The following is a 72,089-nucleotide window of genomic DNA, read 5'->3' as shown; positions in this document are numbered from 1 at the left end:
CATTTTATTATTATCCCTTAAAAGCCTTTTTGTTTTCTAATTAGAGATGGAAATGGGTTGGGAGATCTGGAATGAGACCCAGTGTGGAGGAGCTGGGAGGAGTAGAAAGAGAGGAAACCATAATTAGAACATATTATGTAGAAAAAAATATTTTCAAAAAAAGAAAAAGAAATTTGCTGAATGAATTAATAAATAAAATGGTTAATATTGAAAAAAAGAAAGTCAGCCAGATGGCCTTGATGAAATGAGAATTATGCAAGAATCAAGAAAGAATGGATAACACAGTAGTCCTCCAAAATTAGCTAAAAAGAGTGCTTAACCCTGCTTAAGAATGTGATGAATCAATAAGAGGTCATGGGAAGACCTTACTATTTGGAGATAAAACCATTCTCTGTCCCATCAGAATTAGGAAATAGTAAACTGATGTGAAAGATTTGGTAACGACTAGGTAAGGAATTCAGATTATATTCCATTTTATACAAAGTAAGCCCTGAAGACTACGTTTGAATCTATGTGGGCATGGCCTGATGGTTAATTCTCTTGGAGATAAGGTCATTTCAGAATTAAAGAGAAACGAAGCTACTCCTACATCTTGTTTCTAGCAGTTGATAAAGTGGCTGCGTATATGAGCAGAGTTAACTAATATTTACTTCAGCATGGATTACTCCTGAATAGTGCCAAGGATGTACTAATGAGAGATGCCTAACATAGTTCTTCATCTATTAGAAACATCATCTGATGGGTTCATTGCAAAAATCTCAGGAAGTAAGTACAGATCCATTTTCTAGAGAGTGATTCTGGTCACCAGTGGTGTAGGTGTGGCCTCTTACCCGTCACATACTCTGTAGTTTAAAAGGGGGACCTGAAAAACCAAGTATACAGAAGTCTTGGACTTTGTCATCTGCTGTTAGCTATTTCCTCCAGATTGAACCATCCCATTTTCATCTTATAGGAACGTTCATATATGAGCAAGAGTTATCGAGACCATGATTGGAAAAAGTACAGAGACAACTAGCCAAACTAGTGGAAACACATGAACTGTGAACCAATAGCTGAGGAGCCCCCATGGAACTGGACTAGGCCCTCTGGATAAGTGAGACAGTTAAGTTTAACTTGAACTGTTTAGGGGGCTCCCAGGCAGTGAGACCAGGACCTGTCTTTAGTGCATGAGCTGGCTTTTTGGAACCTAGTGACTATGCTGAGACACTTTGTTCAGCCTTGGTGCAGGGAGGAGGGGATTAGATCTGCCTCAACTGAATGTACCAGGCTCTGCTGACCCCCCAGGGGAGACCTTGTCTTAGAGGAGGTGGAAATGGGGGATGGGTTGGGGAGGAAGGCTGGGGAGTGGGAGGAAGGAGGAGAGAGGAATCCATGGTTGATATGTAAAATGAATAGAAAATGTCTTAATAAAAAGAAAATAGGAAACTCAGCAAAAGGATTTCAAAAGAACTTACAGCTTGAAAAAAAAAAAAAGATTCTGGAAACAACTAAACCTCTCAAGCGTGGGAGAGCTGAAACACACAAGACTCACAAGGCCCCCCTCTCCAAGGTTACAAAAGTAGTCAACAGTTGCTAGCAAGAGGACTCTGATGTGCAGACAGATGAAGGGGGCACCAGGGCAGCAGCCACAGTTAGTCTCATGAGTCAGAATGAGGAGGGCTCTTTGGTGATGCAGGTGTTTTTGGTTTTTTGTTTGTTTTTTTGTTTGTTTGTTTTTATTGGAACGCAATGAAGTTATAATTTTACTTTTAGATATAAATATACTTGAGTGACTCTTTCAAGTAGTATTCATCTACCACTGGTGGAAACTCACCTTATGGAAACATTTATTTCTTCTTCTAAAATCCCTGGTTGTTATTCATACAAATTCAGGTGTTTTCCAGACAAAATTCTATTTCACCGACATTGGCTGAATTTTGTAATCAAAGGCAAAGAGGCAAAGAAGTGGGGGATTTTTCTAGCAGGTCAGACAAGGACTGGGATGGACCAGTGTCCCTAACATTGCAGGAAGCATATGTGAAAATAAAAAGATGTGATCCTGAGTTTTGAATCCTATAAAGAACTCACACATAGTGAGGATCAAGAAGATATTTGAGCCCATTAGAGAGAACATCTCTGGTGGAACTGAAAGGCTGAATCTAAGTAACAATGATTTAAAGGGAGAATGGCCTAGTGAATCATTAAGTGCTGTACACGGTGCTGTATTGTATGTTTTCTGCCCTTTCTGGTTTGTTTTGCTTTTGAGACTTCTCAAAATGACTTATTTCTCTTATTTCTACTCCTCTTTTCCAGAGATGTTTGTCATAGACCTAAGAGGGAGACGGAGATGATAGAGAAATGGGGGAAGGGGAGTTTATCCATATCTCATGCCACATCTAAGGCACAGATCTGGATATAAGGACATGATAGCATTCTCTTTGACCAGAGAGAAATGAGGAGGAGGAAGAATGGTTATTATAGTCTTCTCCATTGATTTCAATCCCTCAGAGTGGCATTTACCATGCTAGAAGAATGTCTGTTTGACTTTTCACTGATGATTTGTTTATGATTGGTGATGAAGTGTGGGCAGATTAGAAAAATAAAATACAAAACAAATGGAGAACAGTACTTATCAGGAGCAGGAATAATTTTTAAGTTCAGCAAAGCATACAAAATTCTAAAGTTGTGCAATTGCTAGGTTTGCATGAACTTCCCTGCTGGTATCATGTAATTAAACGCAAGATGACTAGAAGAGAATTCTGAAGTGAGCAGGCATACATTCCACTTGGCTGACTTTCCTGCTGAGCAAATGTTTCTCTTGGCTTGAATGCAGACCTTCATTCATTTTCATCATGAATCATTTTCCTGGAAGTTACTATTGCATAAAGGGTGCTTCTCTGATTCCTGATCAACCCAGACAGCCACAATCAGTCGGTGGTAAATGAGCTTAGCATGCAAAGTTTTTATCTCCAGATATTTCCTGAAAGTTTCTCATTGTGTCTTTGATGTGATCTTTTTGTGCAGACCCACACACCGTCATCTTGGATTTGAACCTGATTAGATATTGTTTATGCTGCACATAACTGTTTTCATGACAGGCCTCCCTGTAATCTAGTAAGAAGAGCTCATTCACCATCAGTTGAAATACAGGAGTTTCCACATCTATTCTTCCCAATCATTGTCAGAAACTAGGAAGATGCCAAAGGATTCCTAGAGACAAGCAGAAAACACTATCTTGGTGTTCTAATAGAAATATTTACACAGTGAAACACTGTGTCATTTTATTATAAAAACGTAAATTGTATTAAAATAATTTATCATTTCTTGTGAATGATAGGGAACAGTAAAATGCTCAAATGTTGAATGAAGTATATTATTGCAAGCAATTGTTCCTTTCTCTATAGATATTGATGGTATTTAAAATTTTCACAACGATGAAAAATTTGATCATACATTTTTAAAAATGTTTGCGTAGAAAGTTGCAAACATTTGTTGATAATTAATCAATAAATTTGGATTCATTTTTTTTTCATAGTTAAAAGGGAAGTTTATTTTGTGGGGTAACTTACAAGTGAAGGGATAGGTCTGGGAAAGGTGTGGCACAGTCTGACGGTGTTCTCTGGAGAACTATGCTCGGTCTACCTCCAGTGTCCAGGGTTCAGGAATCAAGCAAGCCAGCACATCCAGATCTTGGGTCTTCAGTGTCCTCTCTCAGCCCTGCCTTGTAGGCATTACTGTTACCAAAGCCTCAATGGGGGTTGGAACTTCCAGGTCAAAGCTGGAATGGCTACCAAGTACACCTCATCTATATTTCCATATATTAAACAATAATATCAACATGTTTATTTTTTATTTTTTTTAATTTTTATTTTGCAATACAATTCAGTTCTACATATCAGCCACAGATTCCCTTGTTCTCCCCCCTCCCCCCCCCTCACCTTCCCCCCAGCCCGCCCCCCATTCCAATCTCCTCCAGGGCAAAGCCTTCCCCACAGACTGAGATCAACCTGGTGGACTCAGTCCAGGTAGGTCCAGTCCCCTCCTCCCAGGCCGAGCCAAGGGACCCTGCATAGGCCCCAGGTTTCAAACAGCCGACTCATGCAATGAGCACAGGACCCAGTGCCACTGCCTGCATGCCTCCCAAACAGATCAGGCCAATCAACTGTCTCACCCACTCAGAGGGCCTGATCCAGTTGGTGACCCCTCAGCCATTGGTTCATATTTCATGTGTTTCCGTTTGTTTGGCTATTTGTCTCTGTGCTTTATCCGACCTTGGTCTCAACAATTCTCGCTCATATAAACCCTCCTCATTCTCGCTAATTGGACTCCCAGAGATCCACCTGGGGCCTAGTCATGGATCTCTGCATCCAGATCCCTCAGTAGTTGGATGAGGTTTCTAGCTCGACAAATAGGGTGTTTGGCCATCCCATCACCAGAGTAGGTCAGTTCGGACTGTCTCTCGACCATTGCCAGCAGTCTGTTGTGGGGGTATCTTTGTGGATTTCTGTGGGCCTCTCTAGCACTTTGTTTCTTCCTATTCTCATGTGGTCTTCATTTACCATGGTCTCCTATTCCTTGTTCTCCCTCTCTGTTGTTGATCCAGCTGGGATCTCCCACTCACCCAAGGAAGCATGCAATGATAGATATGGGATGAGTTTCAGAAATCATCCCCAAGGTGATCTTACAGATGAAGAAATTGTGTCCCATTGAAAAGTGGGAAGTCATTTGTTCTTGTCAAATAATCACACTGCGGAAGGTATGCATGCATCTCTCACCTTAGGGGTTAACCTAAGATACAAAATGTCTGTCCTGGTTGAGTCCAGGGCTCAATTATGCAGTGTTAATTGGCTAATATGCTGGCCTGAATGATTTTTCACTAGATAAATATCAGCTAGAATTTACCAGACAACCTGACCTGCCATCAGGCCCCAGTCTGGGTGTTGCTGGTGCCAAACACCACAATGAAAAGAAAAGTGATGCCTTGGGATCCTTGCCATGAGATGGTTCTACTGAAGCACTCCTTCTTGCTCACATTAGTGTGGCTGGGGAAGAATCAATTTGGAAACCAAGAATGTGCATTTTTCTTTTAGCTGTTGTCTGAACAAATGGTTTTATCTTAAAAAAAATTATGTAATTCTATTTCTATTAAAAATACATTTTAAAAATAAATAAAATGTTAGCGAAAAATAGGAATGGAAAATCACATCATAAACACAAAAGCCTGCTATCCAATTAGTAATGATGTCAAACAAACCAAACTGTCCCTTACTGTGTGTTAAACTCACATGAGCCTCTTGAAAAACTTAAAGCAAAAATAAAAGTCAGGATGAGAGAAAATGTCACTTAACAAAATCATTTATAACTCTGAATATTCTTTTACTTCATTTTTCACAAAGTATCCAAAATGAATTGTGTCTTTTTAGCATATTGAAGGACAAAATCACCTGCAAATGCCAATAAATTGGATCTGAGTTTGGAAATTTATGTGTGCATGTGTAAAAATATTTGCAGACAGCCCCAAATGGAGGAACAGATGGGACACAAAACTTAGTTATAAGGATGGCCATTTATACCTTCATTTACATTGTGAGATACAATTTGGATATAAAGCAATTTAACTGTCAATTAATTATTCAAGTGACACATTACAAAATGATTTGCCTTTAACACAGCAATTATCCTGAGTGTGAGATCCTAGCTGTGTGTCAGTACCTGTTTCTACATTTGAGTTTGTTCCCACACATATTTTCTTTTTTAATTTTTATTTATTTATTTGTTTGTTTGTTTGTTTGTCTGTGTGTGTGTGTGTGTGTGTGTGTGTGTGTGTGTGTGCCACAGCATATGTGAAAAGATCAAAAGACAACTTGCTGTTATCAGTTCTCTTTTTCTACCATGTGATTTCTTGGGATTAAACTCAGGTCCTCATGCTTGGTGTTAACCCTTACTTAGTGGACTATTTCACTGTCCCCTAAATGTGTGTTTTCAAAGAATCAAAGCTATATTCTGTTTACTGATTATGACCCAACATTAAATGTGTAAATCCACATGCTATTCTATAATTTTAGTAACCTATAGAGTCTGCTACAAAAATGATAGTTGTGAAATTAAATCGTAAGCATTATTTTAATGTTTATTTAAAATACAAACACTTCTAAAACAACAAGTTATATCATGGTTCTAACTATGTGGTCTTCAGCAACTTATTATTTTACATGATAAAACCTAACAAATATAAAATCCCCATTATTCACTCCTGCCATCATTTTTAGGGGAGTGTAGTTGATATGTTAAGATTTGAGTGCCATGCATTTCAAAGTATGGGTCATTACCTAATTCTTTAATGTTGATCTCTACTTGCATGGGACAAAAAACAGAACTGATAGTGTGACTTGCAGCTGCCTGTGCAAAAGAGTGACTCTTCCAATTACATAAATAACTAGCACAAACAAGGTAAAGGAACACAACCTTGAGTCATTCTGAGAGACTGAGACTTTTCCTGGAAATGTTTTTACAAAAAGTAGATTCTAGCTAGATCTAGATTCTGTCTTAAAACCATCAGATCAGACAACATTTTTTTTAATTTGTTGCTTGTCTATTTTTTCTTTGTGTACATACCAGGAATTTCATCTAGCTTTGTCCTTGGTCTAGGCTCCATCTATTATGACTTTGGGTAAATAATGACTAGGGTTCTTCTTCATTTTTAAAGGGGGTAGTCATGTTATAACAAATTCTAAAAGACCTTTTTATGCCTAGATGCAGAGTTCCTGTACTTCCATAAAAGAACCAATTACAAAAAGAAAGAGACATAGTTCTGCTCTTTCTCCACTAGTCACAGTGTCCCAGGCATCTGAAAAGCCTACAATTATTAGCAGCCAATCAGCTGAGATGGCACTGGGTGCTGAGATGGCACTGGGTGCTGAGATGGCACTGGGTGCTGAGATGGCACTGGGTGCTGAGATGGCACTGGGTGCTGAGATGGCACTGGGTGCTGAGATGGCACAGGGTGCTGAGATGGCACTGGGTGCTAGGGGAGTATTGCTGGCTAGAAAGCACTTGGTGGAGGAGAGAGAAAAGTGGCAATACAGGAGAGGCCAGGATAGACTCTGAGGAATACTGAAGGATACATAGTTCTGCAGTGGTCTGGATTGTGCACAATCCTTCTGTATGTTCATATGCAAGTTCTCAATTTCTGTGGATATGGCATTGTCTTAGTTAGGGTTTCTATTGCTGTGAAGGGACACCATGACCATGGCAACTCTTATAAAGGAAACATTTAATTGGAGCTGGCTTACAATTCAGATCTATTATCATCATGGCAGGAAGCACGGTGGCACACAGGTAGACATGGTGCTAGAGAGATAGTTGGGAGTTCTACATTTGGATCAGCCCACAGCAGGAAGAGAGAGTGAGCCACTAGACCTGACTTGACCTTGTGAAACTTCAAAGTCCATCTCCAGGGGCATACTTTGAGCAAGGGTCCACCAGCTGGGGATCAAGTGTTCAAACTGGTGAGCCTATGGAGTCATTTCTCATTCGAACAACTACAGTGACCCTTGGTGGAGTGGAGGCTTGGACAGCTAACAACCCTGACTGTATGACACACAGAAGAGAGACGTTTTATAGAATGTATGTACAAGTACAGTACAGGTACTTGGAAAGGCACCGTTAGTACCCATCTCTCAGTGACCATAATTTTCAGTCCTAGTGTGAAGAATTCTGAGGAAACACAGGATGTAGTAATGTAGAAATGTTCGCACTAAAATATATGAAAGAATGCAACAGATTGTCTTTTCTGCATGTGGATCTCTTTGATTCGTAACCGTCTTAGGGTCACTTAGTACTTGAAACTGTGATTTTTGCTAGAATGATTATACCATCTTCCACTTCAAAGGCTTTTCATAACTCAATGAAGTTCAAAAATGCTGAATCTAAAAAATGTTTCCATGACAGAAGTTTCCAAAGCAAACCGGAATGAACAAATTTCTCAGCCTCATATGAAAAATACTTAAAAAACACAAATAGTGTTTAAAAACTGAAGATAAATACACATTAAAAGTTACCATTAATTAAATTTCAATTAAACAAGATATAGAAAGTGCTTTTGAAAAGGCGTAAGCCCATGAAAGGCAACACATATATTTAGTCATTTTAAGAGTATAATAAATATTACTGAAAAAAATGTTAAAATTTTGTTTCTATAATTAAGCTAGTTCTAAAAGATGTCAAATCAGGTAATACCAAGAGCATTGCCAGAGTATAAGAACAGTTTTGTTAGGTCCTTAGAGAAGTGTAATGGGAGAGAGTGACTCCTGCATAAGGCTCCACACAATGGATTGTTCTGGTGACTCTCAGGTGTAGTAAGTGCACAGACAGAAAATAAAGATGGAAGATACAATGAGAACAATGCAGAATTCCAAAAATTCCCCCACAGTCGAAGGTGAAAGTGATTGTCAAATATATTGACTTCACTAAATTTATGTCACCATAAAACGCACCAACACACCAAGAGTAGTAATTGAAGGCTGGATATTGGAACGCACGCTGTAGCACTGGAGATCTGACTTTAATCACACCCATGTGATACTTGGTTTTGTTTTGAAACAGGATCCTTTAAAATGGCTCAATGTATCCTCACACTCAATTATCATGGCTCAACCTCTAAATGCTCTAATTAAAGGTGTGTGCCACCACAGTTCCATGCACTTCTCAGTGGAGAAGAGATCAGGTGTTCACACAGACATGCACACAACAGCATGGAAGGCCTTCAAAAGTCAGAAATTAGAAGAAACTCATAATGTGAGAGTAAAGTGAGATTGGGCTAGGGAGAGGTCCATTATAGTCTCAGGATATATGAATACATATAGCAATGGAAATTCTACATGGAAGCGTAGGCAGCATATAAATTTAACACTTCCTAAAATGAAGAAAGAAAGAAAGAAAGAAACAAACAAACAAACAAACAAGCAAACAAATGAAGGCAAAACCAAAATCAAGAGTCAACTGAATTTTAAGGGATAGAAATGCATAGTGATACTCATGCCATTGTTTTATCTAATGCTTCCTCCATCACAACATCAGCCTTGTACCATCATATAGATGTCTTCCTAAGTCAGGTAGGTTTGTACACACCAGGAATCTGAATTTTTCCGAACCCCTAGATGGAAGTATCCAGAGATCAAAGCCTTTTGGAGATTCCTAAGAGCATCTCTTCAAAGAGCTTGCTTCATAAACTGCCTCAAAGCCCCTTAACTAGTTCCAGTAGTCTCTGGAGTTTTGGTGAAAATTATATTTTGTAAATTTAAGTTTGATTGTTTTTAATTCCTTGATAAGGACTTTTTAATGACTTGTCTCTACCATTTGGAGAATATTCTAAATGTTTACCTTATATAAAAACAATCATCTACAGCTTCACAGAGGCTAGGTTACAAGGGCCTAAAAGAGGACAGGGATGCATGGATTTTCTTGGGAAGGAGAAACTGAAGAGATCTCTTGTGTAGACTAGGGGCTGGAGAGAATGGGAACACAAGGGATTGGTTGGGGGTGGATGGAGGGGGAGAGTAATAAAAGTGACATATTGATGAGGGGCACATTTTGGGGGTCATGTAGAAACCTGATGCAAGGGAAACTCCCATGAATCTACAAGGATGACCCCCCCCCCCCCGCTAAGACTCCTAGAAATAGTGGATAGGTAGCCTGGACTGGCCATCTCCTGTAATCAGATTGGTAACTAACCTAATTGTCATAAGAGAGCTTTCATCCAGTGACTGATGGAAATAGATGCAGAGATCCATAGCCAAGCACTGGGCCAAGCTCGGAGAATCCTGTTGAAGAGAGGGAGAAAAGATTGTAAGAGTTAGGGACTGAAGGTCATCGCAAGGGAACCCACAGAATCAACTAACCTGGGCTAATAGGAGCTCACAGTCTCTGGACGGACAGCTAGGGAGCCTGCATGGGACCGACCTAGGCCCTCTACCTATGTGTGACAGTTGTGTAGTTTGATCCACTTGTGGGACTCCTAGTGGTGGAAGCAGGTCCTGTCCCTAAGGCTTTGGCTGGCTTCCAGGAACCTATTCCTCACACTGGTCGCCTTGCACAGCCTTAACACAAGGGAAGGGGCTTATTCCTACCTCAACTTAATATGCCATGCTTTGTTGACACCCATGGAAGGGAGGCCTGCTCCTTTCTGAAAAGAAACAGAGGAGGTGTGGATGGGGGGAGGGGGAGAGGGAAAGGAATAGGAGGAGAGGAAGGAGGGGAAATTTTGGTCAGGATGTAAAATAAATGAATAAATTTAATTAATAAAAATATCTTCCATCAAAATAAATTATGCTGTGGGATGGTCTGTATGTCAAGTGTGTTGCTGATTGGTCAGTAAATAAATCACTGATTGGCCATTGGCTAGACAGGAAGTATAGGCGGGACAAGGAAAAGAATTCGGGGAAGTGGAAGGCTGAGAGGAAGACACTGCCAGCTGCCATCAGGACAAGGAAGATGTAAAGTACCGGTAAGCCACAAGCCATGTGGCAAAGTAAAGATTAATAGAAATGGGCTAAATATAAGAGTAAGAGCTAGACAATAACAGGCCTGAGCTAATGGCCAAGCAGTTTAAATAATGTAAGAGTCTATATGTTTATTTTATAAGTGGGCTCTAAGACTGGAGGGACTTGGTGGTGGGAGCTGGAGAGAAATTCTCTAGCAACAAATGGCGTCCAACGTGGTGGCAAGAGTTTCCACCTAAAAACTGAGAAAAAAGATTCTAAAACGGAGCTAAAAACAGTTCCTAATTGTCTCTCTCAAATAACCGGCAGCTGCCGGTTTGAGCTACTGGCGGGTTCCTAGTGTGCACTCTCGACCTGCAGTATGGTGGGAATGAGGCCTCTGCAAGTAGCACATTAAACTGTGTGATGAATTTAGCCTTTGCTAGTACAAAACAAAAAAAAGAGGTTTCTGGGCTACACGCTACTTTGGTAAAAGTGTAGACCCACTATTTCTGAGAGTCATGGCTCCCAGAGCTGGCGGAAAGCGGACCGCCGCCATGTTGGGAAGCTGAAGTGGGCGGAGCCAGCAGCCACTGCGCCATTTCAGGCTTAGAAGGCTGCAGTTTAAAAGCAATAGGCTCAAGCTAATATAAAAAAAATAAGCCACGTAAAGATGACTACCACACAGAGAATCTGGATTATGTTCTCTTTGATATTCGTAACTGAAGAAAAACATTTGATTACAAAAGCTGTTAAATTATGCCAAAATATGTATTTTAAAGGTACCTTGACTTCAAAGTTTGGATGTAAGGATATGTTGCTTTGGAAAAGAGTCTCTTTTGTTTCCACAGAAAGCCAGAGACTATGGATTTGTTCCAGATTAAGATACATCAGGTTTGACCAGCCAAGACCCCCTGAAAGGTCTCCAATGACACCATGGCCCAGATGATTCAACATCCAGAATGGTTTCAAGTCAACTGGCTCAGACGATACAGCCTCACGGACTACTCCATGATCCTAAAATTTTCTTTCTGTCTCCAGAAGATACAGCGCCCCCCTCCAGCAGAAAGTAATAAGAAAAGCTACGCCCAAATTCCCAAATATACCAAGCTGGCTTTAGAGATGGAATTGGCTCACTCCCCCTCTAAACCCAGACATATTGCTCAAAAAAAAAAAAAAAAATGGTTAAGAGATTCTTATGTCCCAAATCAGAAGAGCCCTCTGGTGTGGGACAGACAAAAACCAATATTTTTATTTAAAGCAGGTTGATTATAAATACAATCTCTTTCTAAAGAAAAAAAGGGGATAGTTTAGATATGATAGGATGAAAGGGTAGATTAATAAACCTACTTTTAAAGAGTAACAACTTGTTTAAAATGTTTTACATTGCTACAGATTTTAGTTTATTGATACAAATTTAAACTTAATTTTGTTATACTGTATATATATTTCTATTCTTGTTTGAGGTATTATGTTTATGTAACTCATTTAAAATTGTAATGGATAATTAAAAAATAGATTAATAGTTAGTCATCTATGATAATATTTGTAGCCATGTTAGTTAAGTCTTCTAGGTATACATAGATATATTTCAGATAGATAGGTAGTCTTCAAACACTTCAAAGACCTACAGAATATGACATTTAAAATGTTTTAAAAGTTTAGACTTTTTGGACAGTGAGACATGTCTGCTCCTGACAGCACCGATTTACTTCAGAGAGGAGGATGGACATCAAAGACACTCCATACGGAGTTTATCTTCACCTTGACAAAAATAGCCATTTGGGCAAGAAACTGTTCTTGCCTGGACTGCCTGATCAACTGGACATGCAAGACCCATACAAAGGTGACCACTGAACTTTGCTTGACAAAATGGTCCTTCAGGTTCCTGCTTTGCAGAGAAAACTGCCAGACATTCTACAGGACACAGAGAAAAATGAATAAGAGACTCTAGGCCTGTGGGCTGAAGACAGATGCCCCAACCTTACAAGAGAACTTTAAATGACTGTCCAGGCTGCCAACTGTCTCTGTCTACCCTACAAGACTCCTAAGAGTTGCTTATATCCTTCTCCATTTCTCAGGTAGTAATATATCCTTCTGAGGTCTTTGATGTGGTTAAAGACTAGATACTTACAATTTTCCTTAGTTATAATAAAAGATAAGTTAGATATAAAACCTTAAACTTACAAATATAAGATAGATAGGATCTCTTCTTTAATATTGTAACTGTAATTCTTGCTTGATAATTGTTTTGTTATATGTAATTTTACTATGTTAAAGTTAAAACCTTCCTTTTTAAGAAAAGAAAAGGGGAAGTGCTGTGGGATGGTCTGTATGTCAAGTGTGTTGCTGATTGGTCAGTAAATAAATCACTGATTGGCCATTGGCTAGACAGGAAGTATAGGCGGGACAAGGAAAAGAATTCGGGGAAGTGGAAGGCTGAGAGGAAGACACTGCCAGCTGCCATCAGGACAAGGAAGATGTAAAGTACCGGTAAGCCACAAGCCATGTGGCAAAGTAAAGATTAATAGAAATGGGCTAAATATAAGAGTAAGAGCTAGACAATAACAGGCCTGAGCTAATGGCCAAGCAGTTTAAATAATGTAAGAGTCTATATGTTTATTTTATAAGTGGGCTCTAAGACTGGAGGGACTTGGTGGTGGGAGCTGGAGAGAAATTCTCTAGCAACAAAATTATCCCTGGGATTAATACTATTTTCATATTTTAAAATATTTGAAAACTATGTTCCCAGTTTCTGGCATTGCTTAGGGGGTTTAGCAACACTGTTGGGGGAAGTATGCCATTGGTAGCAGGCTCTGAGATCCTACAGCGTTTCCTATCCTTCTTCCCTCTGTCTGCCTGTATTCGCAGTTGAAAATGTGATCTCTCCACCTCTGGCTGCAGTAGCCCAGGCTACTCCCCAATAGCGTTAATGGACTGTTATCCCTCTGGAACTGTAAGCCCAAATTAAACCCTTTCTTCTCAAAGGTGCTTTTGGCTGTGGTATTTCATTGCAGGACCAGGAAAGTAACTAATACAGTTACTATTGCATGATTTTCCTGGGGAGATTTGAATAACATCTATTGCCAGATGGAGCAATTGGAGAAGAACAAAGAGGCTGGGGTTGGGGGAGGAGAAAAGAGGGTGATTTTTGATTGGTATGTGAAATGAATAAAAGGATTTTCTTAATAAATAAAAAAAGGTATGATTTTACCCAGATGTAGTTTAAGGAGACAGTGAGTTTATTTGGATAACTTACAAAAATATGTATCAGACGTTGCTTGCAGGACCATGGATGACAAAAAGGCAGCTGCATCATGGAAAAAGCCACCCCAACGTGGATGGGGACTCATGGCAGCTGCATCCCTAGAGTTCCTTGCAAACTTGCAGGCAGCTTTCTCAGCTTCAGAGTCTCTCCTCCTGAACCATTACTACCTCATATATAACATTGGGAAGGGACCTTGTTTCAGGAACTTCCTGAGATTTATGGGTTGTTTAGTTCCTGATTCTTTTATCTTCTGTGTCGTGAGGTACATCTTTCCAGAACAGAGTGATTCTCTTCATGGGAAATTGATAACAACAAATCACATAATGGGAAACGTCAGACATGCACAAACTCTATTTCATAAAGAGAACAAAGGCCATATCACAAGTTGCATTGAGATATTCTTTAAAGTATGGTAAGTGGTACATTATTATTTTTTGTTATATAGTAGTTTTCACTTTATATTTTGAGCTCAGTTCATGTGGTTTACCAGTTTATGAGTAAACCAGTATGTAGATGTGAGATAGACTTTCAAAATATTGATTACAATGGATATTTTAGATGAGATTGGAGGAGCATTTTCCAAAGCTGCTTTGTCCTTGTAATATATGCAAACAAAACCTTTTTTAAACAAAACAAATCAAAAATTTTATGTTATACCTTATTTGCATTGCAAAGCACATTAAATATTGCTAGTGGGAGTAATTTGCTTTTTCTGTCTGTCCAAATCAATAACCCTTATTTCCCCCTTTATCTAGAACCCTTCATGGTAGTGAATCATTAATACCTGTATGGAAAAAACAGAGTTCTGATGCATTCTGTATTCCAACACACAATGTAAGGTTATGTGGAAATAGCTTTTGTGTGTTTAGGTCTTACCTTATCTGCTTCAGCAGCAATGGGGAGATTTCTCACAATGTACTTCTTAACTCTAAGCTTTTCCTTTGTTTAATTTCTTTTGTAACAAAATACTATAAACTGCATTAGCTACTGACATTCAGCAAGGCTGAAATGGAATTGAGTGTCCTGTCTTCTTTTCTCTTGTCTGTGTTTGCTATTACTACAATTAGACTGTCTTATTGCTGTTTCTATTATAAAATTGTATACATACATATACAATTAATTATATGTAATAAGTAAATGTAAGGCAAAGTGCTAAATTGTCTTATTAATAAAAAAAAAAAAAACCCAGAGCCAGATATTGGGGTTAAAACCTGAGAGATCAGAGGAATAGGAAAAACCACAGCTAACCTCACCTTACCAACTCTCCAGCTTCCAAAGAGACCTACTTCCTGTATACCCACTCCTATATGCCTTTCTGTTCTGCCATCTCACTTCATCTCTGCCCAGCTACATCACTTCCTCTTCTTGCCCAGCTCTGTCACTTCTTGTCTGTCTGTACAGACCTCCAAACATTTATGGTTAGTGCTGGGATTTAAGGCATGTGCCGTCATGCCTGGCTCTGTTCCCAGTGAACTCACAGAGATCCAGATGGATCTCTGCCTCCTGAGTGATAGGATTAAAGGCGTGTGCTACCACTGTCTGACCTCTAGGCTTACTATAGTGGCTGCCTTTTTCCTCTGATCTTCAGATAAACTTTATTGGAGGACACAGATAAAATACCAACACAAATAAATATATATAATTAATAAAATAATGTTATCTTAAAGCCATAACATAAAATCAATTTCAAATTTCTATTACATACTTGTAGTTACAAATCTTGAAGACAAGACATTACCTATTTTTCCTTTGTGTTAATATATTTACGTGTGTGTACATATGTTTGTGTGTGTACTTTCTAAATGTGTGCTTGTATGTGCACATGATGTAATGCTTTGCTGTACATCTGTATTATTTCTCTCCATATTTATCCTGCCTCTAAATATGGCTCTCCATAGTCTTCTATGACTTGTAGCTTTGATTGAATTGGGACAGTTCAAAGCTCCCGAAGGAAGGTAGAAGGAATGAGAGCGACAGTAGTTGAGTTTGTGTCTCTAGTTTCCTTCCTGTTGGGTGGCAGAACTCTTTACAAGTCTCACTTCTGTGTCACCATAACTGTTACCTCCTACTTTCTTCCGGCCTACAGACTGTAGGGACTTTGAAGAAACTAGCCTTTAGAGATATACTGCATTTTATTTCCTTATATGATGACTTCTCTGTGTAAAGTCCTTTGGATACCCCTCACTTTATCCTAATTTGAATATACCACTTGTTTCCTATTGGAAATCTTATGGACAATTCCTCATTCACTACACTCACATACATGCACACACACAAGTAAACATGTGCTTAAACATTCAATTTTACTTGCATAGCAGACTACTTGTTACTCCAACATTTTTATGAGGTGATATAATTACTTTCAGTCTCATTTTGCATTTTGATGGCGAGAGTTCTCATATTAGTCGAAGGCATTATTCAATCCTCATCTACATATTTCACCAAATTTTTGTAAATATTTTTATAAGTTCCTAACACTAGATTGTATTGTCAAAGTGTACGTGTATTTTTTTTTCAATTTGAGTGGCACTGGTAATTATTTTGTCTTTTAATTGGTTGTATTTTAATCGGCATTTTTACTGTCTAAAGAAGTTTAGGTAACCATAACAAAAATGTCATTGAACTGATGGCTTGCAGATCACGTTTCTCTTAGTTTTGGAACTTAAAGACCAATATCAAATCAGTGCATCCTCTGATGTGCATCTAGATTGCTAGCTTCATGCTACAACTGCACACAGTAGAAAGAATGAGAGACGCTCAGAGGATCTGTTGTAAAACAATACTCATCAAATTAATAAGGAGCTCTATCCATCTGCCCTGCCTACCTCACCAGAGCCCCAACTATTAACCACTTTCACATGGAGATTTGTAACTTCAGCATGTGTACCTCACAGAAACATAGTCTATTGCCATTGATAGGCTGAAAATTTTATCACATGCCTTCACCAATAGTTTATCAAACATTTTAACTCTGCAAGCTCAAAATGTGAGAAATAATTTTTCCATTATAATATATGTGTCACTGAGTGTGAGCTATTGGACATGATTTATATGCTTATTGAGCTATTTGTATTAATTTTCCCGAGATATTCTTATCCACAGCCTTTACTTAGTGGATCTTGATATTTATTTTCTAATCAAAGAACAGTTTATATAGACAAAGTAAGTAACATTAAAAGCTTGTTGGCTTTGTTCTAAAGTCAAATAAAGCCATGGTACTTTTCCTTCAAGCTTCTGAGTTATTTTTGTGAGCTGGATATTATTGGAATTCTAAGCCTGGTATCACAGCAGCTGAGTCTGCTAATTGAGGAACCACCTTGATGCTTGAGCTCATCTGAAAATGCCAGTCAAATTCTACTCATGCCATTTCTCTCATCTCGTCCTCCAGACCACTGTGCTAAAGTTTCTTTTTTAAATATTTTTATTTTATAATTAACTTAATTTCACATATCTTCCACGGATTCCCCCATCCTCCCTCCTCCCCTTCCCAACCCTCCCCCCAATCCACCCCCCATTCCCACCTCCTCCAAGACAAGGTCTCCCCTGGGGAGTCAGCCCAGCCTGGTAGACTCAGCCAAGGCAAGTCCAGTCTCCTCCTCCCTACATCAAGGCTGAGCAAAGTGTCCCAGTATAGGCCCCAGGATCCAAAAAGCCAGCCCATGCACCAAGGACAGGTCCTGGCTCCACTGCCTGGGGGCCTCCCAAACAGTTCAAGCTAATCAACTGTCTCACTTATCCAGAGGGCCTGGTCCAGTTCCATGGGGGCTCCTCAGTCACTGGTTCACAGTTCATGTGTTTCCACTAGTTTGGCTATTTGTCCCTATGCTTTTTCCAATCATAGTCTCAATATCTCTCACTCATACAATCCCTCCTCTCTCGCCAACTGGACTCTTGGAGCTCCACCTGGGGCTTGGCTATGGATCTCTGCATCTGCTTCCATCAGACACTGGGTGAGAGTTCTATCAAGACAGCCAGGGTGTTCGGCCATCTGATCGCCAGAGTAGGTCAGCTCAGGCACTCTCACGACCATTGCCAGTAGTCTATAGTGGAGGTATCTTTGTGGATTTCTGGGGACTTCTCTAGCACTCTGCTTCTTCCTATTCTCCTGGGGTCTTCATTCATCATGGTATCTCCCTCCTTGTTCTCCCACTCTGCTCCTGATCTAGCTAGGACCTCCCATTTCCCTAAGCTCCCTTTCTCCTGACCCTTGTCCTCCATTACCCCCTCTCACCCCCAGTTTGCTCATGTAAATCGCAACCATTTCTCTGTCATTGGGTGATCCCTGTGTCTTTCTTAGGGTCTTCTTTACTAGGTAGCCTCCCTGGAGTTGTGAGTTGCAGTCTGGTTATCCTTTGCTTTACATCTAGTATCTACTTATGAGTGAGTACATACCATGTTTGTCTTTCTGAGTCTGGGTTACCTCACTCAGGATGATTTTTTCTAGTTCCATCCATTTGCCTACAAACCTCATGATGTCATTGTTTTTCTCTGCTGAGTAGTACTCCATTGTGCATATGTACCACATTTCTTAATTCATTCTTCAGTTGAAGGGCATCTAGGTTGTTTCCAGGTTCTGGCTATTACAAACAATGCTGATATGAACATAGTTGAGCATGTGTCCTTGTGGTATGATTGACCATTCCTTGGGTATATGCCCAAGAGTGGTATAGCTGGGTCTTGAGGAAGGTTGATTCCCAATATTCTAAGAAAGCACCATATTGATTTCCAAAGTGGCTGTACAAGTTTGCATTCCCACCAAAAGTGGAGGAAGTAAGTGGGAGGTAATTGTACCATCTTACACCCATAAGAATGACTAAGATCAAAAACACTGAAGACAGTCTATGTTGGAGAGGACGCTAAAGTTTCTTAAATTATATTTTTAATTTGTTCTTTGAAAGCTGTATGCATGTATATATATACATATATATTTGCATATATATATATATATATATATATATATATATATATATATATATTGGTCCTGTCCATCTACCTTGATACTCTCCCAACTTCCTTTTTTTTCCTTGATCTATACTTTGTAATATAAGTAGAGAGATTATATAATATATATGTAGTTCATATATTTTATATATAATATATAATAGATAGAAGGATATGTATATAGATATTTCTCTAAGAATTTCATACAATGTATTGTAATTATATTCACTGACAACTCTCTTCTTATTGCTCCCAGATCCACCCTCATCTTTCTGCCCATCCCAACTTCCTCTTTTAGTTTGTTTTATTTGACAATCTGTCAGCTCCAATTAGAAATGTCCACATGCTCCTGATACAGGGCCATCCAGTGAAGCATGGGTGACCTACCAAAAGCCATGCTCTTAAAATAAACTTACTCTCCATCAGAAGCCATCAACTATCCATATCTCCTTTGTTAGTGTTGGAGGCTCATGAATCCCTTCCCACGCCATGCTTAAATGTTGACTGGCTTGATCTTATGCAGGCAACTACAGTTGCTTGAGCTCATGAGTACAGTGGTCCTGTCATGTCCAGAAGATACAATTTGGACATGTTATATTTTTTTATTAGATGTGACCATGCTGTGGAAGGTAGGAACATCCTCTTCATGGGAAAGCAAATACACATTTTGAAGTCATTGATGAGTCACTTTGTTAGTAACAGTGAATGGATCCCACTTAAATATCTCTGAAAGTCTCACCCTCTGATGTAATAATTGCCATCTCCATTATTTATTACATAAAACAGTAGTATCTGGATATAATGGGTTTGGGAGTACACTGACAAATCTGAATTGTACTCTGACTCTAAATTTCATAATATTCCAAACACACTGCTGATTTTCAAACTATTTTTGATAGAGAACAAGATTTTGTTTTCCTCTCAGTTACACATGGGTAATTGGTCTAATTACCCATGATGAATACATAGCTCATGCTGTGTGAAACTCATCATTCAGGTTCAACAACATGAATTGGCTTTTAATGAAAAGAAAAAGTCCATTGACTATAGGCTCAGTCATCACATGGATGTGAAATTTCTAGAAAAATTTTAATATTTGCAATGTTTATAATGACTCCATTCTGAAAAAAAATTGTACAGTGGTTCCTGTGTACAGACCACATTCTGGATTGCATTGTTCTATAAAATGTTGCCAAAGATAACTTTATCATCTGCACTAGTGAAAGTTTGCATGTCATTATTGAATTGAAAGTGAGACAATCAGAATTCTGCCTTTATGGTGAGGCAGGCTGAAACAAACAAAATGGCCATTCAAACATTTCATGGAAAAAGTGTTCCTTGAGGAATGTGATTGATAATAATAAACACGGAAGCCGCTGTTTGTTCTCCATTAAGCAGAGGAAATCTATTTTCACAGTTTGTTGTAGCCGGAAGCTTGACGCTTGTTGTCTTTATTTTTATTCCATGTTGTGGATGTTTAATCTTCCCCTTGGAAAATTACTTTTTATTTAATGAGACATTTTGTTCAGTCCATTTGTAAATAAAGCAACCATTCTTAATAATTCGTATTCCTGTAGTTTCCATTTCACAGCTGATTTCCTTGTTGGTGGACCTACCAGTCTACATGACTTGATTGTCTTTCCAAACTTTCTGGAGAGGACAACAGCACATTGTCTGCTGAATGGAAAGCATTTTAAGTCTTTAACAGTTCAACAATTTTGTCACTAGAATACTTTTCCCAAAGTGCACAGATATGAGGCCATTCTTCCTTGAAGAAAATTTTTTTTTAAATTAAATAATACCAGTACCATCTGAATCTCTTCAGTAATGCTTTTAACTAATTAGAAAGATTATATATAAAATACAGATCTCAAATTTGTTCCATTTACATGCATTCTGACCTAAATAATATTTATATTGGCAAAAAATAACTTTATCAACTGCATGAGTGGAAGATCACACGCTGTTATTGAATTAAAAAAAATATATAGAAATCAGAGTTGTGCCTTCCAGTTGAAGCAAAGCTAAAACAAATACAAAGCGGCCATTCAAAGATTTAGTTGGTAAAATATTCCTTGAAGAATGTAATGAGTAAGTTAAAGCAGTTTTTGTTTCCCATTATGTGGATGAAAACTAATTTTGCAGACTTTTGAAACATTTTCTTGTGGACACACACATGAATGTGTCAGTTTGTCCTCACTTTCAAATTTAATTTTCTTGAATCTGTGAAATGGATCACCAGGTAGATGTGCTGGCAGTACAAGCCTGGTAATTCTGCGTTTCATCTGTGTAAGGAGGGAATCTGCTGCACAACGCTGTCCTCTGAACTCTGTATAGGCTATGTGTGCACAGGCATGCACACACACACATCATTCACACTCACATCATGTAGAAACACATACACACAGAGATGTAATAATAACTATCATTTACATTATTTTTCAATTAATTTATTTTAAAAATAAGGTCATTCTCATTCTCTTTCTTTGGTGATATTTTTTATCTAATGACAACTATAAAGAACAAGGATCTCTAAAAGCAACTTGTCTGTGAAGATAATGCTCAATTTTCATTAATAAGAATTTTTTAACCTTTTGGTGATCATCAAAAATTACCTCCAAAAATTCTGAACTCGAAGGGTTGTAATATCTCTACCTCATTGGTTTTGAGACAGCAATAATCAAACCTCTCAAATCTTCTGAAATCATGTATAGTGACAATGATTGCTGGAAAGGGGTAAATAGAAATGTTTCAAATGCCATGTATTTGGTCACATGATGGAGAAAACTCATTAATCAATAAATACAGAATGCTCTACTGACAATGAATGCTATGGCCTCTGTTCAGCATGGGATAAATTTCTTGCTGGAAGTTGTCCCTTTCTTGAATGATTAGAAGCCTTGTCTCTGAGTGATTCTGCACAGCCACGCAGAAGGCCGAGAGCTGTTTCCTACTGAGTTTTACTATTCTTCTCTGTTAGGTTCTTTTCAGTTCCTGAGGGCTGCCATAACAAACTAGCGCAATCTGAGTGGCTTAAAACAACAATCATTTAGATAATTTGTCTTTCATAGTTTCAGAAGCAGTAAGTCTGAAACTGAGGAGCTGGAAGGCTTGTTCCCCCCCTGAAGCCAGGAGGAAGAATCACTCTTGCTTCTGTCTAGCCTCTGGGGCTCCTGGTTGGCAGCTGCCTCAGTCTGATGTCCGTCACAATGTGTTCTCTCTCTCTGTTTCCAATGATCACCCATCACACATGCAGCTGTACATGGACACTAGTCATGTATGGACACCAGTCAGGCTTCAGCAACAGCCAGATGTACATGAGCAACATTCACACATGGACACCAGTCATGCCTGGATACCAGCCATACACATGTACCAGCTGTACGTGGTCACCAATTATAAATAAATACCAGCTGTGTACATAGGTACCAATAATAATTGGCCAAGGGCCTACCTGAATCCAATATGACTTTATCTTAAATACTTATATTTTCAGTGAAAGCTTTTCCCAATAAGGTCCCAACGTGGCATGTTTGGCATTAATACTTCAACACTGTTTTTGGAGGAAAGGTTATAATTCAACTTACATGAACACCTGTCTGACATTTTTGCAAATGCCAATAAATATTCTGATTGAAATGATGAGTGCTATTATTGAACAAGTGTCTGTTAAAGCTTGTAAATTTCCTGAGTGTAGTGACTCTCTCATGCACACATTCTCCTCTCTCATATCCACACAACACATGCTCATCTTAGCCTTATCGATCTATGTGTTTTGTTTTCTTCTTATTGTAAATTGTAAATGACATTGATAAAACGTGGGTGATTTTTTTCCCTAGGTTGAATTTGGGGCTGCATTGGGGGCAGGACTAGAAATTTCCCTGTACTTTGGCTGTGATAACATTTATTATTCTAATTAAAACATTAGAGAAGGCTTTATAATTATCACATTTTGTAGATGAGAAAAATATAACTTATCTAAACTTTATCCTATAAACTTTCAGAGTTCAGGGAACATGGAGAACACCAAAAGTCAAGGGAAGTATATATGACATGATAAGCAATTTTTCAATAAATTTGACTGCATTCCAATCTACCTAAGCTAGTAATTTATTGAGTCAATCAGTGTTACCCAAAGCATGTGCTACATTTTTATATGTTAGCACTTTCGCTTATAGAATAATAAATTATTAACTTTTGATTACATAATAATAAATTGTCTTAATTTAACTTATACTATCATAGTTGAATAAGGTTAATTGAGGTTCCAGAACATATTAAGAGTTAAAAGATGTAAGCAAAAAAACCTTTAACTACAGCAATGACCATTTACTAGTATCAGTGATAAGATAATGATTGCTGTGTAATTACAGCTGTGTACTTGCAATTACTTCAACAAGCCTTATTGACCATCTAATAAGAAACCATCAATATGTCAGAGGTTGGTTGTCCCTGTATAGCCTTCACACTAAGACAGCCAATGCTACAGCTCTAAGGAATTCAGAGGCTACAGTAACAGATCACATAGACCATGACCTTCAAACACTGGGCTCTGCTTGGCTTCCTTGCCTGTCACGTGCACACATCCATGCTACCATTAACTCTTCGTTGCTCATTCTCTTTCCTCCACATATCTTTTTTTATTTCTCCAAAATAAGAGCAGACACTCTGTAACACACAAACACACACACACGCATGCACACGCACACTTTCATGATCGTTAAGATCATTTCTTGGGATTATCCTAACACATTTTGTATGTGTCATAACTTTAATGAGTCCGTAAATTTTCCCATATTTGAAATGTGGTCACCATACAACATTGTTGGAGGTTTGGGGAACATAGAAGCACCAGACTAATGAAAGAACTAATATTATCAAGGAAGCGAATGTATCACCACAGGGATAAGAGCCCTATTAAAACATGCATTTTATCTGTCTTTCATGTTCTCTCATGTTACTATTCTCTCTATCTCTCCAGCCCTCTCTCTCTCCTTCCTTCCTACTCTTCTTCTCTCCCTATATATTTCTCTCTACCTAGCTGCTTCCCCAAATCCCAGGTCTCCCCTTTCACAGCCTTCAACTTTAAAGTACAAAAGCACTCAATAAATGCTGGCCCTACTGTCTTGAATTCCACAGTGTCTAGCAACATGAGCCAAGATTTATTATAAAGTACTCAGCCTGTGGTGTTCTAGTATAGGAACCCGAAATGGACTAGGTATTGCATTCATCATTATTTTAGGAGAAAACAGAATAGTCAAATTGTATTCTTTGAGAAAACTATTTTTTTTAATTTTTTTATTTTATAATTTAATTTAATTTTACATATCAGCCATGGATTCCCCTGTCCTGCCTCCTCAGCTCCCCCCCTGCCTTTCCCCCAGCCCACCTCCAATTCCCATCTCCTCCAGGACAAAGACTTCCCTGGGGATTCAGCTCAACCTGGTAGATTCAGTCCAGGCAGGTCCAGTCCCCTCTTCCCAGGCTGAGCGAAGTATCCCTGCATAAGCCCCAGGTTCCAAACAGCCAGCTCATGCACTAAGGACAGGTCCCGGTCCCACTGACTGCCTGGGTGCCTCCCAAACAGTTTAAGCTAATCAACTGTCTCACTTATCCAGAGGGCCTGCCCCAGCTGAGATACTACCTTACATCTGTCAGAATGGCTAAGATCAAAAACACTGAAGACAGCTTATGCTGGAGAGGATGTGAAGCAAGGGGTAGTCTCCTCCACTGCTGGTGGGAATGCAAGCTTGTACAGCCACTTTGGAAATCAATATGGCGCTTTCTTAGAAAATTGGGAATCAACCTTCCTCAAGACCCAGCTATACCACTCTTGGACATATACCCAAGGAATGGTCAATCATACCACAAGGGCACTTGCTCAGCTATGTTCATATTAGCATTGTTTGTAATAGCCAGAACCTCGAAACAACCTAGATGCCCTTCAACTGAAGAATGGATAAATAAAATGTGGCACATATACACAATGGAGTACTACTCAGCAGAGAAAAACAATGACATCATGAGGTTTGCAGGCAAATGGATGGATCTAGAAAAAATCATCCTGAGTGAGGTAACCCAGACTCAGAAAGATAAACATGGTATGTACTCACTCATAGGAGGATACTAGATGTAAAACAAAGAGAAAACTGTTTGCAAAGCTTTGGAGAGAATTTAGGGAAACCATATTTATAGTAATGTACTGTGCTGGGACCAGAAATTAGAGAAAATAAGAAGCATTCTCCAGTTTTGAAGCAAAAAGAAAATGACAATTAACTAAACATGGAAAAGGTGAAAGCTGTATATAGAAGCCTGTCTAACAAATTATATGACCATAGGTTAAAAATTGTTTATGTAGAAATCAATAGGAGAAGAAACACTGTAACCTCATCTTTATCTCACTCTCCCCAGTCCAGTTGGCCATACTTAACCAGAATCAGGAGAGCAAGGCATGTAGTTCATTAGAGTCAGTCACCATGGACATAGAACAGGGTAGGATACATGAGAAGTGGATATGCAAGACAAAGAGAAGATCAACAGTGAACACTTGCCAGCCAGGTGGACAATTTCCAACAAGTCTGTGGAAGTCAAGAACACAGATTCAATATGGACAAATTTTCTCTCTACTGAAATTCCCCTGGAGTTATACCTTATCAATACTGACAGAACAGATGATAATCATTGCAGCTAAGACCCCCTCTGATGCTCACATGTCTTCTACAATATTCTTTGAAAATTTTGAAGTAAGCCATTTGTGCTCCACATATCTGACAATGCTTTCCACAGAGGTCCCAGGATTGCCAAGGAGACTTTTGCCAAGAGACCTGAGCTACTAATATTCTTGGTAAACTTCCCAACACATCTTCCTGTATAAATTTTCCTCCAGTTACTTCTTTCACAAGGAATCAAAGAACTAGCTTGTTAGCTACGAGATCTGTGGCAAGAGAAGTGCCATTCTCTTGGAACAAAGTGTCTAGCAGCACAAACACATTGCCCCTTGCCTTCTTTTGTCTCAGTCACTGCAAAATGCTACAGTTTCCAAAGCCCTTAATCTTAACAGCCCTGGGCTTTTCAGAGGTGCCTCTGACCTGCTTCCTTATCCAGTTTCCATCCACCTTCATCTAAGTCAGCGACTCTCAACCTTCCTAATGCTTTAATACACTTCTTCATGTTGTGGTGACCCCCAACTATAAAATCATTCTTTTTTTTCTATTTTGTAACGGAATCTTGCTGCTGTTATGAATCACAATGTAAATATCAGTGTTTTATGATGGTCTTAGGTGACCCTTGTGAAAGGGTTGTTTTACCACAAAGGGGTCAGGACTCACAGGTTGAGAACCATATGAGCCATAAGGATGATGACATCAAAACAGAGTAAGGATTCATATTCTGAGATCTAACATCAAATATATACCTATCTAGTTTATCATACATCTAAGTATTATACAATCAGCTAAAGAACACATATCCAAATTATGTAGGTGATTATGTACAGATAAAGATGACCCAGTGTTATGTTTTGTGCAATCAAATTTTGGTATGGGTTAAAATGTGGCTGCTGCTTTAGATATTGTATTACTGAACCCAAATGGCCATTGACTTGCATCTGCTGTTATAGTTCCAAGCCTTGTTTCAAAGAAAGAAAAGTATCTCTTTGGGGCATTTCATTTTACATCCTATGACATTGAAAGTCTTTATGAATGTATTACAAGTTTCACACATCAATCATTGTCAAAATCTTATCAACAAGGAAACTAATTTCTCAAAAACATACTTTTTTTCTGAAATGCTATCAGAATGGAGGATTATGTTAAAATAGAAAACATGAAAAACATGCCAACTTCGTAAGCTCTAGACAATACATGCAACATATTTTGTTCTGGAATTGAAATAAAATAGATTCAGCAGCTAGATACAAGTTTCATGTAATCTGTGAATGCATAGTATAAACATAGTGAGAATCTTAACTTTTTAGTGTTGTTTGCGATTTAAGATTTAAATAAAGGGTGTTATGTTCTTCCCTCAGGTTTTTCACCATTATATCATGGACAATGTCAAAAAGCTTTCTTCATGAAGATGAGGTTAGGACAATCCATACATAGTCAAGAAATGTTTTAACTTCAATATAATGAGGGAAGCACTGAAAATTTATTAAGGACATTTCCTACTCTGTGTGTGTGTGTGTGTGTGTGTGTGTGTGTGTGTGTGTGTGTGCATATTTGTGCGGATGCACACATGCCACAATGTACAATATGACATGTGGAAGCCACAGGGCAATCTTAGTTATCAGTTCCCACCTTCCACCTTACTTTAGGCAGTTTGTCATCACCACAGTGTATCATGCTATGCCAGCTTACAATGGGCTTCCAGCGATACTACATTTTCTACCACCTACCCATCTTTCTATGGGGAAGTGACTCTCTTCATTTGGTTCCACTTTTACCTTAAGTTTCACTTCTCATGATACAAATAAACCCGATTTGCACAAGCCGAAATAAACACACACACACACACACACACACACACACACACACACACACACATACACAACTTATATTACTCATGCCCGTGAGTGTAAACTAGGAAAATCACTTCTGTATAGCAAATGTCCACCCTGCTCCAGCATACAGAAGAAAGGAGTGGCCTAGCAAGAAAGAACACTAACCTGCATTTCTTTTGTATTTCAGAAATGTGGCTGACACAAATCTATAGATGGAACAAGGGTAGCTTATTATTTTTTTTAATTGAATAGTAAGTTTTCAAGGGGTCTCTCTTCTCTGTAGATTAGAGTGTACACCTCACCACTACAGTAAAGTATTGTTTTGAGTGCCAGTTCTGTTCATTAACCAGACATGCTGATGTACACTCAGACAGAAATTTGTCAATCACTTTCTTTTTTGTCACGAATAAGAATCAACAACAACTCGGGACTCAGTGTGTGTGTCCTGGCCATCATCACCGGCGCTGTCTCTATGCCTGCTGATATCAGCCAGTGGTCCAGGCCGCTGAGCCTGCAGGAGGTGAACGAGCGTCCCCAGCACGCTCTGCGGGTCGCCTACACCAGGGTGGAGGTGGACGAGCTGGGCAAAGTGCTGACGCCCACCCAGGTTAAGAATAGACCCAGCAGCATTTAATGGGATGGCCTCGACCCAGGAAACTCTATACCCTGGTCCTCACAGACCCTGATGCTCCAAGCAGGAAGGACCCCAAATTCAGGGAGTGGCACCATTTTCTGGTAGTCAACATGAAAGGCAATGACATCAGCAGTGGCAAGGTCCTGTCCGATTACGTGGGCTCTGAGCCTCCCAGTGGCACGGACCTTCACCGCTGTGTCTGGCTGGTGTACCAGCAAGACAAGCCGCTGAACTGTGATGAACCCATCCTCAGCAACAGGTCAGGAGACCACCGTGGCAAGTTCAAGGTGGCGCCCTTCCGTAAGAAGTACCACCTGGGAGCCCCGGTGGTGGGCACATGTTACCATGCCAAGTGGGATGACTACGTGCCTAAGCTGTGTGAGCAGCTGTCTGGGAAGTAGGGAGCCAGCAGTCCTGGGGACCCCCCCCACACACACACAGTATCGTCAAGTTGTACAAAGCATGCTGTTTCTCCTCCTTCATGTTTACAGGAATATGTAGAGAGGAGCACTAGATATTGCTAAGTTTAGTCAGAGTTCTAAAATCTTCAGGATAAAAATTGTACATGTCATTAGTTCTAATATAAATGACCTTCTCTAAGGAACTAAAAATCTCTGAATGCTTGTTATTATTTATTTTACCTATGTACAGGAAGGTACATATTTTACACTTCATTCTAATCTATCCTTAATGAATTTTCACAATTAGCTTTTTGTTGTCATTGTTTATTTATTTTGGTACAGGGTCTCCCTACATAGCCTTGGCTGTCCTGGAACTCACTATGTAGACCACATTGGCCCCAAACTCAAAGAGATCTGCCTGTCTCTGCTTCCTGAGGGCTGGGATTTGAGGTGTGTGCTACCAGGTCCAGCCAACAGATTTTTGTTCTGTTTTGTTTTGTTGTAAATGTGCCCCAGCCAGTGCATGAAGGGCACTAGTTCTGGTTAAGATTCACAGCTGTCTTTCATTAATTCTAGAATTGAGAAATCACACAAAAAGTACAATAACAAACAGAACAAAAGTGAGTATAAAAAGGGACTGTGTGTTTTAATAGTTAAGTTTAAAATAATCTTTACAATATATCAAATACAGGTCAAAATTAAGATAAATTCTGCCTTGGAAACTCATTCAGGATCATGATTAAACTAAATACAGAATAAAAGTGAACATGGAGGGATTTTTTTTAAGGAATTGAAATCATATTGTATACTTCTCTATATCTGTGTTAAGATGAAGGATATAACTACTTGCATTTATTTTCCCTTATACATCATAAGGATAAAATGTAAGGAAGTCATGTGCAGTAGTATACATCTTTAAAACCAGCATGATGGAAGCTGAGGCATTAGGAAATCAAGTTCCAGAACAGCTTAGGTTACAGAACGAGACTACAGCCAACATCAAGTTAAATGGAGAGAAACTCAAAGCAATTCCACTAAAATCAGGAATGAGGCAAGGCTGTCCGCTCTCCCCATACTTATTCAATATAGTACTTGAAGTTCTAGCCAGAGCAATAAGACAACATAAGGAGATTAAGGGGATACAAATTGGAAAGGAAGAAGTCAAGCTTTCCCTATTTTTAGATGACATGATAGTATACTTGAGTGACCCCAAAGATTCCACCAAGGAACTGATACAGCTTATAAACACCTTCAGCAACATAGCAGGATACAAGATCAACTCAAAAAAATCAGTAGCCCTCCTATATACAATGGACAAAGAAGCAGAGAAGGAAATCAGAGATACATCACCCTTTACTATAGCCACAAATGACATAAAATACCTTGGGGTAACACTAACCAAGCAAGTGAAGGACCTATATGACAAGAACTGTCTCACCTGTCAATGACAAACGTGAAAAAGATTTCAACACTGAAACATGTGATAGACATTAAAGTTCATCAAGATGTCTTCTCTTCACAACACCAGAGCAATATACAAGGAGAGAAAACAAAAATCAGGAAGAAACTGGAATGGTTTCATTGGGGGTAAACTGTTAACTTGCAGAGACTGAGAATTTTAAATTACTTTTCAATGAGTTTACAGTGAGTCACTGTGAACATTCAATTGTAAGCATAACAAAGAGATGCCATATACATGGACATTACTAGAAAATGAATAAGAAGTCCACGCTGACAAAGTTACTCTCTTCAAACATTTTAGTAGTTAAATTTTTAATTGACATATCCCTTAAGTAATGTGATATAAAAAAATAATAATAAACAACCAGGATAATGACTCACTAGGTAAAAGCACTTACTATGCAAGCTTGACAGCCTGAGTTTAATCCCTGAAACCCACAATGAAATGAGAAAAAAAAATTGTTCTCTGACTTACACACACACACACACACACACACACACACACACACACACACACACACACATTAAATTATAAAAGAGAATTTGATGTTTAAAAAAAGTAAACACTCTTCTTCTAGGGATAATATTCTACTATGCTCATATACAATCTTGTCCTTGGAAATAATTGAAAACAGGAGGTTGTGGCTCTCCCAGGCAAGCCTCCATATCCTAATGTGTATAATTCAAGCAAGGCAAGCTTGATGAATCCAGAGGTCTGTCACTGAATTAACTATGTAACCTTAACTAGACTTCTTAATCTCTATAGGCCCTCAGTTTTATCTCTATATTGTAATTATGGTGCTATTAACTAGCATACTAGGTGGCTGAGCTGAACATAGTGAAAAATAAAATACTTTTTTCCTGTATGTTGACTCTCAAAATGGGTTCCATAAAGTGGTGGAAGAAATTGTGAGTTGTTTTCAAAACTACTGATGCTATCCTATTTGAATGATCAGGGAGCAAGCAGATTTCTCTGCACCAAGATGGAAGATCTCTGATCATTTTGCTCCCTCACTACTGTTATGATTTGGATATGAAATGCCCCCAGCTGACTATGATGGACTATGATCCCTCTTGAATCAGAGAAAAAGACAAACCTTTCTCAACTAAGTTGTTTTCTCAGAGTGTTTTCTCATGCACAGGAAAAAAAATAAAATAAAAACTAAGTCATATCCAATGTCATCTCTTTTTCTAACCTGGAAAAACTTTCTGTCCTTTACAGTTTCAGAAAAATGTCCAAGGATGTCAGTCCTGGCTATATTTTCTCAAGGAGCAGAAAACGGGTGCTCACTCCACCAGAGAAGGAACTCTGTTCTAGGACTGTGATTCTGTTATCAGTTCCTGGAGAGTTCTACTATCTAACTGGTGGCTCTGGGGCACATGCCACCACTCAGCAGCTTCTGAGAGTGCAAAGAACCATGGTTGAGTCAGTGCTATTTTGACTTCCATAAAACATATGACTATGTGAGTCATGATTTTTGTATCACTTAAAAGCTCAAAATACGAGGTGTGCTCCATGAGTACAATGTTCTAAGATGTCATTCACTTGAAGGTAACAAAAGAAAGAACCAGATTCATCTCGAGGAAGGCAAAGATTAATGAGCAAATGTAAGCTTTCACCTTTGTCCCAGCTTTTGGACCATCAGGGGCTTCTTTTTCTTGTTAATATAAAAGAGTCTTCTCAAGGTAGAAACTTAGAAAAGCTTGGTAAGCTTTGATTTATCAACTACATCTTGTATTCTTTGACCCAGTTTGTATAATTACATAAAGGGAAACGTAAATGCATTAATCAAGGGCAGAATGAGTCTGAAAACTTTTCTTTTTGTCTTTCCCTTAGAACCATACAGAAATGTTTGTAGCATCAATCTTAAAAGGTCTTATTAATAAAAACAAACCTGGAGCCAGGTATTGGGGTGAATGCTGAAAGCATTTATCAGAGAAACAGAACAAGCCACAGCCAACCTCATCTTCCCAACTTCTCAGCTGATCCTGTTTCCTCAAACTGGAAGCCTCTGAGTCCTCTTCTGAATGAATCTCAGCTGAACTGTGCTGCTCAAAAGCCTAAAAGCTTAAGAAGCTAAAGTTCCTGGTCCGCATGCCTTATATACCTTTCTGCTTCCTGCTATCACTTCCTGGGATTAAAGACATGTGTCTTTCCCAAGCAAGATATGAGATCTCAAGTGCTAGGATTAAAGGGATAAGTCACCACACCTGGCTATTCCCAGTGTGGCCTTGAACTCACAGAAATCGGGATGGATCTCTGCCTCTGAACTGCTAGGATTAAAGGCATATGCTACTACTGCCTAACCTCTAAGTTTAATATAGTGGCTGTTACTCTACAGATTTGTTTTTACATGCACATTATGCTGCTCTCTCACTGTAAGAACAATCATTAATAAAATAATAGACTTAGTCAAAAGGCGACACCCTGATCTTATCATTCCTCTATAATGTTCAAAACCTTTCTAGACCACTTAATCTATTTTGAGAAATAATTTGAGGCCTCAAGATATCTGTTTTTTTTTTCCCAATGAAATACAGGTTTCAATTTCTAAAATATTTATCTTCTCCATTTCTGAATGTATCTTGACTAATCCTCTCTACTAGTTCATCTCATTCACTAAATCATTTTTTGACTGCATTCAACCATGACTGACTCACACTACTAAGAGACGGTTTTAACTTCCTACTCCATTAAAAAGGACAAAGCTCTTCTGTCTTCCAGGATACCATAAACACATTTTTTAACAAATATGTTTCTAATGAATAACTAATGAATATCTAATGAATCATGAAAGTTTGTGTATGATTTTATTTCTGTACCATCCAAGTTCTAGTACCAATTTGTCTTCTGATCATGTTAGGTTAGGCTATGCGGAGATAAGAAGTGTGAACAAAGACTAAACACATTAACATTTTCTTATGTTTCTTACTCCTTGCTTTTCTGTATCCAAACACATCACTTTGGGGCTCTGTTGCTCACTGTGACAAGGTCATCCAAGAAAAAAAGAAAACTCTTGACTGGCACCAGCACCATTAGAAATATTAGACTTCTTTTAGATTCTCAGCAGAGTAACACTGGGCACTAAATTGGCACATCTTTCTCTGTCTCAATCCTTAGTGACATGTTATTTTCACTCTTGACCCATTCATTACTCTAAACTTATCTCTTAGTCTGCGGTTACTGAAAAAAAAAAGTTGGACTTTAGTAAAAACCATGGGACTATTAATTGAGTAACAAGTACCAACCACATTATATATAAAACTGCATTGATCAATGCCTTTATGTTTTCATTTAAGATTTCTTTAGCACCCTTAGTTCTCATTAGGAACCTATAGCTCATTGAGTATGTCATTAAAATTCTGAGGGTTCCTTCTCCATTGTAGGCTTTGTAAACCAATATAATAGAAATGTATTTATTTTTATTGATGAAGATCTAAAATTCATTTAACCTATTAAATGGATTGATAGCTGTAACACAAATTGTTAGAAGGTCTTATTAATAAAAACAAATCTGGAGCCAGGTATTGGGGTGAATGCTGGAAGATCAGAGAAGCAGAACAAGCCGCAGCCACCTCACCTTGCCGATTCCTCAGCTGATCCTGTTTCCTCAGACTGGAAGCTTCGGAGTCCTCATCCAAATAGATCTCAGCTGAACTTCTGCTCAAAAGCCTAAAAGCTTAACCAGGCTCTAGTTCCTTGTCCTCATGCCTTAAATATCTTTCTGCTTCCTGCCATTACTTCCTGGGATTAAAAGCTCTTGTTACCATGCCTAGCTGTTTCCAGTGTGGCTTTGAACTCACAGAGATCCAGATGGATTTCTGCCTATGGAATGCTAGGATTAAAGGCATGTGTGCCACCATTTTCTGGCCTCTGTATCTAGTGGCTTTTCTGATCTCTGACCCAGAAAAGTTTATTAGGGTGCACAATATTTTGGGGAACACAATATCACCACAGATAGCTATCATTATATCATTACAATCAGAGAAAGGAAAATCTTTAGTATATATTTAAGTAAATGAAATGTTGAGCAACAGTTTCTAGGCCTTAGTGCATGGAGATGGCAACAGTTAGAATACATCACACTCATTGAAATGTGAACACAAAGCAAAGCATGTTGAGACTGGCTACTGATGTATCATGTTAATAATAGATCACAATGTCTTTTAAAAGTTTTTAAACTTTTGAATGTCAACTAAAAATACTGAAGCAAAACTTTAAAGCCCTAACCAACTCTAAACCCCATGCATAATTAATAATTATAGAATTATGGCATATATTATAGACATGAACATTGTGCAGGTGATTCAAAAGGAATTCACCTAACCAGTGTGGACCTCAGCAGCAAATTTTGCACAGAGAAAAAAGAAGTCATGATTCTCAGAGCTGGAAGATGAGTTTAGATATTGGGTCTCAGATAATGAAATGGAAGAAATACAATTAAGGTTTTAATGTTCATGGAATTTGAAGAATGAATTTCTCACGATGGTAATCAGTCTAGTCACATGCTGTATTCATCATTTGTGGAATATAAAGTTTTAAAAAAACACAAACACCTTATAGGTCCCACATAATATGTTATTATTGTTTCAGAAGTTTAGATAAAATAGATTTACCCAGATAGTTTCACTTAAAAAAAGGTAATGGTACTTTTGAAATGATGCAGACCACATTATTATAATTCTCTTTCAAATATCTAAAATATTCAGAGGGTTAATTTTCTCTGACAAAATTTCTTTATCATAATAATAAGTTACTATCATATGTCCACCTGGAATGTCTTTGAGTAAATACCACAGTTAGGTTCCGTTACTTTATTGGATACTTATCTTACAGTATTAGTTTATGTACTACTTACATTCTGCTTATAACCACCCTGGTCATTTTCTTGGACCAATGTATTAAGTTTATTTGATCTAAGTTTGGTGAACATCATACTATCACTGCCTATGCTCATATAAATTCACTTTGCATTTGAGGAAACAGAGCAGTTAATTCCTTTTAATATATTCTTCGTGGTCTTGTTTCTGTACTTTCAATTGCAAGTCCTTCCCCTCTCCTGCGTTTTCTTCTTCCCCTTTCAAGGCTTCTCTAACTCATGACATTTCAGAATCCCACTTGAACATCCAATCTTCTAAGGCATTACTCTGGCTTGTGTGAGGTGGATTCTTAAATGCATTCAGCATTCAATTATCAAGATATATGTTCTGTGAAATACCAAGGAGACCAAGATGATGTCATGTGTCAGAGCAATCTATGATGTAGTAGATGAGATTTACACCATTGGAAGATAAGGTAAATTCAATAGAAAGTGGGTATTCTAAAGATGGAACTTTGTGAAGCATGTTTTCCATTACTTACTGGAACCTCACTGCAGGTTTTTGTCTTTGTTATAGTAATAATCTTACTGACTTGTAAAGTACAGTGAAAAGGGATAGCTTCTTTAAGCTTAATTGTAATGAAAGGCTTGTGGCTTTGACATTTCAATAATTAGTTCTAACAATTTATTGTAATCTCTAATTTCTTTTTATTATTTTATTATTGTATTTTATGTGTGTGGGTGTTTTTCCTACATGCATGTCTTTGCACAATGTGCATGCAGTGTATCTATGGGAGCCAGAAAGAAGCATTGGATCTCCTGAGACTAGGGTTACAGATGGTTTTGAGCTACTATGCAGGTGCTGAGAATTGAACATAGGTCCTCTGGCAGATTAGACAATGCTCTTAACCGCTGAGAAACCCCTCCAGACCTATATCCATTTGCTGTAATAAATATACAACACAACATTTAATCATTATAAGTATGCTATACTTCAGTGTTTTCTATACTCACATTATGTACAAATCATCTCTAGAATATTTCTCTCTTGGCAACTGGGTACTTTTCAATGATGTGAATGAAAAGAGTTACAGGTTCTTTTGGGAAATACATAATATATATATATATATATATATATATATATATATTATACAAACACAAAATATATATGCATGTTATACACACACACACACACACACACACACACACACATACACACATATATATATTTCATCCCATGTAAGTCTTTCTTAGCGCTATGTCCAGTGTACATATCAGAGATTTCTGGTAGATATTTTAGTAGAGTGATTAAATAGATATATACTCAGGGTTGAAAAGCAAATAGATAAATCAATACAAAGACCTAAAGTATGTTCACAGCAGAAATTCCAAACATAACTGTTAGAACAGAAAGGATCAATAAGATGTACAACCATTGTAAGACAGGCATATCTCACAGACTGTGGGGCTGAACCTTGCTGAATCAAAGAAAGTTCTAAGGTCTTAGTTTATTAAGATACCTCCTCTATGACAAATATCTACAAAAAGTGACATCATTAAATCCAAGACCAGAGGTAGCAAATGAGGGCAAAAGTGGATATTCAAATGCAACCCTGCTTCCTTCTAAAACCAGTTCACCCCAACACTTCTTCCTTTAAACTTTACTTAATATATTTTTTTAAATCTCAATTTTGGCTTTAATGTTTTAAAACACATTACTTTTAAAGACATTTAAAAGGAATGCTATAACTACTATCATTTCTTCCATTATGGTTATTATCCAATATGAAGGTAGAAAACACAGGTAATTAATTCTTCCTCTTCCCTTTTCAATACTATTGAAATTACAGTAAAAAGATTTTCTTTTTTAGGAAATTTCTTATCTTAAAATTTTCTCACAGAACTCCACATAAGAGTTACACAAGAGGACTATTCAGATTCTGCCCAAATTTTTTTAATTGTATCTTGGTGCCTCAGTTTATAAGAAATGTGATGAGAAGCTGGAGATGTAGCATCATAGAATTTGTATTTTAAAGAAATCTCTAGCTCATAGTAAATGAAAGGAACAGGGAATCAATTATATGTGGGCATGTAATTTGAATAAATAAAAATTCCAGAACGACTGAAGCTTATATAATCAGGATTGGAGAACGAGTCTGATAGTGTCTCTATTTTAATATTATGCGTACAGTAGGACATGAAGAGTGTGATGAGATTGTAAAAGATAAATATTTAACTCAGATTGTGAACATTTTGTGAAATATTGACGTAAAATTCCAGACAAAATTATCACTGATGGTTAATTGGAAACTGACTTTAATTTGCCAGGCTAAGGATGGAACTTAAATAAATTTAAATTTGACCAATGTTACATGACTTTACAGGTGACATAACACTTTCATGTATATGAACTTAGTTGGAAATATACAACCATGTATTAACAAACTCATGGGAGAATTCATGAAAAATTGAATGGCAACTATGATCTTTGTGTTTATTTTTATATACAACTCCAAAATTTACAGTTAAGTTTCATTGCTGTGTCTTCACACATACAAGATACAATGCACTTGCCACTTGACCTGTATTTACATACATAATAAACACATGTGAATCTATGAGTGTCTAACACATGTACACAGGCTTGTGTGTTCATTCATGTGCATATACACAGCATACCTTTTGACTCATAACGGGTTACAATTTAATAAAAAAATACATATTGAAAATACTATGGTAATAAATATATTAAATTGATAATACATGTATTTAACCTCTTAACTGATTAGGATAGATAAGTCTGTTCAGAACAGTCACACCAAGGAATAGTTTTGGAAATCATCTAAAATTAAACATATTGTAATAAAGTGCTCAGAATTTGAAGGAATTTATGAAATGCTGTAGAATGTCTGCTGTTGACCATAGCTACTTTCTCACTGTGAACCAAATCTTGTTACCACTATCCAGAATCACAAAATACTATCTGTTATTGGCTCAGGTAAATATTGAAATCCAAATTTCTGTTTCATTTTACAGAATGCTTATCAATTTCATGCCACTATTATAGTCCCTTACTAATAAAAACAGGATAAATGATCCCCTTTTTACATGGTTCTCCTGGGGATTTGATTAGAATATATACCTAAAGTGACAATAATTCAAAGGAACTGAGGAAATGTCCACGTAGAGAGTGTAAAACAAGGACTATAGGATTATATAGAAGCATATTATTAAGTATATAAAACAAGGGACTACTACTAAATGTCAACTAACTTTAGTATGGGAATCAAGGCCATAGAAACCTCATAAAGAAGGAACCACAGCATGTTCATGGCCTAATAAAAGGAAGATAGAAAATAAACTTTAATGTAAACTCTATGAAGACATATTAACTTTGTTACTACATCAAAAGATTCGAGTCAAACACTATCAGTATCACATGGAAAAAATACATGCAAGACATTAATAAAACATAAAGGTTAGTCCAATAAACTCAGTAGGAGTTACTGGATTATTGTGTCCTGGTTAAGATGGGTATATGGAGGAGAAATAAGAGGCTAGTCAACAAGAAGGTCAGAGTGGAGCTTTGCTTTAGGGAACAGTGCAAGTGGAGTTCTTACTTACACTGAATATTAAGGCAGTGTATTCTGCTTTGCTTAGTTTCAATCCTTATTATTTTATTTAAAACAAATGAACCCTATTGAGCTAATTAAAATAAAACCCCACAGTACTAAAGTTGATAGAGTGTACAGATTGTGGGGCAAAGCAGGGAAATCCTGTTATGAAGTACCTACAGGCTAGGAGAGATGAACATTTGGGCCACATGCTGTCATTTACAAGGGATTCCGGGAGATAAGGCACAAAGATCAGTGTGGCAGTGATTCGGGTAGGGCATCTGTTTGCTTGTTTTCTCCTCAGTGCCTGTAGGCTTTATGAATCTAGCCTGACATACACTGCTGTGACCAAGAAGGAACCCTAGCCTGGCATACAATGCTCCAAACAAAAATGAACCCTGTCTCAAGGTGGGTGGAGATTGAAGACAGACACATGAGGTTGTCTTCTGGCATCTTCGTGCATGCTAGCATGACACACACTTGTCCACACTCACACACAGAATAAACACACACACACACACACACACACACACATGAACAGGCACAGTCTCTCTCTCTCTCTCTCTCTCTCTCTCTCTCTCTCTCTCTCTCTCATGTGCATGCATGCAAGTGTGCATGCAAAGAGAGGAAGGAGAGTGGGAAGTAAAGGGAGAGAGAGGGAGCTAGAGAGAGGGGGCCTCCTTCTTTTCTTGTATTGGTATTTGTACAAATTGTTGTTTCTGTGAATAGGTCCTGGGTAGTTTTTTCCCTGGGACACTACTTGTTTTAATTACAGACCCTGACAGTTCTCTACTTAGTATCATTCTCATTGCATCAGGATATATGGACTCAGAGGTCAGAAGTTTCTGTCCATTGGCTTTTTGCTCTATCCTAGTAGTTAAAGTGTTGTCAGAAGTTAAAATATTCAATATTCAATGGCTTTGTGTTATAGGATCATTAGAAAATTTGGAAACATAGTGACCAGTATTAAGTTACTTCCATATGATAAAATACTTATTATGTGATTTCACATACTTTCAGTATTTGGAGCATAACTTATTTTTTTTTTTTTAATTTTTATTTTGCAATACAATTCAGTTCTACATATCAGCCACAGATTCCCTTGTTCTCCCCCCTCCCGCCCCCCTCACCTTCCCCCCAGCCCGCCCCCCATTCCAATCTCCTCCAGGGCAAAGCCTTCCCCACAGACTGAGATCAACCTGGTGGACTCAGTCCAGGTAGGTCCAGTCCCCTCCTCCCATGCTGAGCCAAGGGACCCTGCATAGGCCCCAGGTTTCAAACAGCCAACTCATGCAATGAGCACAGGACCCGGTCCCACTGCCTGGATGCCTCCCAAACAGATCAGGCCAATCAACTGTCTCACCCACTCAGAGGGCCTGATCCAGTTGGTGACCCCTCAGCCATTGGTTCATATTTCATGTGTTTCCGTTTGTTTGGCTATTTGTCTCTGTGCTTTATCCGACCTTGGTCTCAACAATTCTCTCTCATATAAACCCTCCTCATTCTCGCTAATTGGACTCCCAGAGATCCACCTGGGGCCTAGTCATGGATCTCTGCCTCCAGGTCCATCAGTAGTTGGATGAGGTTTCTAGCACGACAATTAGGGTGTTTGGCCATCCCATCACCAGAGTAGGTCAGTTCGGATTGTCGCTCGACCATTGCCAGCAGTCTGTTGTGGGGGTATCTTTGTGGATTTCTGTGGGCCTCTCTAGCACTTTGTTTCTTCCTATTCTCATGTGGTCTTCATTTACCATGGTCTCCTATTCCTTGTTCTCCCTCTCTGTTTTTGATCCAGCTGGGATCTCCCACTCACCCAAGCTCTCTTTCCCTCGACCCTCGCCCTTCACTACCCCCACTCCTGTCCAGGCTGTTCATGTAGATCTCATTCCATTTCTCTGTCGTTGGGCGATCCCTGTGTCTTTCTTGGGGTCCTGTTTTCCAGGTAGCCTGCCTGGTGATGTGAGTAGCAGTCCAGTCATCCTTGTTCCACATCTAGTATCCTGTTATGAGTGAGTACATACCATGTTTGTCTTTCTGAGTCTGGGATACCTCACTCAGGATGATTTTTTCTAGATCCATCCATTTGTCTGCAAACCTCATGATGTCATTGTTTTTCTCTGCTGAGTAGTATTCCATTGTGTATATGTACCACATTTTGTTTATCCATTCTTCAGTTGAAGGGCATCTAGGTTGTTTCCATGTTCTGGCTATTACAAACAACGCTGATATGAACATAGCTGAACAAGTGCTCTTGTGGTGTGGTTGAGCATTCCTTGGGTATATGCCCAAGAGTGGTATAGCTGGATCTTGGGGGAGATGGATTCCCAATTTTCTAAGAAATCGCCATATTGATTTCCAAAGTGGTTGTACAAGCTTGCATTCCCACCAGCAGTGGAGGAGAGTTCCCCTAGCTCCACATCCTCTCCAGCATAAGGTGTCTTCAGTGTTTTTGATCTTAGCCATTCTGACAGGCGTAAGGTGGTATCTCAGAGTTGTTTTGATTTGCATTTCCCTGATGATTAGGGATGTTGAGCAATTCCTTAAATGTCTTTCAGCCATTTGAGTTTCCTCTGTTGAGAATTCTCTGTTTAGTTCTATAGCCCATTTCTTAATTGGACTGTTGGGCATTTTGAAAGGTCTTGGAGCGATCAGGAATACAGGGAACATACCTAAACATAATAAAGGCAATTTACAGCAAGCCAACAGCCAACATCAAATTAAATGGAGAGAAACTCAAAGCAATTCCACTAAAATCAGGAACGAGGCAAGGCTGTCCGCTCTCCCCATACTTATTCAATATAGTACTTGAAGTTCTAGCCAGAGCAATAAGACAACATAAGGAGATTAAGGGGATACAAATTGGAAAGGAAGAAGTCAAGCTTTCCCTATTTGCAGATGACATGATAGTATACTTGAGCAACCCCAAAGATTCCACCAAGGAACTGATACAGCTTATAAACACCTTCAGCAACATAGCAGGATACAAGATCAACTCCAAAAAATCAGTAGCCCTCCTATATACAATGGACAAAAAAGCGGAGAAGGAAATCAGAGATACATCACCCTTTACTATAGCCACAAATGACATAAAATACCTTGGGGTAATACTAACCAAGCAAGTGAAGGACCTATATGACAAGAACTTTAAGTCCCTGAAAAAAGAAATTGAAGAAGATGTCAGAAAATGGAAAGATCTCCCATGCTCATGGATAGGCAGAACTAACATAGTAAAAATGGCAATCTTACCAAAAGCAATCTACAGATTCAATGCAATCCCCATCAAAATACCAACACAATTCTTCACAGACCTGGAAAGAATAATACTCAACTTCATATGGAAAAACAAAAAACCCAGGATAGCCAAAAGAATCCTGTACAATAAAACAACCTCTGGAGGCATCACGATCCCTGACTTCAAGCTGTACTATAGAGCTACAGTAATAAAAACAGCTTGGTACTGGCATAAAAACCGACATGTGGACCAATGGAATCGAATTGAAGACCCTGATATTAATCCACACACCTATGAACAAATAATTTTTGACAAAGAAGCCAAAAGTGCACAATGGAAAAAAGAAAGCATCTTCAACAAATGGTGCTGGCAAAACTGGATATCAACATGTAGAAGGCTGCAAATAGATCCATATCTATCACCGTGCACAAAACTTAAGTCCAAGTGGATCAAGGACCTCAACATAAATCCAGCTACTCTGAACCTGCTAGAAGAGAAAGTAGGAAGTAGTCTTGAACACATTGGCATAGGAGACCACTTTCTAAATAGAACACCAGTAGCACAGACACTGAGAGAAACAATCAATCAGTGGGACCTCTTGAAACTGAGAAGCTTTTGTAGGGCAAAGGAAACGGTCAACAAAGCAAAGCGACAGCCTACAGAATGGGAAAAGATCTTCACCAATCCCACATCTGACAGAGGACTGATATCCAGAATATATAAGGAACTCATAACTTATTTTTTAATGTGGCACACTTTATGTGACAGAATTTAAACAGGCATTCATAGCAAAATGCTGAAAGTCGGTGAGAAGTCTGTCTTCAGTTTGCACAACCCTTCTAGTCCTGTCACTTCTGCAAATAACTTGCAAGCCTTTACCTAATATTATAAAAATATAAGGCCCATTGTTTATATGGGTATCATAAATGCATTGTTCATTCTATGATGGGAATTTTAATATTTTTGACTTTAGCAAGTAGCATTTGCAAAGACTGTTGCAAATGGGAGATTATTGTGTGGATTTAAATATTCTGAAAGAAAATCTAATATATTTAGGCAGTTAAATACAAATAGAACTCAGACAGTAAAATGACTCTGGTAAAACTTCTCTGTGATTCTAGCAAGTTCTGTTTAACATTTAATGCACTGCCTGGTTCACAGTACAGTAGTGCTTAGTATCCATCCCACTTATACTCTTTGTATATTCAATTGAGTTGCTAGAATACGTTATGAAGATTAAAACCCAAATGTAATCTATTTTGGGAACTATTCATAACCAGGAGCTCACATCTGCATAAATTAGAGCTCCAAAACCGTGTCATACATATTTTATAGATAAGCTATCTTTTCTCAATACAATTAAACTCACTAACTCAATGAATAAATTATATTTGATTTTTGTCATTTTTGACCTATGGGTAAACATATATGTGTAGTTAAGTCATAATTTAGCTATGCATTTTTCTTGTTCATTTCCTACTTTATAATCTTTTCTCTTATTTGGCAAAATGAAGATTATGTGGTGTGTGCTCAATGGCTCGTTGGCCAACTGTCTCATTTGAACACACTGACAAGGGAGTATTTAAAATTCTAAAAGTGCCATTACTCATCGGGCCTAACAAGTTTCTGTTTCCATTTACTGTAAGAAACAGAAACTTGATTTCCTGTTGTGGATTCACTAACCATATGGCAGTTCTCAACAGTTTGGGGAGGATGAATTTAACATTCTGGCCACAAAAGTTGTCACATACCACAAGTCTGGCCAGTTAGAGATTCCATAGATTAATATAATGTAATCTAAAGCAACCCTTTGACCCAAGCTGAGCCAATGGAAATCACCTATTGGAAACAAGACCTTTTGTTCCCCCTAAATCAATAGCCAAATGAGTATGCAGTTGATGGGTGCGATCTGTATAAAAGTTCATTGAAAATGAGGGCAATAAAAGGGAGGAGCCAATTGCCAAGACTATTGGTTAGCTTCTCTTTTTTTGTCCATTTTTCTTTATTAAGAAATTTTCTACTCACTCCACATACTATCCAGAGATCCCCCCTCTTCCCTCCTCCCACGCCCCAACCCTCTTCTTTCCCAAGCCACCCCACATCCCCAAATCGAGGTCTCCCATGGGGAGTCAGCAGAGGCCAGCACACTGAGCCTAGGCAGGTCCAAGCCCCTTCCCACTGCACCAAGGCTGTGCAAGGTGTCACACCACAGGCACCGGATTCCAGAAGCCTGCTCATAGACCAGGGACAGATCCCGATCCCCCTGCCTGGGTGCCTCCCAAACAGTTAGAGCCAAACAACCGTCTTCCGTATTCAGAGGGCCTAGTCCAGTCCCATGGGAGCTCCACAGCCACCAGTCCACAGTTCATGGGCTTCCACTAGTGTGGCCGGTCATCTCTGCACGTCCTCCCATCATGATCTCGACGTCCCTCTCCTGCAGTACCTCTCCTCTCTCTCATCAATTGGATTTCCGGAGCTCAGCCTGGTGCCTGGCTGTGGATCTCTGTATCTGCCTCCATCAGTCACTGGACAAAGGTTCTATAATGACAGCTAGGTTATTTGCTAGGCTGGTCACCAGAGTAGACAGGTCCAGGCACCCTCTGGACCACTGCCAGCAGACCAAGGTGGGGTCAACCTTGTGAATTCCTGAGAGCCTCCCCAGCACCCTGCCTCTTCCTATTCCCATGATGTCCTCATCTATCATGGTATCTTCCTCCTCGCCCTCCCATCTGTTCCTGTTCCAGCTTGACCCTCCCATTTCCCTATGTTCTCACCCCCCACTCCTCGCCCTCTGCCACGCCCCAACACCAAGTCTACTCACGTAGTTCTCATCTACTTCTCCTTTACAGGGTCATCCATGTGTCCCTCCTAGGGTCTTTCCCTGTTAGCTAGCCTCTCTGGAGTTGTGGGTTGCAGTCTGGCCATCCCTTCCCTCACATTTAGTATACACTTATGAGTGAGTACATACTATGTTTGTCCTTCTAAGTCTGGATTTCCTCACTCAAGATGATATTTTCTAGTTCCATCCATTTGCCTGTAAATTTCATATCATTGGTTTTTACTGCTGAGTAGTACTCCATTGTGCATATGTGCTACATTTTCTTTATCCATTCTTTAATTGAGGGGCATCTAGGTTGTTTCCAGGTTCTTGCTATTACAAATAATGCTAATGTGAACATAGTTGAGCATGTGTCCTTGTGGTAAGATTGAGCATTCCTTGGGTATACGCCCAAGAGTGGTATAACTGGGTCTTGAGGAAGACTTATTCCCAATTTTCTGAGAAACCACCATACTGATTTCCAGAGTGGCTGTACAAGTTTGCATTCCCACCAACAGTGTAGGAGTGTTCCCTTTGCTCCACATCCTCTCCAACATAAGCTGTCTTCAGTGTTTTTGATCTTAGCCATTCTGACAGGTGTAAGATGGTATCTCAGAGTTGTTTTGATTTGCCATTTCCCTGATGACTAAAGATGTTGAGCAATTCCTTAAATGCCTTTCAGCCATTTGAGATTGTTCTGTTGAGAATTCTCTGTTAAGCTCTGTAGCCCACTTTTTAATTGGATTGTTCAGTATTTTGATGTCTAGCTTTTTGAGTTCTTTTTTATATTTTGGAGGTCAGCCCTCTGTCAGATGTGGGGTTGGTGAAGATCTTTTTCCATTCTGTAGGTTGTCATTTGGTCTTATTGACCATGTCCTTTGCTCTACAAAAGCTTCTCAGTTTCAGGAGATCCCATTTACTAATTGTCGCTCAGTCTAACAGTAAAACCCTATTGCTGAAGATACCAGTTACTTATATCATCAAACATGGAGAAATTGAGATGCTGCCCAACTACAAGCTTCACCCTATTGACTAGAATTCATGATGCCACAACGTACTTTTATCTCCACCAGAGAAAATTAAGCATCATTATCACTCCAATACAAAACATGCAACCTACAACGGAGACCTGTCTGTATGATATACTGGTGCATAAATAGCACAAATGTTTTGTGAGTATCCAACCACCTTTTGATCAGACTCAAGACCCATCCCATGGGATCAAACACATGATAGATGCTGCTAAAGTGACCAAGATCCTGAGGCTAGATAGGTCATGAGCCCCAGGGGATAGGAAAAAACCTATTACTATTCTTCTGCTGAAGGAATATATCAACAAAACGATTCCTAATGACATTTTGCTATGCCCATAGATCAGTACCTTGTTCAATCCTCATCAGAGAAGCTTCTTGCAGCAAATGCTAATTAATCAAATTCTCATAACTATAAATTTTGCCAAGTGAGAGATTTTGGATTACTTGTCTGTAAATGGGATGTCTTTATCAAACCTCTCCCCTTAAGGCTCAGGAATCTATGTGGAAGAGGAGTGGACAGATTGTACGAGCCAGAGGTGGTAGATGACTCCAAGAAACAGTGTCTCCCAGATGCAACAGGACTGGTAATCATAGGAACTCACAGAGACGGTGACAGCATGCATAAGGCCTGCAGAAGTTCACATTGAACAAAGTCCTAGCATGTAGAAGTGGAAGTGGACACAAAGTCCCACCACTAATAAACAAAATATTTGAAACTGATGCCTAGTGGGAAAGGGAAAATAAATTTTGTCTAGTGGAATGTCAGTGGATACAAAAATCTACATTCCAGGACAGGTCCTGTGCTCAGAAGTAGTTGAACAACAAAAATGGATTACACATGATTTTTGTATTTTATGTCATGCTTTTCATTTGTTTTGATATTCACTTTTTAAAAGAGAGAGAAAGAAAGCATGAATTTAGGTGGGTGGGGAGGCAGACAAGATCTGTGAAGAGTTGAGGGAGGGGAAAGAATATGATCAAAACATACTGTATCTGTTATGCTTAACCTCACCACATGCATTAAAGCACTTAGTTTCCAGACCTTAAACTATATATTGCTATGAGATCGTGTGTGCTATAGAATGCCATTAGATGTCTTTTCCAAGTATATGGCCACACAAAGACATTTTAAAAGTGATTTAATCCTGTAATAAATCCTCATTTGTTTTAAACACACACACAAAAAATTTCTAAATGAATCTATAGGCAGAAATCAGAGGTGGAGAAATGTTAATATCTCTGGCTTCTATACGGTCTACTGTAGTTATATTTCCCCAATTACTACTCTTTAAGCATGGAGGACCAGCTTCCTCCTCCAAGGCTGTGCACTAGTTATTGTTTTAGCTATGATTGCACTCTCTAGGCTATCTATTTAGCTGTTTTCTCAAATCAGCCAGGTCATTATTTAAACTTCATAGTTAGGTTTTCTGGTTTTAATAGTGAGTACACAGATGCCTCTTCCCATCATGCTGAATGGATTCTTTGTTTTTAGGTAGTTAACAATTTGTATACGAAATATAAATGATGTACTAATATATCTATGTGAGTTTGTGTGTATTGAAAAAAATCACCAATATGCCTTTTCTGTGTATGCATCTAAATATTTCCTGTACATTGACTGATATAATGAGTGAACATTGTTCCTTTCATCTCTCACTTAGTGCACTTCAGAAGTTCATTCTTGCAACAGACACAAAACTTCATTTTCCTAAATGAGTGGATAGTATTATATATATATATATATATATATATATATATATATATATATATATATATATATATATAAAATACAATTTGTATTTATTTTAATCTATAATTGCTATTTGCATTATGCAGTTATTTTGGTCTTTGATTCCCCTTTTAATCAATCTAGCTGAAGCCTTACCAATTGCATGGATTTGTTTTAAGAGTTAACTGTTAGATTTGTCCATTTGGCTAAGTACAAAGCCCATAATATCTTCGCTGCCAAGGTCATGATAGGATTTCTCTATTTGATTTTTCTTTTTAGGATTGCAGATGAAAAAAATGCAAGGTTCTGCAGTTGCCCATTTCTAATGTCCTTTTACAATTAACATTTTCTTATAGAGGTAATATTAGGATTATTTATCTTAAATGTGACTTTGTTTCAGCCACTTCTAGACTTGCTTCTAAATAATGTTGGTTGTGATTCAAAACAATATTGTGCTTAGAACAAAGACCCAATAGTTTCCAGTTTTAGTACAGTTTGAATCTTTCTTCTAGTGTTTTTCAATTTCTGATATTTTGTTGGCTCTCTGGATACTCTATTTTATTTTTTGCCACATTTATTAGATTATTAAAATTCATTTTGTTCTCCTGAATTTAGGAGAAGTACAGAAATGGGCACCTTTTTTGAATCTCTCACTAGTCTTATGTTATTAATTTATGTTTTCTTGCTGCCAACTTTTTCTCCATTATGATTATCTAAAATAATTCTAGTATTGGTTGATTTTCAATTAATTACATATTATTTATAAAGATGAGATAAACTTAGATAATAACTATATTCTATTTTCATTTTTTTATTTTTTTATTAATTTTACATACCAAACACAGATCCCCTCTCATCCCTTCTCCTGCTCCCCTTCATCCTCCCCAACCCCAACCCATCTCCATCCCCTTCTGCAAAAGAGTAAAGCCTCCAATGGGGAGTCAGTAAAGTCTGGTACATTAAGTTGAGAAGGACCAAGCCCCTCCTCCCTGCATCAAGGGTGAGCAAGGTATCCCACCGTAGGTAATGGGCTCCAGAAAGCCAGCTCATGCACCAGGGATAGATCCTGATCCCACTGCCAAGGGCTTCTCAAACAGAACAAGCTACACAACTGTCTCCCATATGCAGACAGCCTAGTCCAGTCCCATGCAGGAGGTTCCACAACCGTTGGTCTAAAGTTCATGAGTTCCCATGAGCTTGGTTCAGTTGTCTCTGTAGATTTCACCATTATGAACTTGACCCCCCCGCCTTTGCTCATATAATTCCTCTTCCCTGTCTTCCACTGTACTCCCAGAGCTCGGCCTGGTGCTTGGCTGTGGATATCTGCATCTGCTTCCATCAGTTACTGGATGATGACATAACAGATATATTCTTATATAAATGTATTCAGTAGTAAATGCTAACTAAACAGTAAAAATAAAAACATTTTAAAAGTTAGAATGTCATCTGACTTTATACCCAAACACAAGCTTTATAACATATTAGTTCAGGAGCAATATAACAATTTTTATTTGTTAATGATAAGAGGTGACAACTGAAATATGTAAGATGTAAAAAAAAAAAATCAAAGTTTAAAATTTCCTTTTAAATTGTCAAAAAAAATACACCTGAAAGCCCAAGAAAAGGAACACGGAACAATTGCTTATGTGCCTCCAAATAACTTAATAATATAAATAAAAATCCCAAAACTGTATATATGAGAATGTACCATTTTTCAATACCAGAAATGTGAAATCATAAATATTGGTACTTTATGTGACAAAGCTATGTTGTTCAATACAAATCATTCTTTCTGAATTCCTTGGTTCTGTTTAAGAAATATAAATATGAATAGGTATTCAAGTGTTTTGATAGGCTTGTGTTCTTTCACTGTTCTATGCTTTCATAGTCACAGTACTGAGAGAATAAGGGAGTTCCATACTTATGTTGTATTTATGTTGTCTTCAAATATGCTTTCTCTTTTTACTCTGTGCAAAGTCACTAAAAAATAAAAACACTTAAACTTTATTTAAACCTGCTTCTGAAGTGTAACTCCAACTGAATGAATTATCAGTTTCTTCCTAGTGTGACCGACCATTCATTCAGTACAGGGACAAAAGCAACAGGTTCACCTTCAGTTACAGGGCTGGAACACTTGAGTTCATCTGAATTTGAGGCCTAATTCTAAGTGACGGCCGAAAGCCATTAACTTACCTATTTGACTTGACATATTTTGGGGAAAGATCATGGTAATGTGCAAAGAAAAGTGGTCTTCAACCTCACAAGAAATTCAGAATTAGGGCTGGATAGATAATTTAGTAGTTAAGATAACCTGCTGCTCTTTTTGAGGACCCAAGTTCAATTCCCAGTATCCACATCTGAGTGCTGACAATCGACTGCAACTCCAGTTCCAGAGCATCAGACCCCTTCTTCTGGCTTTGATAGGCATTGTACATAGTGGTGCACAGACATACATGCAGTCAAAACATCATGTACATAAAATAAAAATAAATAAATCTTTTAAAAATGCAGAACTACTTTAGAACCCATACCAAATTAACACATTATATGTCCATTCAGAGGGTAGACAACTCTGCAAACAAATGCATTAATAAAATAACAATACCTATTCCAATATAATCATAGTAAGCACAATGAGATAATAAAGCTATAGTCCTCAATTCATTGAACAACACTGCCTGCATCCCTTAGAATTTATAATTATTAGTGATGATATAAAGGGATGTCCCCATTAAATCCATCCCCTCAGGGCTCAGGGAACTCCATGAAAAAGGAGGCAGAAAGAATGTAAGAATCCAAAGGGATGGAGGACATCGGGAGAACAAGGCCGTCCAAATCCGCATGTGCAATGCTCATACAAACTCACAGAGACTGAAGCAGCATGTGCATGGCCACACAGGTCAGTTCCAGCTCAGGTCCTCTGTCTATATATTACAGCTTTAAGTTTAGGGTTTTTAATAAGATTACTTAGTGTGCAAATCAGTCAGTCTGATACTTGTGCCTTCTCTTGGGCTTTTTGTCTTTTTTTTTTTTTATTAAGAGATTTTTCTATTTGTTTTACATATTAACCATGGATTCCCCTGTCCTCCTTCCTCCCACCCTCCAGCCTTGCCCCCAACCCAGCTTGAACTGTTTAGAGGGCCCGCAGGCTGTGAGACCTGGACTTGTCCTTAGTGCATGAGCAGGCTTTTCGGAACTTAGTGCCTATGCTGAGACACTTTGCTCAGCCTTGGTGCAGGGAGGAGGGGCTTGGACCTGCTCTTTGTCTTCTGTAGGTATGTCCTGTCCAACTTTGATGTGACAGATTTTTGTTTTATCTTCTTATATTTGATTTTGTTGTATTTGAACATTGTGTCTTAGAAAGCTGTTGTTTTCTAATGAGGGAGAAAAAAGGGAGTGGATCTAGATGGGAAGGAAGTGGGAGGCCCTGGGATCAGTAGAGGGAGGGGAAACAACAATCGGGTTATATTATGTGACGAAAGAATCTATGTTTAATGAAAAGAAAAAATAAAGGAGAGATTAACTGCCACTTAAAATGAATTCATAATTATTGCTCATCACAAGTATTTAACACCAAAGACTATTAGAACAGAACCAAAAAAACATTGAAACATACAGTTCCAAAACAATAGGTTTCAGGTAATACATACAGGTAGATAATGTAGGCTAGGGGTTATCAGCTCTCCCTAAGGAACTATCACACTGCTGTGCTGCTTTCCTTGTTTGCTTAGTGAGTAAAAACTCGAAAAACTAATTTAGCCGTTTTATATATGCAAGTCCCTGGAGTTTCTGATTTTGCTCAGTTTTCCTTCTGGCATTAATTAATCTCTCAAGCCTAAAACATTTTGATTAGCCACCAAGAAACTCCAGTAGCTTTTAAGCAGTCACTACTCTCCACTTTCTGCTCTCTCCAGATCCTAACTATTACCATGTGCTTTTTGTATAGATTCATTTTCCAATGGGTAGTCTCTATCCATTGAGTTGCATAATGTATACTTTGTTCCTGACATCTTTCACGCAGTGTGTTTTTGATATTCCTTTGTATGTGCATGTGGGTTTGTGTGCCTGTGCATGTGTGTGTGTGTATGAGTGGGTGAGTGGATGAGAGAGAGAGTGAGCAAGCAAGGGAGAGGGAGAGGGACAGAAACAGAGAACTTTATTTCCTGTTGTGGGTGGATAATATTTATTTCATTATGTTTCTATTTTGTGATCTGTATTCGTTTCATCTATAACAACCACTTGGACTGTGGGATTATTTGGATTTTTTTCCCTTTGATTTAATCGAGTTAAAGTTTATCAATTTCATGGAATGTTTTGAGAGCTAACTATTGTTTTTCTACTCTGTCTTTTTAAAATCTCTGCTCTAATCTTCACTCTGTTTTTCCTTTTTCTGTCCTTGACAATATTTTTTCAATATTTTTTTCTAGTTCTTTACTGTGTCATGTCAAGTTATTGATTTAACATTTATCTTTTTAATGAAAACATTCATAAATGCAAATTTCCCTTTAGGCTCTACTTTTCCAATATTCAGTAAGTTTTGATATGTGGCATTTTTCTATCATTCATCTTAAAATATTTCAAAATCTTTCCTGATTTATTCTTTGACCCATTCATTGATTGACTATTTTGTATGATTTCTACTTCTTTGTAAATTGGTGTTTTCTTTTGTTATAATTTGCAATTCAGTTCTCTTGCTGGTAGGAAAAAAACCTAGTAACATTTTAGTGTTTTAATGCTGAGACATGTTATCTTATGTAACACAGGACTCATACTGGAGAATACCACCTGTACTCAAAAAATGTATATCCCTCCATTTACCAGAACACTCTTTGATAGGGACAGATGGGTTCAAACATTCATCAAGAATTCTATAAACTTATTCAGCCATTTTGGAAATCAATATGACAACTTCTCAGAAAATTGGGAAACAATCTACTTTAAGACCCAACTATACTACTCTTGGGTATATACCCAAAGGATGCTCAATCATACCACAAGGACATTTGCTCAACTATATTCATAGTAGCTTTATTTAGAATAGCCAGAAGCTGGAAACAACCTAGATGTTCCTCAATCAAAGTCCAGCCACACGACCTTCCACCTATAGTCTGTCCTGCCTATGGTCTGTGCTGGGACTCATGCCTAGCCCATTTGTAATCAGAAAGGCTTCATCCAGCAACTGATGGAAAAAGATGCAGAGACCCATAGCCAAACATCAGGCTGAGCTTCAGGAATCTTGCTGAAGAAAGAGAAGGATCGCAGGAGCCAGAGGGGTGAAAGACATCACAATAATAATAATAAAGTAATAATAAAATAAAATAAAAAAAAATTTAAAAAACACAGATTTTACTAACCTGGCCTCATAAGAGCTCACAGAGCCTGAACAAACAATCATGGAGCCTGCATGGGATTGACCTAGCCCTTCTGCATATCTGTGACAGTTGTGTAAACAATAATAAGTCTCTGTGTGGTTATTTGGGAGCAGGTGGCAGGAAAGAGCTGACCATTGGTTTGATGAAAAAATCCACATACAAGGAGTGGATTTGTGAAGGGGATGGGCAGAGGAGACGTGCAGGGGAGGGCCTGAGAGGAGAGGAGGAAGGGGAAACTGCAGTCAAGATATAAAATAAATAAATATTTTTAAATGTTTAATTAATATTCATTATTTTATTAAAATATATTAATGGTTATCAATATTATAAATAAATTATAAATATAAAAACAAACAAAAAAGAATTTTATTTATCCCCTGATCTTTTGTTAAGCTGTTCTATCCATTATCAAAGCTGCGCTAATAAAATGTGTCACTATTATTGTAAAATTATCTCTCCTTCAGTTTTAAAGTGTTTATTTTATTAGTGTATATTCTAAAGCACTTATCTTAGATATGGATAGGCATATATGGAATGTATATTCTGTTTTTCCTTTTTTCAATTCACATAAGAATTTTATTTAAGAAAAAGATCATATTGCTTTACCAATTGTTTAACTAGAGTTCTAGCAAATTTAACCACTGCAGAAAATAAAGCAAAACTACTTGATCTCTCTCCTCTAAGGCTTAATATATTGACCTTTTTGATTTAAAATCTGTTCTTTATAATATTAATATACATAACCCAGGTTATTTGTGGCTATTTTTGGAAGGTAGCAATTCTTAAATTTGTAATCATTGTATGTCTTGAAAGTCCAAAAGTGTTCCTTAAAAATAGCTGTACCATGTTTAATTGCTCATTCTTCAAACTGTTGACTTATAGTTGGTGAGAGTTGTGTGTTTATGTTTAAAGAGAATTTTATGACTTATCTTCTTTTATCCCTTTTTGTTGTTGTTATGTGTTTCCTGTATTTTTTCTCACTTGGTTCCACTGTTACTAATTAATTTTATTTTTCTACTAGTTTTTATTGTTTCTTCTTTTCATTTCTTTCTATGTATTTGTGAAGCTATTTCTTGCAGGTTAGATGGAAAAAATAGTTAAAATTTTTTTTAATTGTTAAATGTAAAATTTAATTTTGAAGTTTGAAATTTAAATAAAATTCAGTTGTATAAACCCATTAATAGTGTATCATTGAAGTAACACATAGATTTAAAATGATTTGTTTAGTGTTAGTTATGTGTATACATGTGTGGGATGGCATTTGCTCATGGGTTCATGTGCCTGTGAGGCCAGAAGAGGTCAGAGAATCCCTTGGAGTTGCAGGCAGGAATGGACTGCCAACATGAATGCTGGAAAACAAGTGCATAATCTCCCTCTGCTAGAAAAGTATGTGCTCATAACTGCTGGGCTATCTCTCCAGACCCAAATCATGGATTTTTTTTTTTTTTTTGCTTTTCCACAGTTTCCACTCCCTCCACTCTTCCCAGCCCTCCCCCAACATATACCTCACCTCTCCCCCAGACCCACTCCCCCTCCATTTCCCTTCAGAAAAGAGCAGGCTTCCCAGCAATATCAACCAACTGATCACAGCACAAGTAACAATAAGACTAGGCACAAAGACTCATATCAAGGCTCCACAAGGCAAAAGTGGGTCCCAAGAGCAAGCAAATGAGTAATAATACATAGATTGTAAAAATATGAGAGTAAAGATCATGTAACACATAATTCAGTGAAATATATAGAGATTGGCAGTGCAGTTTGCTATCATTGGCTCACAATATGAACAAGAAAATGTGTATATAGGGAATTCTAATGAACTAACTTTGAAAAAAATAAATAAGAACATAGTAATGATAACTGTTTGTGAGTAGAGACTTGAAGAACTTAGGATTCAAATATTATCAGAAGACCTGCTGTTCACACTACAAAATTCTGGATCATATGATATTGCCATATCACTTAAAACAGTGCAACCAATAACAAATACCAAAATCATCTGTCCTAAAATTCCATGTGTATGTATATGCATAAAACTTTTATTAATTTTCTTCTTAGACATTTTTATTTGTGAGTACAAACGTAAGTCTATATAATGCATTCTAATATAATGCAGTCTAGTTATCTACCACTCACTCTGGTCACACCCTCACAAACCAAAAAGTCACTTCCCCACATTCACATGTTTACTTTTTTCCTGTCTTATGATATGCTGGGTGTGCTTATAGGTTTGAAAGTATCCTTTGAGCCTGTAGGACTTACCTGTGGGTATACAAGGAAAGACAATGAAGGTATCTCTTCCATAACCCATGAGTATCCAACAGTTCATTCAGGAAGCGATACAGTCTTATGTGTCTCTCCCTAGTCCATAATTGACTGATGACTAGTTTAGGTTTGTGTAGAAACATTACTGGCAATTGCAGTTGCTAGAAGACTATGATCCCAATGACTGTTCATGCCCAAGAGAAAGCATTTCTCAAACTTTCACCTCATTTTCTGCCTCCTATTAATTTTCTTTCTGCCTTATCATCTGGGGGTGTTTCCAGATCCCTACAGTGGGTGGTATAAATGCCTTGTTTGGGGCTAAGAATTCAATAATCACTTATTTTCAGCATATTGAGCAGCCATGATTTCCATATTCGTTGGAGTTTATTGCAAAGAGACACTTCTCTGGGTAAGGCTGGAAGTACCATTTCTCTGTGAAACAAACAAATATTTATGAGAAGTTTCGTGTCATATCATTTTAGATAAACAACTGATGTAAGTTTATCCCTGAGCCTAAAATGTCCTCAATAACATTTTTGAAAACTGGATCTATAGTAGTATGCATGAATCCTATTCTGTGAACAATGCCTAAAATCCTTCCACATCTTCAAATCTGCTACTAAAATTTTCTAGTAAATTTTCATTTCAGTTTTTTCATTTTATACTTCCAGAATTTCTGAAATACTTGATACTTTTGTGTATTCATAGCCCCATTTACTCCTTCTAGCTGTTCTTACATGATTTGTCTGTTTGAAAATACTTCATTCCACTGATTATAACATTTTAAATAGTAAACATCATGCACATATTTACTCAAGGATATTTTCTGTTAATTTTTTCTGTGCTTGGGTGAAATTTTCTTTATTCTTTGAATTTCCTATTTTTGTAACAAACTGAACTTTTTCAACATATTTAATTTGTTTTTAGTTGATACATTAAAATATAATTGTTGTGGGATATTAGTTCCCACTGACACAGAGAATGGTAATAAAGTTTACCTTGAATCAGAGGGCAGAATCAGCAATTGGCTGACCAGAATTAGTCATAGAGGTTTTGGAGGACCCTGATGACAGACATGGAAAAATATAGGAAGAGGCTTAGAGAATTTCATGGCCCTTTCGATTTGGGAAGCATGGAAAGTTAGGGCCAGCTGATCATTCTTCTGTTGATCTTTGGATATATCAGAATTTTACCCCAATACATGACTCCTGAGTTTTTAAATAATAGAACAATATAATTAAACACACCACATAATAACTGTACCTATTAATTTGATGAGTAATGTTTTGATGCATGCAGACATTGTTCAATGTTTAATTGGACTAAACATGTTTTGCAAAATCCTTTCTTCTTCAATTTTTGCATGTGCATTTTGTCATTTCTAGTTACTCTACTGTGAAAAAGAATACCCAAACTCCTAAGTTGAAGCTTAGTAAACTTGGTACCCACTGATCAAGTTCTGCCTCACCCCTTTATCTTTTGTCACTCTTACCAAACACTGGTCACCATCATTCTATCCTCAATTTCTATCTTTTAGATTATATAAGATCAACTTTATTAAAGCTGTATGCTAGGAAGATCAATTTGTTCTTTTCTTTCTGTGTGATTTACTTCATGTAGCATCATGATCTTCAGCTCTGGCCAACTCACTACAAATGACAGGATTCTATTAGTAACAATGACTAAATACTATTCCACCATATATATGTACCACATTTTTTATTCACTCATTAACTATAAACACTTCAATTGTTTCCATTTCTTAGCTATTGTGAATAGCACCCTGAGGCACATGGGGGTACAGATGTTTCCTTAACATAATGATCATGTTTCTTTTAGATGTATACCTATTACTGGGATTGTCAGATCATTTGGTAGCTCTGTTTTTAATTTTTCAGCAACTTCCACATTGTTTTCCATAATGACTATACTTACTCACATCCATACCAACAATGTGGAAGGGGTTCTTTTCCTCTGAGTCTTAGCCTTCTTGTAACAGAGATTTCTGGGATGAGTTGGTATTTCCTGATTTTCCTGATTTGATTTGCATTTACTGGGTGATTAGTAGTGTGGAGCAAATTTTCATGTGCCTATTGTACACAGGACCGCTGCCTTCATAATACCTTCAAGGTTTTGTTCTTTGTTTCTCTTTTGATTGTTTATTGTGGATTGAATTAATCTGTTAAATGACTTTTTAAAATGTATTCATAATGTCAGTGTTCTTTGCCATGCCCAGCTTCAGGATTCTGTTTCTTTAGCTCCTTGGGTGATTTAGTATTTTGGCATAGATTTCCTTTATCAACTAACTTCAAAAGGAAGTAAAAGTAAAGTAGAAATAAAAAGAAATCAAAGAAAGAAAGACCTTTTCTAGTTTTGTATTTCTCAGAGCCTACTTGAGATATATACAGTCCTTGCTAAACCTTCACCCTCAGCTCTTCTGACCATGAGGGATGAATCAGCCCACAGCAAAAACTTGAAGTTTCTGAATATATTTTTATAATTGACTTTTCTAAGAGAGATCCTTAGTATGTAGACCAGACTGGACTCTAACTCACAATCCTTCTACCTCCACCTCTGAAGTGCTATAAGTTCTTAACACCATTTCCGTACATTATGCTTGCCTAGTAGAAATATCACTTACAATATTAAACAAAGCCAGCATTTACCTAGCAGATTCCTTTTACTATCAGAGCCAAACTAGGTATCTTTTTACTCTACCCAACACCCACCACTCAGAAGGTAGGGTCTTCTATGTGAGGCATGGCATGTATGTTGCTTTCAGAAATCCTTGATATATGGAGGTTCTTTTCAGTGGTACAATTTCATAAATATATCTTAGAATTTTAGCCCCTAGAAGTAACTTCTCCTGTTGTTTTCTTGCCTCATTTATCCACTGAAGGTGCTGGGGGGTTGTTTATTTCCTTTATAGAGTTTGGAAAGAATGTTCCCCCTGTCATTGTTTCTGTAAAAAGAGAATTGCAGCTTAGAGGAAACAAAACACCTAATGATATTTTTTACTCGGCCCTTAAACAAGTGAAAAGAGAGGAACACAATTCTGTGCTAAGAAGTTTCACTTTTCTTGATCTACAATCTGGGTCACTTTTCCATACTAGGAATATAGGCTACTGTTCTAATTACCACTTTTACAGAGTGGCACATGGCATGAAGGAAATTAAAGGTCTCAAATAGCTTTCAAGTTATTCTTAACTTTAATTCTGAATACTATTTCTTAGTTCTTTTGCTTAATAGTGTGACGATTTGTTGGAGACACATGCTTTTGCTATACTTTACCATATGTGCTGACATCAGAGACTTAATTGGGGTAAGACAAATATACTTTATCTTTTTGCAAACAAACTGAGTTTCTCTTGAACTGCAAAGTTGTTGAGTTGTTACAAGTGGGACTGTATGAATTGTAATGCATAAAATACTATCTGACTATTTGTAGAAAAAATGTGTACTTTCCTTAGCTCTGTGGTATAAGTGTCCAAAGACCTTAAAATCTACCTCAGTAGTTGGTGTTGTGCAGAGTTAAACAAACAAAACACTCCATAATTTGTCACTGATGTTAACAGGAATCTGTCAGATAAATGATGACTTTGTTTGATACTGTAGATGATATTTCCACATGACAAATGAGATTACAGTGGGTTGCTTTAACTTGGTGGTTTCATATTATGTGCTTAAAACTCTATATAACACTTAGGTTTTACCTTAGGTTGACAGCAAGAATAAGACTGAGACACTTCTACTTTTATCTGTCTTGCATTTCAGAATATGTATGAATTTCACTTGTAAAAAGACTATTTTGATTTTTAAAAGATTAATTCTTGGACTGATTAATTTTATCATTATTCCCATAAAATGTATATCTAATTGAAAAACTGACAGAGTGGAATTGATAATTCCTACAGCAATATTTTACTGCATTGCTGTTATGAGAAACCACAAATCATTTACAACGTGTACAGTAATGCATGTGTTGTCACCCTGTGTAATAGAATGTTTTGATCAAAGATCTAAATTACCAGGCTCTTTTGAACAATGACTCATGAGTCTTTACAAAATGAATAGACTGTGTCTTTACTAGTCATAAATTCATTTATTTCACTTCTATAATTAGACATTGGTAAATTTCAGATTATTCCAAAAAGAAGAATTTTTCAAAATTTGCTTGGAGATTGGAAGGTAATTTAAATACACACACACACACACACACACACACACACACACACACACACACACATACACACACGAGAGGGAGGTGTGGGGAAGGGAGGAGAAGAGGAAAGGAGAGGAGAGGATGTGCCAATGTCAAGTAAGCATGATCATGATCATCAATAATTCTAGCACTTAGAAGATAAAGACAGGAGGATCAGAGGTTCAAGGCCAGCCTCAGCTACACAGCAAGTTTGAGATGAGCCTGGGCTTAAAAGCCAAGACAGAATGAGAATAGAAACAAGATAGGACAGGGATCTATCAGGATATGAAAGCAGGTAACTTTAGGCAGAATATGGCAGACACTCCAACCTTTTGGTCTTATTATTTCAGCCTTTGTGCCTATGAAAACTTGGAATTTTTTGCTGTCTTGGATACTTTTATACTTTTATATGAATTTTAGGATTGTTTTTCTAGCTCTTTAAATAGTGGCACTAGAATTTTATTGTCATTGCTTTAATCTGTACATTGCTTTCTGTGGGATGACTGACTATACAGTTAATCATACCAATTTATGAGCATGGAGGTCTTTTTAAAGATTTAATTACAGAGGTCCTTTGTTATGTTTGTAAGGTTTATACTGAGGCATTAAACATTTTATTATGAATGTTTTTGTTTTTCTCTGATTTTTCATGATATGTTGTCATTGGCACATAGAAAGGTTACTGATGTGTGTATATTAGTTTTCTATCTTCCCAAATCAATGAAAGTGCCTATCAGCAATGCAAACTTTTAGTGCAGTCTTTAGGGTATTTTGTGTATAAAATCATACCATTTGCAAATATTGATATTTCAAAATATTCTTTTTCCTGTTTGGATTCCATTAATTTCTTTCCTTTGACTGATTATTCCAGATAAGTCTTAAAGAATTATATTAAAAATAAGGATGAAGACAGTGGCTATCTTGTCTTTTTCTTGATATTAATGGAAATGTTTTGAGTTTTTCAAAAACTTAGCACTGATCAGTGTGGAATTTTCTTTAAAAAGCTAAACGTAGCTCTATAATAGGACCAAAATACAACACTCTCGGGAATATCACAAAGATTCTATATTCTAGTATAGAGATATTTATACATCCAAGGTCATTGCTTCTCTATTCACAATAGCCAGGAAATGTAATCAGTCATCAGGCATCAGGCAATGAAAGGATAATGAAATTGTGGTATATACACACAATTTAATTTACAGGAAAATTAATAGAACTTTAAAAATATATACTGAGGGAGGTAACCCACTACAGATAAACAAACAAGGCATGTTCTCTCACAAATGGGGGCTCTTACTTCATATTCTTTTTTTTTCATTTTTCTTTATTAAGAAATTTTCTACTCACTTCACATACTATCCACAACCCCCCTCCTCCCTCCTCCCACCCCTCAGCCCTCTTTCCCAGGCCACCCCACAACCCCACATCCCCCAAATTGAGGTCTCCCATGGGGAGTCAGCAGAGGCCAGCACACTGAGCCTAGGCAGGTCCAAGCCCCTTCCCACTGCACCAAGACTGTGCAAGGTGTCACACCACAGGCACCAGATTCCAGAAGCCTGCCCATAGACCAGGAGTAGATCCCAATCCCCCTGCCTGGGTGCCCCCCCAAAAACAGTTAGAGCCAAACAACTGTCTTCCGTATCCAGAGGGCCTAGTCCAGTCCCATAGGGGCTCCACAGCCACCAGTCCACAGTTCATGGGCTTCCACTAGTGTGGCTGGTCATCTCTGCATGTCCTCCCATCATGATCTCTTACTTCATATTCTTAATTTAATGTGTTTAATTCAAGGTTCCTAGAAGGCCAGGATGCTAGAAAAGGCCCATTAGAGGAAGAAGGTAGAGTGAGAACTTAAGAGATGATAGCAGAACTCATGTTTTATGAGACTAAAAGGGGTCTACTGAGATGATGAGGCTTAAGAAAAAGACCTATGGTGTTATGCAACTATATTTTAAAACATAGTTTAAAACTGTTCTAATGGGGGCACCCTGAATTCAAGGATGATACTATTCCATGTGACCTAATTTAATTAAACAAAAATTCCATTATCAATTGTGGAAGAATTTCCTACAAGGTGTTGGTCAAGGAGAACTCTACACAGCTGTAGACCTCACAAACTATAATTACCTGCCTGGCAATATACATGATATATATAATATATCATGTAATAGTACATGAGTGATATGAATAATAAATATATTGTTTGTCAACAACTTGTTGATTGGATTTGAGGTCCATTAAAAAGGAACTCATGCCTGGTACTGTAAATCTGGTCAAGATCCCATGACTTGAGAGGTCACAGACACTAGGGGATAACTTATTGTTTTGCTAAATGGATATATTGGCAAACTGTCTTCTGAATATTTATATTTACATGCATAAACTAGAGAGGCTGACAGCCACTATGATAGAAGCTTTGTTTGTAGTAGGTAGAAGTTAATAGAGAAATTAAGAACAGGTGAAAATGTAGAGAATAAGATACTTTGGATGTTCAGTCATACATGCATACTCTATATCATATACCCCCCTTCAATGTTCAGAGAACATTACAAAAGAGGAGGCAGAAAGAATGCCTTAACTATAGATTCTGAAAGAGAATTGTCAAACAGTGTTGTCTGGATATGGTTCCCTCTGTTCTCAATAAATCACTTCATTTGTGAAGATACAATATTGAGACTGTCAACAGCCAATGGGACTAAAGAGATGGCTCAGTGGTTAAGACTGCACCCTGCTCTTACAGAGGACACAAGTTGGGTTTGCAGAAGCCACAAGTGGCTCACAATCTCTTAAAACTACAGCTCCAGGTGATTCTATACTCTCTTTTGGACTGTATGAGACCTTCATGCATATGTGTGCATACACACAGAGACACAGGTCCTCCCTCCCTCCCTGAGGAAGTATTGTCAGTTAATGTGGGCTGGGACAAGTTATGGCATTTTCTTCAAGGTGTAGCCACTGGTAACTTGTCCATGTTGTAGTAAACAGAACCTCATACAAACACATACATACACGCATAGTCATGTAAGCCATCATAATTAACTCAGAGGGTCAAAAAATAAGAGATGAAAATATGAGGGGGCAAGTTGAGGAGAGAAAGAATTCTAGGATAAGACATAGAAAGTTGAGAGAGGAACATGGGCTTGAAAATGACCAAAATTCAGTACACATGTATAACATTGTCAAATAAAGCCTGGCGGTGGTGGTGTACACTTTTAATCCCAGCACTCCAGAGGCAAAGGTAGATGGATCTCTGTGAGTTCAAGGCCAGCCTGATCTACAGAGCAAGTTTCAGGACAGGTTCCAAAGCTACACAGAGAAACCCTGTCTTGAGGGGAAAAAAAATAGAAAAAAGAAATGAATATTTTCTTTTCACAAATGTTATATAATTGAAGATGTGTTCAAATTTCAGAAGTAAATACATATTTTTACACAAAATTATGCTTCTTAATCCCAAACTTTATGGGTATTAATCATTTAAATTGTTTGTTCAATAAGCCACTATATATCATTTTCTTCTTTACTACTCTTTATTAAATAAATTATATTATTTATAATTAAGATATAAATAATATGAGAATTGCATAGAGAGTAAGACGGTTGCTATAGATAAGCAAATTAACATTGCATAAAGGATATTAGTGTTGACTTAATTTTGTTACTTTTCGGGGGGGAACAAGGGAATCCATGACTGATATGTAAAATTAAATTAAATTATAAAATTAAGAAAAATTATTCAAAAAAAAATTTTTAAACAAAATTATAAACCAATTGTTCCTTTTTTTATTTTAGGTCTCAAATGATATATAGAAGCATGAATACTGTAGATACAAATTACAGTATGATGACATTCAATGAAATTTTGTGACTTCTTAGTTATTCATATATTATAATAAAATAAAATTCTATAATTAGGGAAAACTGGCTGATATCAGGTTGAGCAATGCTACAATTCCAAAATAAATGTGATTTTAATACATTTAAATATATAAATTATATGGCTTACACAAGCTCCATTTTTGAACATTCTATTGTCATTTATTCAGTACTTTCCACTAATGGATTAAGTATCTTCCATGTAGTGGGTTTTGATATAGGAACAGAGAACCCTGTTTTGTTCTTTAATTTGTTACTTTTCTATTACTGTGATAAAACACTATGACCAACGCAACTTACAGAAGAGTTTATTTTGCCTTACAGTTCCAGAAGAATAAGGGCCCATCACTGCAGAAAATTGTGGCATCAGGCAGTAGGCACAGTGGCCAGGACGGAACAGTTGAGTGCTTGTTACCCAAAACTCATGCATGAAACACAGGAAGAACTGACAGTCTGTTTAATTCCCAAAGTCTATCCCGTTTCAAACTTCCTCCAACAAGAACACATCTCTAACAACCCCCAAACAATACGTGCAAGTAGGGGCTGGGTATTCAGACATCCAAGGCTATGAGGGATATTTCTCATTCAAACAACCACAGTTTTAACCAGTGTTTTATCTCCTCCTCCTCCTCCTCCTCCTCCTCCTCTTCCTCTTCCTCCTCTTCCTCTTCCTCCTCTTCCTCCTCCTCCCGTTCCTCCTCTTCTTTCTCTTCTGCACCCGATCTGGAACTCAGGGCATCAGCAATGCTAAGGAATGGCACTACCACTGAGATGCACCCCTGGAACAGAAGCTAATTTGTGATGAAAGGAGCTTAGGAAGAAAGGAGAACAAAGGAATAAAAGGACAGGAGATGAATAAAAATAAAATAAATCATCCACAATATTCACTAATTAAAAAATCAAATGGATAGATGCTGTGGGCAAATTGGATAACGACATTAACAGGATGGCAAGGTTGAATAGAGTTAATTTCTTGGCATTTGTAAGTGTGGAGTGTGTATGTATGCTCATATGTATGTGGACATACCTGTGTGGGCCGTGTTTGCATGTGTTACGTGTATGTTTAGATGCCAGTTGTTGAAGTTGGGGTTACAGGTTTACATGGATTCTGGCCATCTGAACTCAGTTCTCATGCTTGCACAGCAACTGCTTTATTCACTGATCCATATACCCATCCCTTGTAAGATACTTAATAATTGGCTAGATCTTCTATGTGGAGAAAGAAAAAGATACTTGAAATAAAATATTGCACACATTTCTGAGTAAAGATTATCTTTCTAATAATGATAACATTTATAATGGCTTGCATTACATCTCTTTACTTCTCACAACACAGAAAGACCATGGCAGAAGAAAATATTAAAAGCCCAGCAAGCTGATTGAATACTTTCAAATACCACAGGGCATCAAGGAGCACGCAGATCATTAATTGAACCCAGGGAGATGTGATTCCAAGTAGGAATATTTTAGATGCCCCACTTTGCCCTGATCTTTCAACAGGACATGGATCAGCCAGCCATAGACCACTATATAACAATGTTTTTTTGTTTTGTTTTGTTTTTTTCGAAACATGGTTTCTCTGTGTAGCTTTGCGCCTCTCCTGGAACTCACTTGGTAGCCCAGGCTGGCCTCAAACTCACAGAGATCCGCCAGGCTCTGCCTCCCAAGTGCTGGGATTAAAGGCATGCGCCACCACTGCCCAGCTAACAATGTTTTTAATGAGCGCTGTAATTTCTTTTTTATGGCTGCCATTCTTTGTTAAACTACATATTTCCACAATAAATATATTGTCCAATTTGTTAGGTTACAGACCCAAACTCAAGAAGCTTAGAATATTTATTCTATACACCATGGTTTGCTTATTTTAAAGTTTAAATTTTGGAGGACAATCTCATGTGCCTTATTTACAATATTTTGAGAGAAGCCACAGTAATGAAAAATATTTTTCCACATTATGTTTAAATCCTGTTCTTCTTGCCAGATGCAGTTCTAAATCTATGTTCTCATTTATTTTCTGAGCTTGATACTGTATTCATTGCATAGAGGATTCTTAATATAGTTGCCAATACAGCATACCAGTCATTGTCCTCAAATTTACTGCAGATGAATCTTAATGCTAACCCAAATATTGTATTGCTTTTTATTATTTGTTTGTGTTTTTCATTGATTCTCCCTGCAGTGGCAAAAGCTAGGATGCTGCTTAACTCTCCCTGGGTTACCATTTAAAGTTGTAGTTTTATCTATTTTGTTACTCCATGGTTTGAATACACATTGATTTTAAGTAAGTTCACAGCTTCCTACAATTCTTCTGGTTTACTATATGCGATGCTTAGTGTAGCAATATTGATTTCCTAACCAAACATTTTAACTTCACTATGGGAATGTATTGAACAATAGGCTTAGGAACATATGTTTCTCTTATTTCCTTCAGATAGTAGGCAATGGAAAAATCAGTACAAACTCTAGGCTACCACTAGTAATTTATTTATATGAACCACCTGATACAGAATTGAAGCAAGCAGTAGCCCTGCACATCCAGAAATATTTCAGGAAGGGCTAAAGGCTGAACAATAGGGAAGTAATATGGGATTCTGGGTCTTGTCAGGTTATAGAATAGTCTTTCTGTAAGGCAAACTCTTTTCCTTGGTTCCTTGAACGGCTGAGTACATGCAATATAGAACATAAGAGTTTACTGTGACCTTCTTCCTGCATGGACATGTCCTGTGAGATTGCAAGCAAAAATTTCAGTACTGAAAGCCTTATGTGAGAGTGAGAGTTGGCCAGGGTGACTTCTTGCAGATTTTCCTTCTCTGGAAATAATGATGACTGGAATGAAGATGAAGTACTTTTTTTAATTACTTTTTTTTTTATTTCATGCTTAAAACAATTGCCTTTGCCTTATGTTGCATACAAGTTGTTATAATGTGTGCTGACTATAAAAACACATAAAGAGGCAGAAACAGAGGATCATCAGTTTGAGACCAGCCTGGGTTTATATCTCAGGAGAGTAAGAGCCCTTATTGTAAAAGCATAAGAACCTGACTTCGGATCCCAGTACCCATGTATAAATGCCAAGTGTTACCCCATGAGCACCTGTCACCCCAGCACTGTGGGTAGAGTGGGAAGAGACAGAATGTCCACTGCTAACATCACTATAACATAGTAAGAGGGGTCATAAGTAATATCAAGATGACTTACGATACATTTGTGCAGATTATATGCAAACAAAGAACCATTTTATATAAAGTATGCAAACATTCATAGAAGATAATCTCTGTGAGAATCTAAGAACCAGTCTCTCACAGACAACAAGGGAAATTATACTTTGAAAATGTGATGCTTTGGTAGTCTCCTTGTGTGAAAGTTAAAAAAAAATACATTTTAAAAATACTTTGTTGTAGCATGAGTTAATGGATTTTAAATGTGTACTGAAACTATTTTGTAAGGCTGGGGAAGGCTCAGAGGTTAAGAACACTCGCTGCTCTTGCAGAGGACTGGAGTTCAGTTCCTAACACCCATGTGGCAGCTCCCAAATGACTATAAATTTAGTTGCAGTGAATACAATGTCCTCTTTTGGCCTCTGATGGTACCAGACATGCATGTGGTATATATATATATGGCAAAACATTTATACATGTAAAATAAAAATGGTTCCTGAAAGATTTCAAAAATAACATAGATATGTTTCCAACAGTCTTAAAAGCGTATAATTAGTTTCTACAAACAATGAAGCCATATATATATATATATATATATATATATATATATATTTATTAAGCCATAAATATATATATATATATATATATAATTATTATTATTATGAAAGATCACTTACGAAAGCATATAAGCAGACTGAATCTTATCCTCACCAGTTCACATTTTCAGGCCTCGTATCCAGTGTTTTGTGGTGTAATTGGATCTTATGAAGTAATTATATTAAAATGAAGTCTTAAGGGAAATCTTAATCCAATCCTATTGTTGTCCTTATAAAAAGAGACAATTACAACCCATAGGAACCAGTAGGCAAAGCTTACTGTGAAACGCATGCCAGCACATAGCCAGAGAACAGCCATCTTCGAGACAAGAAACAAAGCTTGACAGATTGAGTTTCTCTACCCCTTCATCTTAAATGCCTAGTCTTCAGAGCCATAAGGAAATCCATTTCACTTTGCCTAAACCATCTAGATCACAGAGTTTTGTTATGACAACCCAAGCAATAAAATAATATGGATCCCAAAACTGATCTCTAATAACATCTCAAGAAGAAATGTGATATCCCTAGAGCCCATCCTGGAAAGGGAAGAAAAGGCACATGACGGTGAATGAGGAAATTGAACTTACTGGCCAATTACCAATAAACCAACCCAGGTGCATATATGGGGTCCAAACCTCCTCCAAGAGCGAGGCCAGGACAAGACCTTCTGATTTCCTTTTATGTTCAACCTTTCACTATTTCTTACTGAGGAGCTTTTTTTCTCCTTCAGGTATGCTTTGTGTGATCATTATTTTTAGCAGATTATAGTTCCACCACACATAGTTAAGGATAAATGAAGTGTACCCAGAAGTAGCTCCCCACAAAAGCCAAGAAAAATACTGGCCATCTCCAAGTTTCCATATAAAGACAAGGTTTTGTGGTTGTCTGACAGTTTTTTGACTTGTTGTTATTTTTGGCTCTATTAATAAATAATTAACTCTGTGACAGCAAAACTACTGGTGCTTTCTGATCGTGGTCAATATTTTAATAAACTCCCCAGAGAAAGAAACTTTGTAAAGACAAAGATAAGAATCTCCTTTTCTCCTTTGGTTAATTCCTTTAATTGTTAAGATTTTTCAGAAGAATTACTTTCATGCTTTGATGCTATAGTCCAGTGGTTCTCAACTCCTGGATCACAACCCCTTGGGATCCCATATCAGATATTTACATTATGATTCATAACAATAGCAAAATTACAGTTATGAAGTAGCAATGAAATAATTTTGTGGTTGCAGGGGGGTCATCACAGCATTAGGAACTGTATTCTATGGTTGCAGCATTAGGAAGGTTGAGACAACTGCTATAGTCTGTCCCGTAAGAATGTGTATTTCAAAGACTATAAGGAAGGTTAAATGATAGTAATGGAAAGGTAGAAAGAAGGAAGGAGGGAAAAGAGGGAAGGGAGGGAGGAAGGGAGGGAAGGAGGGAGGGAGGGAGGAAGGGAGGGAGGGAGGAAGAGGAAAGAAGGGAGAAACATGGAAGAGAGGGAGAGGGGGAAGCAAACTTAGATTTTGAAATTGGGCTGCCTGGGCACTAATGCTTATCAAGGCCTTGTTATTGATGTTCTCAAGAATTCTCAGACATGTTAGTTTTAGTTCCCTTTATATCTTTTAACATATGTCAACCCTCGAAGTGACTTTTAAATCTGTGTTTATAGAGTGCCATACCAATCTTCAAAACTTAGACTATAAAATATAACAAAATAGTTCTGTTACATATTAATATTATAACTTATTTTATGAAGCGTAACTTACAGAGAAAAAAAAAGAAGGTGCCATGGAGTCATGGGTTCTGGAAATTTCTGTGCCTATTCTCTCGAAGCTGTACCTGGATTTACGAATCATCCAACATCCTTAGGAAACTGTCCTTTCTAATGGGTTACAATGTACTGAAAAGCCCTTCCAGTGATTTCTCCCCACCCCCATCCAGATCACCTGCATTGCTTTTGTTGTTCGAAGCTGAATACAATACCTCTACACTTAAAAGTTTCCCAAGCACCCTAGGCAGAACTAAATTCTCATGTCGAATTAAAGTTCTTTACTGTTCTTGTGGAAGCTCTCTTGCCTTGTCCTTTTGGCTGTTCATTTGTCAGAACATTTCAATACTGAAATAGTAAAGTATTTTAAAAACTATTGATTAATTTACGTCCCAACCACAATTTTCCCTACCTCCTCTCTTCCCATCCCCTCTCTTCACCTTTCTTCTGCCATCCCTCAATCTACTCCACTTATGTTTCAGTTCAGAAATGGACAGGCCTCTCATGGGTATCAACAAAGCATGGCATATCAAGGTGCAGTAAGACTTAGCACCTCCCCTTATATTAAGGCTGGACAAGTATTAAGGCAACCCAGTATGAGGAGTAGGTTTCCAAGAGTCAGCCAAAGCATTTGGGATAGCTCCTGCTCTCATTGTTAGGAGTCCCAAGCTACACAACTGTCACATATATGTAGAAGACCTATGTTGGTCCCATGCAGGCTCTCAGTTGTTGGTTCAGATTCTGTGATTTCCCATAAACCAGGTTAGTTGTTTCTGTGGGTTTTCTTGTGGTGTCTTTGACCCCTCTGGCTCCTACAGTTTTTCCTCCCTCTCTTCAGCAGGATTCCCTAAGCTTGGCCCAATGTTTGGCTGTGGGTCTCTGCATCTGTTTCCATCAGTTACTGCCTGAAGGCTTTCTGATGACAATTGGAATAGTCACCAATCTGATCAGAGGAGATAGAAAAAAATAGAAAATGGCAATATGCACCCTAAATGTGTAAGTTAAAGATTGTAATTAAAAGATCCCAGGCTTTTTAAAAACAATTGGTCCAATAACTCAAAGCCTAAGGGAAAAGTGTTGAGTCTGTGGGCAGTTGAATGTAACATCGGAAAGAAAAGTGTTTTTAACTTTCCAACACACAGTACTCAGCAGGTGATGTTGGGAGAAGGTAGGCATTCAGAGACAGAAAGGATGAATGTACAGGTAGAAATGAGAGGTCAGGTAGACTGACCAGGGAGATAGTTCAAAGCCTGGCGACTCATGTGCTTTATCAATTTTTCCCCAAACCTTTCAAGTTTAAAATTAGCTTACAGAATCATATTGGAAAAATATAATTAAAAGAAATGATGTCTCACTGGCCCAGAACAAGGCAATTGTGAAAGATAAATAGTTTACTTGTTGAATAAGAATTAAATGTAACTACAATGCACATCACAGCCACTAAGATTTCAAAGACATACACAATAGACAGGCAAGAACAGTCATTCATACATATATGTTCAAGATAAGTTAGAACTGGTACTCCATGAAGAGGAGGAACAGAATCATCTTTACACATCCTAGAGCCATCCTAGAATCACCTGGTCAATGGAATGATCATCTCCAATTACTGGTTAGCTTTATTCAAATGAGAAATTAAAATTTTGCATTTTTATGAGGAAAGTAATTTTTGACCCTTGGATTGAAGTGTGCACTGAATTTAGCCTAGTATCCCCCTAGAGGAACTACATATATGATCTTCCTTGATATTTAAATTTCAAAGACATGGCTGCCAGGTACTTAGGAAAGAGATTTTGTAAAGGCTTATCTAATCTTCAAAAAGATTTATATACATCTCAAAGAGAGGAGAAAGGACTCATAATTGTAACTTTTTGTAAATAAATCCACTAAGAAAAAAGTGCAACATATGAAATAAAATGAACCTACAGGCAACGCATCACTACTGAAATGCCTTCTTTTAAGTATAGTTTCTATTGCCTCCTTACCATCTCTTTTAACAGTAGACTTATGGATGATTCACATATTAACTTTTAAACATATATTATTGACATAAATATGCTATTCAGTTAACCAGAAGGGGTTAACCAGAATATCCACAGAACCTTGGTTTGACAGGAATAAAGAAAAACTAGGAATATTTGATTGATAGAGAGGGTTGTAGAAACTTAAAGGAAGTCTGCCAGACTAGGCAATGGTAGATAATTTTGCAAGACTCCTACAGATAGTTGGGATTTCCGTATTTTTTCTTTAGGACATTGTATTTGTGGTTGTCATTTAAAAAAGCCCAGCACTCACAAAATGGCACAGTGAGTAACAAAACTTGATGACCTGAATGTGATCCTTGGAAGCCATATAGCCTCCAGACAATTACCAGGCATGGTACGCACAAACACTATTGAAAATGAAATTTTAATTACATGAATAAATAAACTTATAAAATTGCATTAATTTAATGCATGGCAAAATTAGTATGTGTATACATGTGTTAATGTGTGTTGTGAGCGTATGTATGCACAATTCATATGTTTAAGAGTGTAAGCATTCAAACTAATGCTAACAGGGTCCTACATCTTCCTTAGGTGACTTCCTATAATTATCATGTTAGTTTCTTCAGTATAGTTCCAAACATCTCTTAGAAATGTAAACTGTATCTAAGCCATACCTATAAACTGTTATTGACTGTTAATTCAGAAGTTCAATTAACATCATATCTAGAGAAATGTAAAATGAAAAGAGTTAAGTAGAATTGTGTTAAAAGTCTGCTTATACAACTTCATTATTTTAAAACATATACTTGAGTTTTCATAATCTATTTTCTTATAGAAACAAAAACAAAACAAAGGTTATTACAACTATCTCACATCTTTTTCATGATTGGACCAAATAATGGCATGATTCAGAGAGGCCAGCCTGGTATACAGAGTGAGATCCAGGACAGGCACCAAAGCTACACAGAGAAACCCTGTCTCAAAAAACAAAAACAACAAAACAACAACAACAACAACAAACAGAGTATATTCCTTTCTTATTTTGTCCCTCACTTTTCACTTAAGCAGGAAAAATGTAGCAGAAGTGAGGAAATGTTGATGAGAGGCAAGGATAAAATGAGACAAATGGAAGTCTGTCACCACTGTTATTCTAGAATCTTTTATACATTAAAAATATTGATTGCTTTCATAGAATCAAATTTTTATAAAGTTAAAAAAGGGGAAATTCATCAAACATAGGTCTAAAATATTTTATCATATTTCTTTTAAATTTGGCTTTTGGTGGAATACCTTGTTTTCTCTATCTATGACAATTGAAAGTTTTGTTGGGTATCATAGTCTGTGTTGGCATCTGTGGTCTTTTAGAGTCTGCACGACATCTATCTAGACTCTTCTGACTTTTAAGGTTATTTTCCTGTGCTTCAGCTATGTTGGAATATTAGGGCCTGCTATGGCAGGGTTGCTGGTCTCTACTGGAAATGTATAGCCCTGGCAGTTATTGATTGTGTTTTTACACTGGCGTCTAGGCATCTGGGTTTGGGATGATTACAAGTCCTGAATTCTGCATTTGTCTTTTTTGGGTGCCTGTTTTGTTTCTTGGTTTTCGTTTCCTCTCTGGGTTTTAGGAGAATGTGAGGGCTGTGAATTGACTGGTAAGAAATTTTCTGTGGGTCTGTTTTTTTGTGGCCACTGGGGTTTCCAGGTAAAATGTGTTTCTGGGTATTGAGAGTTGACACTTAGCAATGGGTGTAGGTTAGATCCCAGAGGGGGTTCATAAAAGGGAGTAGAACTGAGTGTTCAGCCAGGATCTGATTATTTAGTCTCCTTGGAATGAAATTGGGTAGACAGTGAAGAGCAGTCACTCGAGAAGGTCTGCTATAGAGCTGAGGATGAGACTGGGGGATTTGGATCTTAAGTAACAGAGAAAGAGGTGAAGATCTACAGGCAGTCTACCTGCCTTCAGGGCAGGAGTGG

The 72,089-nt window shown here is 37.7% G+C and overlaps 1 pseudogene; it reads left to right on the top strand.

Moving 5' to 3' along the window:
- The first annotated feature begins 27,638 nt into the window (after positions 1-27,638).
- Positions 27,639-28,201, top strand: LOC131916312 (phosphatidylethanolamine-binding protein 1-like; annotated as a pseudogene).
- Positions 28,202-72,089: the final 43,888 nt, after the last annotated feature.

Source organism: Peromyscus eremicus, chromosome 8a (genome assembly GCF_949786415.1).
Source record: "Peromyscus eremicus chromosome 8a, PerEre_H2_v1, whole genome shotgun sequence".
NCBI lineage: Eukaryota > Metazoa > Chordata > Mammalia > Rodentia > Cricetidae > Peromyscus > Peromyscus eremicus.
Note: the sequence above shows the minus strand (reverse complement) of the source record. Positions and strands in the feature narration are given on the sequence as shown.